The sequence below is a fragment of the Dendrobates tinctorius genome, unplaced genomic scaffold (genome assembly GCF_039654945.1).
Source record: "Dendrobates tinctorius isolate UK_male_01 unplaced genomic scaffold, ASM3965494v1 ptg000019l, whole genome shotgun sequence".
Classification (NCBI taxonomy): Eukaryota; Metazoa; Chordata; class Amphibia; order Anura; family Dendrobatidae; genus Dendrobates; species Dendrobates tinctorius.
Window position 1 is genome coordinate 10,943,320 of NW_027361687.1, and position 72,089 is coordinate 11,015,408.

A 72,089-nucleotide genomic window follows, 5' to 3' on the forward strand; every position below is an offset into this window, starting at 1 on the left:
CGGCAGGCCGGCACAGCCCCCCGGCAGGCCGGTACAGACCCCCACAGGGTGCACAGACCACCGGCAGGCCGGCACAGCCCCCCGGCAGGCCGGTACAGACCCCCACAGGGTGCACAGACCACCGGCAGGCCGGCACAGCCCCCCGGCAGGCCGGTACAGACCCCCATAGGGTGCACAGACCACCGGCAGGCCGGCACAGCCCCCCGGCAGGCCGGCAGAGACCCCCGGAAGGCCCGAAATGACGGCGCATCATGATGCGCACACACCGCGCATCATGATGACGTCAGTCTGTCAATCAACTTTGAACTTCCGATTCCGATGCCGAATTCCGATATTGAAAAAATATCGGAAGTCGGTATCGGAATTCCGATACAGCAAGTATCGGCCGATACCCGATACTTGCGGTATCGGAATGCTCAACACTAGTCATAATCATTGGATAATGTCATAATCATTTTGTTGATGTCATAATCATTTGATGATGTCATAATCATTAGATGATGTCATAATCATTTTGTTGATGTTACAATCATTTGATGATGTCATAATCATTTTGTTGATGTCATAATCATTTTGTTGATGTCATAATGATTTGATGATGTCATAATCATTTGATGTCATAATCATTGGATGATGTCATAATCATTTTGTTGATGTCATAATCATTTGATGATGTCATAATCATTTGATGTCATAATTATTGGATGATGTCATAATCATTTTGTTGATTTCATAATCATTTGATGATGTCATAATCATTAGATGATGTCATAATCATTTTGTTGATGTCATAATCATTTTGTTGATGTCATAATCATTTGATGTCATAATCATTGGATGATGTCATAATCATTTTGTTGATGTCATAATCATTTGATGATGTCATAATCATTAGATGATGTCATAATCATTTTGTTGATGTCATAATCATTTGATGTCATAATCATTAGATGATGTCACAATCATTTTGTTGATGTCATAATCATTTTGTTGATGTCATAATCATTTGATGATGTCATAATCATTTGATGTCATAATCATTAGACGATGTCATAATCATTTTGTTGATGTCATAATCATTTGATGTCATAATCATTTGATGATGTCATAATCATTTTGTTGATGTCATAATCATTTTGTTGATGTCATAATGATTTGATGATGTCATAATCATTGGATGTCATAATCATTGGATGATGTCATAATCATTTTGTTGATGTCATAATCATTTGATGATGTCATAATCATTGGATGTCATAATCATTGGATGATGTCATAATCATTTTGTTGATGTCATAATCATTTGATGATGTCATAATCATTTGATGATGTCATAATCATTTTGTTGATGTCATAATCATTTGATGATGTCATAATCATTTGATGTCATAATCATTGGATGATGTCATAATCATTTTGTTGACGTCATAATCATTTGATGATGTCATATTCATTGGATGATGTCATAATCATTTTGTTGATGTCATAATCATTTGATGATGTCATAATCATTAGATGATGTCATAATCATTTTGTTGATGTCAGAATCATTTGATGATGTCATAATCATTTTGTTGATGTCATAATCATTTGATGATGTCATAATCATTTTGTTGATGTCATAATCATTTTGTTGATGTCATATGATTTGATGATGTCATAATCATTTGATGTCATAATCATTGGATGATGTCATAATCATTTTGTTGATGTCATAATCATTTGATGATGTCATAATCATTTGATGATGTCATAATCATTTGATGTCACAATCATTGGATGATGTCATAATCATTTTGTTGATGTCATAATCATTTGATGATGTCATAATCATTAGATGATGTCATAATCATTTTGTTGATGTCATAATCATTTGATGATGTCATAATCATTTGATGTCATAATCATTGGATGATGACATAATCATTTTGTTGATGTCATAATCATTTGATGATGTCATAATCATTTTGTTGATGTAATAATCATTTTGTTGATGTCATAATGATTTGATGATGTCATAATGATTTGAGGTCATAATCATTGGATGATGTCATAATCATTTTGTTGATGTCATAATCATTTGATGATGCCATAATCATTTGATGATGTCATGATCATTAGATGATGTCATAATCATTTTGTTGATGTCATAATCATTTGATGATGTCATAATCATTTTGTTGATGTCATAATCATTTGATGATGTCATCATCATTAGATGATGTCATAATCATTTTGTTGATGTCATAATCATTTGATGATGTCGTAATCATTTTGTTGATGTCATAATCATTTTGTTGATGTCATAATGATTTGATGATGTCATAATCATTTGATGTCATAATCATTGGATGATGTCATAATCATTTTGTTGATGTCATAATCATTTGATGATGTCATAATCATTTGATGTCATAATCATTGGATGATGTCATAATCATTTTGTTGATGTCATAATCATTTGATGATGTCATAATCATTAGATGATGTCATAATTATTTTGTTGATGTCATAATCATTTGATGATGTCATAATCATTTGATGTCATAATCATTGGATGATGTCATAATCATTTTGTTGATGTCATAATCATTTGATGATGTCATAATCATTAGATGATGTCATAATCATTTTGTTGATGTCATAATCATTTGATGATGTCATAATCATTTTGTTGATGTCAGAATCATTTGATGATGTCATAATCATTTTGTTGATGTCAGAATCATTTGATGATGTCATAATCATTTTGTTGATGTCATAATCATTTTGTTGATGTCATATGATTTGATGATGTCATAATCATTTGATGTCATAATCATTGGATGATGTCATAATCATTTTGTTGATGTCATAATCATTTGATGATGTTATAATCATTAGATGATGTCATAATCATTTTGTTGATGTCATAATCATTTGATTATGTCATAATCATTAGATGATGTCATAATCATTTTGTTGATATCATAATCATTTGATGATGTCATAATCATTTTGTTGATGTCATAATCATTTGATGTCATAATCATTGGATGATGTCATAATCATTTTGTTGATGTCATAATCATTTGATGATGTCATAATCATTAGATGATGTCATAATCATTTTGTTGATGTCATAATCATTTGATGATGTCATAATCATTTGATGTCATAATCATTGGATGATGACATAATCATTTTCTTGATGTCATAAACATTTGATGATGTCATAATCATTTTGTTGATGTAATAATCATTTTGTTGATGTCATAATAATTTGATGATGTCATAATCATTTGATGTCATAATCATTGGATGATGTCATAATCATTTTGTTGATGTCATAATCATTTGATGATGCCATAATCATTTGATGATGTCATAATCATTAGATGATGTCAAAATCATTTTGTTGATGTCATAATCATTTGATGATGTCATAATCATTTTGTTGATGTCATAATCATTTGATGATGTCATCATCATTAGATGATGTCATAATCATTTTGTTGATGTCATAATCATTTGATGATGTCATCATCATTAGATGATGTCATAATAATTTTGTTGATGTCATAATCATTTGATGATGTCATAATCATTTTGTTGATGTCATAATCATTTTGTTGATGTCATAATCATTTGATGATGTCATAATCATTTTGTTGATGTCATAATCATTTGATGATGTCATAATCATTTGATGTCATAATCATTGGATGATGTCATAATCATTTTGTTGATGTCATAATCATTTGATGATGTCATAATCATTGGATGATGTCATAATCATTTTTTTGATGTCATAATCATTTGATGATGTCATAATCATTTAATGATGTCATAATCATTTTGTTGATGTCATAATCATTTTTTTGATGTCATAATGATTTGATGATGTCATAATCATTTGATGTCATTATCGTCGGATGATGTCATAATCATTTGATGATGTCATAATCATTTGATGTCATAATCATTGGATGATGTCATAATCATTTTGTTGATGTCATAATCATTTGATGATGTCATAATCATTTTGTTGATGTCATAATCATTTGATGACGTCATAATCATTTGATGTCATAATCATTGGATGATGTCATAATCATTTTGTTGATGTCATAATCATTTGATGATGTCATAATCATTGGATGATGTCATAATCATTTTTTTGATGTCATAATCATTTAATGATGTCATAATCATTTTGTTGATGTCATAATCATTGGATAATGTCATAATCATTTTGTTGATGTCATAATCATTTGATGATGTCATAATCATTAGATGATGTCATAATCATTTTGTTGATGTTACAATCATTTGATGATGTCATAATCATTTTGTTGATGTCATAATCATTTTGTTGATGTCATAATGATTTGATGATGTCATAATCATTTGATGTCATAATCATTGGATGATGTCATAATCATTTTGTTGATGTCATAATCATTTGATGATGTCATAATCATTTGATGTCATAATCATTAGATGATGTCACAATCATTTTGTTGATGTCATAATCATTTTGTTGATGTCATAATCATTTGATGATGTCATAATCATTTGATGTCATAATCATTAGACGATGTCATAATCATTTTGTTGATGTCATAATCATTTGATGTCATAATCATTTGATGATGTCATAATCATTTTGTTGATGTCATAATCATTTTGTTGATGTCATAATGATTTGATGATGTCATAATCATTGGATGTCATAATCATTGGATGATGTCATAATCATTTTGTTGATGTCATAATCATTTGATGATGTCATAATCATTGGATGTCATAATCATTGGATGATGTCATAATCATTTTGTTGATGTCATAATCATTTGATGATGTCATAATCATTTGATGATGTCATAATCATTTTGTTGATGTCATAATCATTTGATGATGTCATAATCATTTGATGTCATAATCATTGGATGATGTCATAATCATTTTGTTGACGTCATAATCATTTGATGATGTCATATTCATTGGATGATGTCATAATCATTTTGTTGATGTCATAATCATTTGATGATGTCATAATCATTAGATGATGTCATAATCATTTTGTTGATGTCAGAATCATTTGATGATGTCATAATCATTTTGTTGATGTCATAATCATTTGATGATGTCATAATCATTTTGTTGATGTCATAATCATTTTGTTGATGTCATATGATTTGATGATGTCATAATCATTTGATGTCATAATCATTGGATGATGTCATAATCATTTTGTTGATGTCATAATCATTTGATGATGTCATAATCATTTGATGATGTCATAATCATTTGATGTCACAATCATTGGATGATGTCATAATCATTTTGTTGATGTCATAATCATTTGATGATGTCATAATCATTAGATGATGTCATAATCATTTTGTTGATGTCATAATCATTTGATGATGTCATAATCATTTGATGTCATAATCATTGGATGATGACATAATCATTTTGTTGATGTCATAATCATTTGATGATGTCATAATCATTTTGTTGATGTAATAATCATTTTGTTGATGTCATAATGATTTGATGATGTCATAATGATTTGAGGTCATAATCATTGGATGATGTCATAATCATTTTGTTGATGTCATAATCATTTGATGATGCCATAATCATTTGATGATGTCATGATCATTAGATGATGTCATAATCATTTTGTTGATGTCATAATCATTTGATGATGTCATAATCATTTTGTTGATGTCATAATCATTTGATGATGTCATCATCATTAGATGATGTCATAATCATTTTGTTGATGTCATAATCATTTGATGATGTCGTAATCATTTTGTTGATGTCATAATCATTTTGTTGATGTCATAATGATTTGATGATGTCATAATCATTTGATGTCATAATCATTGGATGATGTCATAATCATTTTGTTGATGTCATAATCATTTGATGATGTCATAATCATTTGATGTCATAATCATTGGATGATGTCATAATCATTTTGTTGATGTCATAATCATTTGATGATGTCATAATCATTAGATGATGTCATAATTATTTTGTTGATGTCATAATCATTTGATGATGTCATAATCATTTGATGTCATAATCATTGGATGATGTCATAATCATTTTGTTGATGTCATAATCATTTGATGATGTCATAATCATTAGATGATGTCATAATCATTTTGTTGATGTCATAATCATTTGATGATGTCATAATCATTAGATGATGTCATAATCATTTTGTTGATGTCATATTCATTTGATGATGTCATAATCATTTTGTTGATGTCAGAATCATTTGATGATGTCATAATCATTTTGTTGATGTCAGAATCATTTGATGATGTCATAATCATTTTGTTGATGTCATAATCATTTTGTTGATGTCATATGATTTGATGATGCCATAATCATTTGATGTCATAATCATTGGATGATGTCATAATCATTTTGTTGATGTCATAATCATTTGATGATGTTATAATCATTAGATGATGTCATAATCATTTTGTTGATGTCATAATCATTTGATTATGTCATAATCATTAGATGATGTCATAATCATTTTGTTGATATCATAATCATTTGATGATGTCATAATCATTTTGTTGATGTCATAATCATTTGATGTCATAATCATTGGATGATGTCATAATCATTTTGTTGATGTCATAATCATTTGATGATGTCATAATCATTAGATGATGTCATAATCATTTTGTTGATGTCATAATCATTTGATGATGTCATAATCATTTGATGTCATAATCATTGGATGATGACATAATCATTTTCTTGATGTCATAATCATTTGATGATGTCATAATCATTTTGTTGATGTAATAATCATTTTGTTGATGTCATAATAATTTGATGATGTCATAATCATTTGATGTCATAATCATTGGATGATGTCATAATCATTTTGTTGATGTCATAATCATTTGATGATGCCATAATCATTTGATGATGTCATAATCATTAGATGATGTCAAAATCATTTTGTTGATGTCATAATCATTTGATGATGTCATAATCATTTTGTTGATGTCATAATCATTTGATGATGTCATCATCATTAGATGATGTCATAATCATTTTGTTGATGTCATAATCATTTGATGATGTCATCATCATTAGATGATGTCATAATAATTTTGTTGATGTCATAATCATTTGATGATGTCATAATCATTTTGTTGATGTCATAATCATTTTGTTGATGTCATAATCATTTGATGATGTCATAATCATTTTGTTGATGTCATAATCATTTGATGATGTCATAATCATTTGATGTCATAATCATTGGATGATGTCATAATCATTTTGTTGATGTCATAATCATTTGATGATGTCATAATCATTGGATGATGTCATAATCATTTTTTTGATGTCATAATCATTTGATGATGTCATAATCATTTAATGATGTCATAATCATTTTGTTGATGTCATAATCATTTTTTTGATGTCATAATGATTTGATGATGTCATAATCATTTGATGTCATTATCGTCGGATGATGTCATAATCATTTGATGATGTCATAATCATTTGATGTCATAATCATTGGATGATATCATAATCATTTTGTTGATGTCATAATCATTTGATGATGTCATAATCATTTTGTTGATGTCATAATCATTTGATGACGTCATAATCATTTGATGTCATAATCATTGGATGATGTCATAATCATTTTGTTGATGTCATAATCATTTGATGATGTCATAATCATTGGATGATGTCATAATCATTTTTTTGATGTCATAATCATTTAATGATGTCATAATCATTTTGTTGATGTCATAATCATTGGATAATGTCATAATCATTTTGTTGATGTCATAATCATTTGATGATGTCATAATCATTAGATGATGTCATAATCATTTTGTTGATGTTACAATCATTTGATGATGTCATAATCATTTTGTTGATGTCATAATCATTTTGTTGATGTCATAATGATTTGATGATGTCATAATCATTTGATGTCATAATCATTGGATGATGTCATAATCATTTTGTTGATGTCATAATCATTTGATGATGTCATAATCATTTGATGTCATAATCATTAGATGATGTCACAATCATTTTGTTGATGTCATAATCATTTTGTTGATGTCATAATCATTTGATGATGTCATAATCATTTGATGTCATAATCATTAGACGATGTCATAATCATTTTGTTGATGTCATAATCATTTGATGTCATAATCATTTGATGATGTCATAATCATTTTGTTGATGTCATAATCATTTTGTTGATGTCATAATGATTTGATGATGTCATAATCATTGGATGTCATAATCATTGGATGATGTCATAATCATTTTGTTGATGTCATAATCATTTGATGATGTCATAATCATTGGATGTCATAATCATTGGATGATGTCATAATCATTTTGTTGATGTCATAATCATTTGATGATGTCATAATCATTTGATGATGTCATAATCATTTTGTTGATGTCATAATCATTTGATGATGTCATAATCATTTGATGTCATAATCATTGGATGATGTCATAATCATTTTGTTGACGTCATAATCATTTGATGATGTCATATTCATTGGATGATGTCATAATCATTTTGTTGATGTCATAATCATTTGATGATGTCATAATCATTAGATGATGTCATAATCATTTTGTTGATGTCAGAATCATTTGATGATGTCATAATCATTTTGTTGATGTCATAATCATTTGATGATGTCATAATCATTTTGTTGATGTCATAATCATTTTGTTGATGTCATATGATTTGATGATGTCATAATCATTTGATGTCATAATCATTGGATGATGTCATAATCATTTTGTTGATGTCATAATCATTTGATGATGTCATAATCATTTGATGATGTCATAATCATTTGATGTCACAATCATTGGATGATGTCATAATCATTTTGTTGATGTCATAATCATTTGATGATGTCATAATCATTAGATGATGTCATAATCATTTTGTTGATGTCATAATCATTTGATGATGTCATAATCATTTGATGTCATAATCATTGGATGATGACATAATCATTTTGTTGATGTCATAATCATTTGATGATGTCATAATCATTTTGTTGATGTAATAATCATTTTGTTGATGTCATAATGATTTGATGATGTCATAATGATTTGAGGTCATAATCATTGGATGATGTCATAATCATTTTGTTGATGTCATAATCATTTGATGTCATAATCATTGGATGATGTCATAATCATTTTGTTGATGTCATAATCATTTGATGATGTTATAATCATTAGATGATGTCATAATCATTTTGTTGATGTCATAATCATTTGATTATGTCATAATCATTAGATGATGTCATAATCATTTTGTTGATATCATAATCATTTGATGATGTCATAATCATTTTGTTGATGTCATAATCATTTGATGTCATAATCATTGGATGATGTCATAATCATTTTGTTGATGTCATAATCATTTGATGATGTCATAATCATTAGATGATGTCATAATCATTTTGTTGATGTCATAATCATTTGATGATGTCATAATCATTTGATGTCATAATCATTGGATGATGACATAATCATTTTCTTGATGTCATAATCATTTGATGATGTCATAATCATTTTGTTGATGTAATAATCATTTTGTTGATGTCATAATAATTTGATGATGTCATAATCATTTGATGTCATAATCATTGGATGATGTCATAATCATTTTGTTGATGTCATAATCATTTGATGATGCCATAATCATTTGATGATGTCATAATCATTAGATGATGTCAAAATCATTTTGTTGATGTCATAATCATTTGATGATGTCATAATCATTTTGTTGATGTCATAATCATTTGATGATGTCATCATCATTAGATGATGTCATAATCATTTTGTTGATGTCATAATCATTTGATGATGTCATCATCATTAGATGATGTCATAATAATTTTGTTGATGTCATAATCATTTGATGATGTCATAATCATTTTGTTGATGTCATAATCATTTTGTTGATGTCATAATCATTTGATGATGTCATAATCATTTTGTTGATGTCATAATCATTTGATGATGTCATAATCATTTGATGTCATAATCATTGGATGATGTCATAATCATTTTGTTGATGTCATAATCATTTGATGATGTCATAATCATTGGATGATGTCATAATCATTTTTTTGATGTCATAATCATTTGATGATGTCATAATCATTTAATGATGTCATAATCATTTTGTTGATGTCATAATCATTTTTTTGATGTCATAATGATTTGATGATGTCATAATCATTTGATGTCATTATCGTCGGATGATGTCATAATCATTTGATGATGTCATAATCATTTGATGTCATAATCATTGGATGATGTCATAATCATTTTGTTGATGTCATAATCATTTGATGATGTCATAATCATTTTGTTGATGTCATAATCATTTGATGACGTCATAATCATTTGATGTCATAATCATTGGATGATGTCATAATCATTTTGTTGATGTCATAATCATTTGATGATGTCATAATCATTGGATGATGTCATAATCATTTTTTTGATGTCATAATCATTTAATGATGTCATAATCATTTTGTTGATGTCATAATCATTGGATAATGTCATAATCATTTTGTTGATGTCATAATCATTTGATGATGTCATAATCATTAGATGATGTCATAATCATTTTGTTGATGTTACAATCATTTGATGATGTCATAATCATTTTGTTGATGTCATAATCATTTTGTTGATGTCATAATGATTTGATGATGTCATAATCATTTGATGTCATAATCATTGGATGATGTCATAATCATTTTGTTGATGTCATAATCATTTGATGATGTCATAATCATTTGATGTCATAATTGTTGGATGATGTCATAATCATTTTGTTGATGTCATAATCATTTGATGATGTCATAATCATTAGATGATGTCATAATCATTTTGTTGATGTCATAATCATTTTGTTGATGTCATAATCATTTGATGTCATAATCATTGGATGATGTCATAATCATTTTGTTGATGTCATAATCATTTGATGATGTCGTAATCATTAGATGATGTCATAATCATTTTGTTGATGTCATAATCATTTGATGTCATAATCATTTGATGATGTCATAATCATTTTGTTGATGTCATAATCATTTTGTTGATGTCATAATGATTTGATGATGTCATAACCATTTGATGATGTCATAATCATTGGATGATGTCATAATCATTTTGTTGATGTCATAATCATTTTGTTGATGTCATAATCATTTGATGATGCCATCATCATTAGATGATGTCATAATCATTTTGTTGATGTCATAATCATTTGATGATGTCATAATAATTTTGTTGATGTCATAATCATTTTGTTGATGTCATAATGATTTGATGATGTCATAATCATTTGATGTCATAATCGTTGGATGATGTCATAATCATTTGATGATGTCATAATCATTTGATGTCATAATCATTGGATGATGTCATAATCATTTTGTTGATGTCATAATCATTTGATGATGTCATAATCATTTTGTTGATGTCATAATCATTTGATGATGTCATAATCATTTGATGTCATAATCATTGGATGATGTCATAATCATTTTGTTGATGTCATAATCATTTGATGATGTCATAATCATTAGATGATGTCATAATCATTTTGTTGATGTCATAATCATTTGATGATGTCATAATCATTTTGTTGATGTCATAATCATTTGATGATGTCATAATCATTAGATGATGTCATAATCATTTTGTTGATGTCATAATCATTTGATGATGTCATAATCATTTGATGTCATAATCATTGGATGATGTCATAATCATTTTGTTGATGTCATAATCATTTGATGATGTCATAATCATTAGATGATGTCATAATCATTTTGTTGATGTCATAATCATTTGATGATGTCATAATCATTTTGTTGCTGTCATAATCATTTGATGATGTCATAATCATTTGATGTCATAATCCTTAGATGATGTCATAATCATTTTGTTGATGTCATAATCATTTGATGATGTCATAATCATTAGATGATGTCATAATCATTTTGTTGATGTCATAATCATTTGATGATGTCATAATCATTTTGTTGATGTCATAATCATTTTGTTGATGTCATAATGATTTGATGATGTCATAATCATTTGATGTCATAATCATTGGATGATGTCATAATCAATTTGTTGATGTCAGAATCATTTGATGATGTCATAATCATTTTGTTGATGTCATAATCATTTGATGATGTCATAATCATTTTGTTGATGTCATAATCATTTTGTTGATGTCATATGATTTCATGATGTCATAATCATTTGATGTCATAATCATTTGATGATGTCATAATCATTTGATGATGTCATAATCATTTGATGTCACAATCATTGGATGATGTCATAATCATTTTGTTGATGTCAAAATCATTTGATGATGTCATAATCATTAGATGACGTCATAATCATTTTGTTGATGTCATAATCATTTGATGATGTCATAATCATTTGATGTCATAATCATTGGATGATGACATAATCATTTTGTTGATGTCATAATCATTTGATGATGTCATAATCATTTTGTTGATGTCATAATCATTTGATGATGCCATAATCATTTGATGATGTCATGATCATTAGATGATGTCATAATCATTTTGTTGATGTCATAATCATTTGATGATGTCATAATCATTTTGTTGATGTCATAATCATTTGTTGATGTCGTAATCATTTGATGATGTCATAATCATTTGATGTCATAATCATTGGATGATGACATAATCATTTTGTTGATGTCATAATCATTTGATGATGTCATAATCATTTTGTTGATGTAATAATCATTTTGTTGATGTCATAATGATTTGATGATGTCATAATGATTTGAGGTCATAATCATTGGATGATGTCATAATCATTTTGTTGATGTCATAATCATTTGATGATGCCATAATCATTTGATGATGTCATGATCATTAGATGATGTCATAATCATTTTGTTGATGTCATAATCATTTGATGATGTCATCATCATTAGATGATGTCATAATCATTTTGTTGATGTCATAATCATTTGTTGATGTCGTAATCATTTAGTTGATGTCATAATCATTTTGTTGATGTCATAATGATTTGATGATGTCATAATCATTTGATGTCATAATCCTTGGATGATGTCATAATCATTTTGTTGATGTCATAATCATTTGATGATGTCATAATCATTTGATGTCATAATCATTGGATGATGTCATAATCATTTTGTTGATGTCATAATCATTTGATGATGTCATAATCATTAGATGATGTCATAATTATTTTGTTGATGTCATAATCATTTGATGATGTCATAATAATTTGATGTCATAATCATTGGATGATGTCATAATCATTTTGTTGATGTCATAATCATTTGATGATGTCATAATCATTAGATGATGTCATAATCATTTTGTTGATGTCATAATCATTTGATGATGTCATAATCATTTTGTTGATGTCAGAATCATTTGATGATGTCATAATCATTTTGTTGATGTCAGAATCATTTGATGATGTCATAATCATTTTGTTGATGTCATAATCATTTTGTTGATGTCATATGATTTGATGATGTCATAATCATTTGATGTCATAATCATTGGATGATGTCATAATCATTTTGTTGATGTCATAATCATTTGATGATGTTATAATCATTAGATGATGTCATAATCATTTTGTTGATGTCATAATCATTTGATTATGTCATAATCATTAGATGATGTCATAATCATTTGATGTCATAATCATTGGATGATGACATAATCATTTTCTTGATGTCATAATCATTTGATGATGTCATAATCATTTTGTTGATGTAATAATCATTTTGTTGATGTCATAATAATTTGATGATGTCATAATCATTTTGTTGATGTCATAATCATTTGATGATGTCATAATCATTTTGTTGATGTCATAATCATTTTGTTGATGTCATATGATTTCATGATGTCATAATCATTTGATGTCATAATCATTGGATGATGTCATAATCATTTTGTTGATGTCATAATCATTAGATGATGTCATAATCATTTTGTTGATGTCATAATCATTTGATTATGTCATAATCATTAGATGATGTCATAATCATTTTGTTGATGTCATAATCATTTGATGATGTCATAATCATTTTGTTGATGTCATAATCATTTGATGATGTCATAATCATTTGATGTCACAATCATTGGATGATGTCATAATCATTTTGTTGATGTCATAATCATTTGATGATGTCATAATCATTAGATGATGTCATAATCATTTTGTTGATGTCATAATCATTTGATGATGTCATAATCATTTGATGTCATGATCATTGGATGATGACATAATCATTTTGTTGATGTCATAATCATTTGATGATGTCATAATCATTTTGTTGATGTAATAATCATTTTGTTGATGTCATAATGATTTGATGATGTCATAATGATTTGAGGTCATAATCATTGGATGATGTCATAATCATTTTGTTGATGTCATAATCATTTGATGATGCCATAATCATTTGATGATGTCATGATCATTAGATGATGTCATAATCATTTTGTTGATGTCATAATCATTTGATGATGTCATAATCATTTTGTTGATGTCAGAATCATTTGATGATGTCATAATCATTTTGTTGATGTCATAATCATTTGATGATGTCATAATCATTTTGTTGATGTCATAATCATTTGATGATGTCATCATCATTAGATGATGTCATAATCATTTGATGATGTCGTAATCATTTTGTTGATGTCATAATCATTTTGTTGATGTCATAATGATTTGATGATGTCATAATCATTTGATGTCATAATCATTGGATGATGTCATAATCATTTTGTTGATGTCATAATCATTTGATGATGTCATAATCATTTGATGTCATAATCATTGGATGATGTCATAATCACTTTGTTGATGTCATAATCATTTGATGATGTCATAATCATTAGATGATGTCATAATCATTTTGTTGATGTCATAATCATTTGATGATGTCATAATCATTTGATGTCATAATCATTGGATGATGTCATAATCGTTTTGTTGATGTCATAATCATTTGATGATGTCATAATCATTAGATGATGTCATAATCATTTTGTTGATGTCATAATCATTTGATGATGTCAGAATCATTTTGTTGATGTCAGAATCATTTGATGATGTCATAATCATTTTGTTGATGTCATATTCATTTGATGATGTCATAATCATTTTGTTGATGTCATAATCATTTTGTTGATGTCATAATGATTTGATGATGTCATAATCATTGGATGTCATAATCATTGGATGATGTCATAATCATTTTGTTGATGTCATAATCATTTGATGATGTTATAATCATTAGATGATGTCATAATCATTTTGTTGATGTCATAATCATTTGATTATGTCATAATCATTAGATGATGTCATAATCATTTTGTTGATGTCATAATCATTTGATGATGTCATAATCATTTTGTTGATGTTATAATCATTTGATGATGTCATAATCATTTGATGTCATAATCATTGGATGATGTCATAATCATTTTGTTGATGTCATAATCATTTGATGATGTCATAATCATTTGATGTCACAATCATTGGATGATGACATAATCATTTTGTTGATGTCATAATCATTGATGATGTCATAATCATTTTGTTGATGTAATAATCATTTTGTTGATGTCATAATCATTTGATGATGTCATAATCATTTTGTTGATGTTATAATCATTTGATGATGTCATAATCATTTGATGTCATAATCATTGGATGATGTCATAATCATTTTGTTGATGTCATAATCATTTGATGATGTCATAATCATTTGATGTCATAATCATTGGATGATGTCATAATCATTTTGTTGATGTCATAATCATTTGATGATGTCATAATCATTTGATGTCACAATCATTTGATGATGTCATAATCATTTTGTTGATGTCAGAATCATTTGATGATGTCATAATCATTTTGTCGATGTCATAATCATTTTGTCGATGTCATAATCATTTTGTTGATGTCATATGATTTGATGATGTCATAATCATTGGATGATGTCATAATCATTTTGTTGATGTCATGATCATTTGATGATGTTATAATCATTAGATGATGTCATAATCATTTTGTTGATGTCATAATCATTTGATTATGTCATAATCATTAGATGATGTCATAATCATTTTGTTGATGTCATAATCATTTGATGATGTCATAATCATTTTGTTGATGTTATAATCATTTGATGATGTCATAATCATTTGATGTCATAATCATTGGATGATGTCATAATCATTTTGTTGATGTCATAATCATTAGATGATGTCATAATCATTTTGTTGATGTCAGAATCACTTGATGATGTCATAATCATTTTGTTGATGTCAGAATCATTTGATGATGTCATAATCATTTTGTTGATGTCATAATCATTTTGTTGATGTCATATGATTTGATGATGTCATAATCATTTGATGTCATAATCATTGGATGATGTCATAATCATTTTGTTGATGTCATAATCATTTGATGATGTTATAATCATTAGATGATGTCATAATCATTTTGTTGATATCACAATCATTTGATTATGTCATAATCATTAGATGATGTCATAATCATTTTGTTGATGTCATAATCATTTGATGATGTCATAATCATTTTGTTGATGTTATAATCATTTGATGATGTCATAATCATTTGATGTCATAATCATTGGATGATGTCATAATCATTTTGTTGATGTCATAATCATTTGATGATGTCATAATCATTTGATGTCACAATCATTGGATGATGACATAATCATTTTGTTGATGTCATAATCATTGATGATGTCATAATCATTTTGTTGATGTAATAATTATTTGGTTGATGTCATAATCATTTGATGATGTCATAATCATTTTGTTGATGTTATAATCATTTGATGATGTCATAATCATTTGATGTCATAATCATTGGATGATGTCATAATCATTTTGTTGATGTCATAATCATTTGATGATGTCATAATCATTTGATGTCATAATCATTGGATGATGTCATAATCATTTTGTTGATGTCATAATCATTTGATGATGTCATAATCATTTGATGTCACAATCATTTGATGATGTCATAATCATTTTGTTGATGTCAGAATCATTTGATGATGTCATAATCATTAGATGATGTCATAATCATTTTGTTGATGTCATAATCATTTTGTTGATGTCATATGATTTGATGATGTCATAATCATTTGATGTCATAATCATTGGATGATGACATAATCATTTTGTTGATGTCATGATCATTTGATGATGTTATAATCATTAGATGATGTCATAATCATTTTGTTGATGTCATAATCATTTGATTATGTCATAATCATTAGATGATGTCATAATCATTTTGTTGATGTCATAATCATTTGATGATGTCATAATCATTTTGTTGATGTTATAGTCATTTGATGATGTCATAATCATTTGATGTCACAATCATTGGATGATGTCATAATCATTTTGTTGATGTCATAATCATTTGATGATGTCATAATCATTTTGTTGATGTCATAATCATTTGATGATGTCATAATCATTTTGTTGATGTCATAATCATTTGATGATGTCATAATCATTTGATGTCACAATCATTGGATGATGTCATAATCATTTTGTTGATGTCATAATCATTTGATGATGTCATAATCATTAGATGATGTCATAATCATTTTGTTGATGTCATAATCATTTGATGATGTCATAATCATTTGATGTCATGATCATTGGATGATGACATAATCATTTTGTTGATGTCATAATCATTTGATGATGTCATAATCATTTTGTTGATGTAATAATCATTTTGTTGATGTCATAATGATTTGATGATGTCATAATGATTTGAGGTCATAATCATTGGATGATGTCATAATCATTTTGTTGATGTCAAAATCATTTGATGATGCCATAATCATTTGATGATGTCATGATCATTAGATGATGTCATAATCATTTTGTTGATGTCATAATCATTTGATGATGTCATAATCATTTTGTTGATGTCATAATCATTTGATGATGTCATCATCATTAGATGATGTCATAATCATTTTGTTGATGTCATAATCGTTTGATGATGTCGTAATCATTTTGTTGATGTCATAATCATTTTGTTGATGTCATAATGATTTGATGATGTCATAATCATTTGATGTCATAATCATTGGATGATGTCATAATCATTTTGTTGATGTCATAATCATTTGATGATGTCATAATCATTTGAAGTCATAATCATTGGATGATGTCATAATCATTTTGTTGATGTCATAATCATTTGATGATGTCATAATCATTAGATGATGTCATAATCATTTTGTTGATGTCATAATCATTTGATGATGTCATAATCATTTGATGTCATAATCATTGGATGATGTCATAATCGTTTTGTTGATGTCATAATCATTTGATGATGTCATAATCATTAGATGATGTCATAATCATTTTGTTGATGTCATAATCATTTGATGATGTCATAATCATTTTGTTGATGTCAGAATCATTTGATGATGTCATAATCATTTTGTTGATGTCATAATCATTTGATGATGTCATAATCATTTTGTTGATGTCATAATCATTTGATGATGTCATCATCATTAGATGATGTCATAATCATTTTGTTGATGTCATAATCATTTGATGATGTTGTAATCATTTTGTTGATGTCATAATCATTTGATGATGTCATAATCATTTGATGTCATAATCATTGGATGATGTCATAATTATTTTGTTGATGTCATAATCATTTGATGATGTCATAATCATTAGATGATGTCATAATCATTTGATGATGTCATAATCATTTGATGATGTCATAATCATTTTGTTGATGTCAGAATCATTTGATGATGTCATAATCATTTTGTTGATGTCATAATCATTTGATGATGTCATAATCATTTTGTTGATGTCATAATCATTTGATGATGTCATCATCATTAGATGATGTCATAATCATTTTGTTGATGTCATAATCATTTGATGATGTTGTAATCATTTTGTTGATGTCATAATAATTTTGTTGATGTCATAATGATTTGATGATGTCATAATCATTTGATGTCATAATCATTGGATGATGTCATAATCATTTTGTTGATGTCATAATCATTTGATGTCATAATCATTGGATGATGTCATAATCACTTTGTTGATGTCATAATCATTTGATGATGTCATAATCATTAGATGATGTCATAATCATTTTGTTGATGTCATAATCATTTGATGATGTCATAATCATTTGATGTCATAATCATTGGATGATCTCATAATCGTTTTGTTGATGTCATAATCATTTGATGATGTCATAATCATTAGATGATGTCATAATCATTTTGTTGATGTCATAATCATTTGATGATGTCAGAATCATTTTGTTGATGTCAGAATCATTTGATGATGTCATAATCATTTTGTTGATGTCAGAATCATTTGATGATGTCATAATCATTTTGTTGATGTCATAATCATTTTGTTGATGTCATATGATTTGATGATGTCATAATCATTTGATGTCATAATCATTGGATGATGTCATAATCATTTTGTTGATGTCATAATCATTTGATGATGTTATAATCATTAGATGATGTCATAATCATATTGTTGATGTCATAATCATTTGATTATGTCATAATCATTAGATGATGTCATAATCATTTTGTTGATGTCATAATCATTTGATGATGTCATAATCATTTTGTTGATGTTATAATCATTTGATGATGTCATAATCATTTGATGTCATAATCATTGGATGATGTCATAATCATTTTGTTGATGTCATAATCATTTGATGTCACAATCATTGGATGATGACATAATCATTTTGTTGATGTCATAATCATTGATGATGTCATAATCATTTTGTTGATGTAATAATCATTTTGTTGATGTCATAATGATTTAATGATGTCATAATCATTTGATGTCATAATCATTGGATAATGTCATAATCATTTTGTTGATGTCATATTCATTTGATGATGTCATAATCATTAGATGATGTCATAATCATTTTGTTGATGTCAGAATCATTTGATGATGTCATAATCATTTTGTTGATGTCATAATCATTTGATGATGTCATAATCATTTTGTTGATGTCATAATCATTTTGTTGATGTCATATGATTTCATGATGTCATAATCATTTGATGTCATAATCATTGGATGATGTCATAATCATTTTGTTGATGTCATAATCATTAGATGATGTCATAATCATTAGATGATGTCATAATCATTTTGTTGATGTCATAATCATTTGATTATGTCATAATCATTAGATGATGTCATAATCATTTTGTTGATGTCATAATCATTTGATGATGTCATAATCATTTTGTTGATGTCATAATCATTTGATGATGTCATAATCATTTGATGTCACAATCATTGGATGATGTCATAATCATTTTGTTGATGTCATAATCATTTGATGATGTCATAATCATTATATGATGTCATAATCATTTTGTTGATGTCATAATCATTTGATGATGTCATAATCATTTGATGTCATGATCATTGGATGATGACATAATCATTTTGTTGATGTCATAATCATTTGATGATGTCATAATCATTTTGTTGATGTAATAATCATTTTGTTGATGTCATAATTATTTGATGATGTCATAATGATTTGAGGTCATAATCATTGGATGATGTCATAATCATTTTGTTGATGTCATAATCATTTGATGATGTCATAATCATTTGATGTCATAATCATTGGATGATGTCATAATCATTTTGTTGATGTCATAATCATTTGATGATGTCATAATCATTGGATGATGTCATAATCATTTTTTTGATGTCATAATCATTTGATGATGTCATAATCATTTAATGATGTCATAATCATTTTGTTGATGTCATAATCATTTTTTTGATGTCATAATGATTTGATGATGTCATAATCATTTGATGTCATTATCGTCGGATGATGTCATAATCATTTGATGATGTCATAATCATTTGATGTCATAATCATTTGATGATGTCATAATCATTTTGTTGATGTCATAATCATTTGATGACGTCATAATCATTTGATGTCATAATCATTGGATGATGTCATAATCATTTTGTTGATGTCATAATCATTTGATGATGTCATAATCATTGGATGATGTCATAATCATTTTTTTGATGTCATAATCATTTAATGATGTCATAATCATTTTGTTGATGTCATAATCATTGGATAATGTCATAATCATTTTGTTGATGTCATAATCATTTGATGATGTCATAATCATTAGATGATGTCATAATCATTTTGTTGATGTTACAATCATTTGATGATGTCATAATCATTTTGTTGATGTCATAATCATTTTGTTGATGTCATAATGATTTGATGATGTCATAATCATTTGATGTCATAATCATTGGATGATGTCATAATCATTTTGTTGATGTCATAATCATTTGATGATGTCATAATCATTTGATGTCATAATTGTTGGATGATGTCATAATCATTTTGTTGATGTCATAATCATTTGATGATGTCATAATCATTAGATGATGTCATAATCATTTTGTTGATGTCATAATCATTTTGTTGATGTCATAATCATTTGATGTCATAATCATTGGATGATGTCATAATCATTTTGTTGATGTCATAATCATTTGATGATGTCGTAATCATTAGATGATGTCATAATCATTTTGTTGATGTCATAATCATTTGATGTCATAATCATTTGATGATGTCATAATCATTTTGTTGATGTCATAATCATTTTGTTGATGTCATAATGATTTGATGATGTCATAACCATTTGATGATGTCATAATCATTGGATGATGTCATAATCATTTTGTTGATGTCATAATCATTTTGTTGATGTCATAATCATTTGATGATGCCATCATCATTAGATGATGTCATAATCATTTTGTTGATGTCATAATCATTTGATGATGTCATAATAATTTTGTTGATGTCATAATCATTTTGTTGATGTCATAATGATTTGATGATGTCATAATCATTTGATGTCATAATCGTTGGATGATGTCATAATCATTTGATGATGTCATAATCATTTGATGTCATAATCATTGGATGATGTCATAATCATTTTGTTGATGTCATAATCATTTGATGATGTCATAATCATTTTGTTGATGTCATAATCATTTGATGATGTCATAATCATTTGATGTCATAATCATTGGATGATGTCATAATCATTTTGTTGATGTCATAATCATTTGATGATGTCATAATCATTAGATGATGTCATAATCATTTTGTTGATGTCATAATCATTTGATGATGTCATAATCATTTTGTTGATGTCATAATCATTTGATGATGTCATAATCATTAGATGATGTCATAATCATTTTGTTGATGTCATAATCATTTGATGATGTCATAATCATTTGATGTCATAATCATTGGATGATGTCATAATCATTTTGTTGATGTCATAATCATTTGATGATGTCATAATCATTAGATGATGTCATAATCATTTTGTTGATGTCATAATCATTTGATGATGTCATAATCATTAGATGATGTCATAATCATTTTGTTGATGTCATAATCATTTGATGATGTCATAATCATTTTGTTGCTGTCATAATCATTTGATGATGTCATAATCATTTGATGTCATAATCCTTAGATGATGTCATAATCATTTTGTTGATGTCATAATCATTTGATGATGTCATAATCATTAGATGATGTCATAATCATTTTGTTGATGTCATAATCATTTGATGATGTCATAATCATTTTGTTGATGTCATAATCATTTTGTTGATGTCATAATGATTTGATGATGTCATAATCATTTGATGTCATAATCATTGGATGATGTCATAATCAATTTGTTGATGTCAGAATCATTTGATGATGTCATAATCATTTTGTTGATGTCATAATCATTTGATGATGTCATAATCATTTTGTTGATGTCATAATCATTTTGTTGATGTCATATGATTTCATGATGTCATAATCATTTGATGTCATAATCATTTGATGATGTCATAATCATTTGATGATGTCATAATCATTTGATGTCACAATCATTGGATGATGTCATAATCATTTTGTTGATGTCAAAATCATTTGATGATGTCATAATCATTAGATGACGTCATAATCATTTTGTTGATGTCATAATCATTTGATGATGTCATAATCATTTGATGTCATAATCATTGGATGATGACATAATCATTTTGTTGATGTCATAATCATTTGATGATGTCATAATCATTTTGTTGATGTCATAATCATTTGATGATGCCATAATCATTTGATGATGTCATGATCATTAGATGATGTCATAATCATTTTGTTGATGTCATAATCATTTGATGATGTCATAATCATTTTGTTGATGTCATAATCATTTGTTGATGTCGTAATCATTTGATGATGTCATAATCATTTGATGTCATAATCATTGGATGATGACATAATCATTTTGTTGATGTCATAATCATTTGATGATGTCATAATCATTTTGTTGATGTAATAATCATTTTGTTGATGTCATAATGATTTGATGATGTCATAATGATTTGAGGTCATAATCATTGGATGATGTCATAATCATTTTGTTGATGTCATAATCATTTGATGATGCCATAATCATTTGATGATGTCATGATCATTAGATGATGTCATAATCATTTTGTTGATGTCATAATCATTTGATGATGTCATCATCATTAGATGATGTCATAATCATTTTGTTGATGTCATAATCATTTGTTGATGTCGTAATCATTTAGTTGATGTCATAATCATTTTGTTGATGTCATAATGATTTGATGATGTCATAATCATTTGATGTCATAATCCTTGGATGATGTCATAATCATTTTGTTGATGTCATAATCATTTGATGATGTCATAATCATTTGATGTCATAATCATTGGATGATGTCATAATCATTTTGTTGATGTCATAATCATTTGATGATGTCATAATCATTAGATGATGTCATAATTATTTTGTTGATGTCATAATCATTTGATGATGTCATAATAATTTGATGTCATAATCATTGGATGATGTCATAATCATTTTGTTGATGTCATAATCATTTGATGATGTCATAATCATTAGATGATGTCATAATCATTTTGTTGATGTCATAATCATTTGATGATGTCATAATCATTTTGTTGATGTCAGAATCATTTGATGATGTCATAATCATTTTGTTGATGTCAGAATCATTTGATGATGTCATAATCATTTTGTTGATGTCATAATCATTTTGTTGATGTCATATGATTTGATGATGTCATAATCATTTGATGTCATAATCATTGGATGATGTCATAATCATTTTGTTGATGTCATAATCATTTGATGATGTTATAATCATTAGATGATGTCATAATCATTTTGTTGATGTCATAATCATTTGATTATGTCATAATCATTAGATGATGTCATAATCATTTTGTTGATGTCATAATCATTAGATGATGTCATAATCATTTTGTTGATGTCATAATCATTTGATGTCATAATCATTGGATGATGACATAATCATTTTCTTGATGTCATAATCATTTGATGATGTCATAATCATTTTGTTGATGTAATAATCATTTTGTTGATGTCATAATAATTTGATGATGTCATAATCATTTTGTTGATGTCATAATCATTTGATGATGTCATAATCATTTTGTTGATGTCATAATCATTTTGTTGATGTCATATGATTTCATGATGTCATAATCATTTGATGTCATAATCATTGGATGATGTCATAATCATTTTGTTGATGTCATAATCATTAGATGATGTCATAATCATTTTGTTGATGTCATAATCATTTGATAATGTCATAATCATTAGATGATGTCATAATCATTTTGTTGATGTCATAATCATTTGATGATGTCATAATCATTTTGTTGATGTCATAATCATTTGATGATGTCATAATCATTTGATGTCACAATCATTGGATGATGTCATAATCATTTTGTTGATGTCATAATCATTTGATGATGTCATAATCATTAGATGATGTCATAATCATTTTGTTGATGTCATAATCATTTGATGATGTCATAATCATTTGATGTCATGATCATTGGATGATGACATAATCATTTTGTTGATGTCATAATCATTTGATGATGTCATAATCATTTTGTTGATGTAATAATCATTTTGTTGATGTCATAATGATTTGATGATGTCATAATGATTTGAGGTCATAATCATTGGATGATGTCATAATCATTTTGTTGATGTCATAATCATTTGATGATGCCATAATCATTTGATGATGTCATGATCATTAGATGATGTCATAATCATTTTGTTGATGTCATAATCATTTGATGATGTCATAATCATTTTGTTGATGTCAGAATCATTTGATGATGTCATAATCATTTTGTTGATGTCATAATCATTTGATGATGTCATAATCATTTTGTTGATGTCATAATCATTTGATGATGTCATCATCATTAGATGATGTCATAATCATTTGATGATGTCGTAATCATTTTGTTGATGTCATAATCATTTTGTTGATGTCATAATGATTTGATGATGTCATAATCATTTGATGTCATAATCATTGGATGATGTCATAATCATTTTGTTGATGTCATAATCATTTGATGATGTCATAATCATTTGATGTCATAATCATTGGATGATGTCATAATCACTTTGTTGATGTCATAATCATTTGATGATGTCATAATCATTAGATGATGTCATAATCATTTTGTTGATGTCATAATCATTTGATGATGTCATAATCATTTGATGTCATAATCATTGGATGATGTCATAATCGTTTTGTTGATGTCATAATCATTTGATGATGTCATAATCATTAGATGATGTCATAATCATTTTGTTGATGTCATAATCATTTGATGATGTCAGAATCATTTTGTTGATGTCAGAATCATTTGATGATGTCATAATCATTTTGTTGATGTCATATTCATTTGATGATGTCATAATCATTTTGTTGATGTCATAATCATTTTGTTGATGTCATAATGATTTGATGATGTCATAATCATTGGATGTCATAATCATTGGATGATGTCATAATCATTTTGTTGATGTCATAATCATTTGATGATGTTATAATCATTAGATGATGTCATAATCATTTTGTTGATGTCATAATCATTTGATTATGTCATAATCATTAGATGATGTCATAATCATTTTGTTGATGTCATAATCATTTGATGATGTCATAATCATTTTGTTGATGTTATAATCATTTGATGATGTCATAATCATTTGATGTCATAATCATTGGATGATGTCATAATCATTTTGTTGATGTCATAATCATTTGATGATGTCATAATCATTTGATGTCACAATCATTGGATGATGACATAATCATTTTGTTGATGTCATAATCATTGATGATGTCATAATCATTTTGTTGATGTAATAATCATTTTGTTGATGTCATAATCATTTGATGATGTCATAATCATTTTGTTGATGTTATAATCATTTGATGATGTCATAATCATTTGATGTCATAATCATTGGATGATGTCATAATCATTTTGTTGATGTCATAATCATTTGATGATGTCATAATCATTTGATGTCATAATCATTGGATGATGTCATAATCATTTTGTTGATGTCATAATCATTTGATGATGTCATAATCATTTGATGTCACAATCATTTGATGATGTCATAATCATTTTGTTGATGTCAGAATCATTTGATGATGTCATAATCATTTTGTCGATGTCATAATCATTTTGTCGATGTCATAATCATTTTGTTGATGTCATATGATTTGATGATGTCATAATCATTGGATGATGTCATAATCATTTTGTTGATGTCATGATCATTTGATGATGTTATAATCATTAGATGATGTCATAATCATTTTGTTGATGTCATAATCATTTGATTATGTCATAATCATTAGATGATGTCATAATCATTTTGTTGATGTCATAATCATTTGATGATGTCATAATCATTTTGTTGATGTTATAATCATTTGATGATGTCATAATCATTTGATGTCATAATCATTGGATGATGTCATAATCATTTTGTTGATGTCATAATCATTAGATGATGTCATAATCATTTTGTTGATGTCAGAATCATTTGATGATGTCATAATCATTTTGTTGATGTCAGAATCATTTGATGATGTCATAATCATTTTGTTGATGTCATAATCATTTTGTTGATGTCATATGATTTGATGATGTCATAATCATTTGATGTCATAATCATTGGATGATGTCATAATCATTTTGTTGATGTCATAATCATTTGATGATGTTATAATCATTAGATGATGTCATAATCATTTTGTTGATATCACAATCATTTGATTATGTCATAATCATTAGATGATGTCATAATCATTTTGTTGATGTCATAATCATTTGATGATGTCATAATCATTTTGTTGATGTTATAATCATTTGATGATGTCATAATCATTTGATGTCATAATCATTGGATGATGTCATAATCATTTTGTTGATGTCATAATCATTTGATGATGTCATAATCATTTGATGTCACAATCATTGGATGATGACATAATCATTTTGTTGATGTCATAATCATTGATGATGTCATAATCATTTTGTTGATGTAATAATTATTTGGTTGATGTCATAATCATTTGATGATGTCATAATCATTTTGTTGATGTTATAATCATTTGATGATGTCATAATCATTTGATGTCATAATCATTGGATGATGTCATAATCATTTTGTTGATGTCATAATCATTTGATGATGTCATAATCATTTGATGTCATAATCATTGGATGATGTCATAATCATTTTGTTGATGTCATAATCATTTGATGATGTCATAATCATTTGATGTCACAATCATTTGATGATGTCATAATCATTTTGTTGATGTCAGAATCATTTGATGATGTCATAATCATTAGATGATGTCATAATCATTTTGTTGATGTCATAATCATTTTGTTGATGTCATATGATTTGATGATGTCATAATCATTTGATGTCATAATCATTGGATGATGACATAATCATTTTGTTGATGTCATGATCATTTGATGATGTTATAATCATTAGATGATGTCATAATCATTTTGTTGATGTCATAATCATTTGATTATGTCATAATCATTAGATGATGTCATAATCATTTTGTTGATGTCATAATCATTTGATGATGTCATAATCATTTTGTTGATGTTATAGTCATTTGATGATGTCATAATCATTTGATGTCATAATCATTGGATGATGTCATAATCATTTTGTTGATGTCATAATCATTAGATGATGTCATAATCATTTTGTTGATGTCATAATCATTTGATGATGTCATAATCATTTTGTTGATGTCATAATCATTTGATGATGTCATAATCATTTGATGTCACAATCATTGGATGATGTCATAATCATTTTGTTGATGTCATAATCATTTGATGATGTCATAATCATTAGATGATGTCATAATCATTTTGTTGATGTCATAATCATTTGATGATGTCATAATCATTTGATGTCATGATCATTGGATGATGACATAATCATTTTGTTGATGTCATAATCATTTGATGATGTCATAATCATTTTGTTGATGTAATAATCATTTTGTTGATGTCATAATGATTTGATGATGTCATAATGATTTGAGGTCATAATCATTGGATGATGTCATAATCATTTTGTTGATGTCAAAATCATTTGATGATGCCATAATCATTTGATGATGTCATGATCATTAGATGATGTCATAATCATTTTGTTGATGTCATAATCATTTGATGATGTCATAATCATTTTGTTGATGTCATAATCATTTGATGATGTCATCATCATTAGATGATGTCATAATCATTTTGTTGATGTCATAATCGTTTGATGATGTCGTAATCATTTTGTTGATGTCATAATCATTTTGTTGATGTCATAATGATTTGATGATGTCATAATCATTTGATGTCATAATCATTGGATGATGTCATAATCATTTTGTTGATGTCATAATCATTTGATGATGTCATAATCATTTGAAGTCATAATCATTGGATGATGTCATAATCATTTTGTTGATGTCATAATCATTTGATGATGTCATAATCATTAGATGATGTCATAATCATTTTGTTGATGTCATAATCATTTGATGATGTCATAATCATTTGATGTCATAATCATTGGATGATGTCATAATCGTTTTGTTGATGTCATAATCATTTGATGATGTCATAATCATTAGATGATGTCATAATCATTTTGTTGATGTCATAATCATTTGATGATGTCATAATCATTTTGTTGATGTCAGAATCATTTGATGATGTCATAATCATTTTGTTGATGTCATAATCATTTGATGATGTCATAATCATTTTGTTGATGTCATAATCATTTGATGATGTCATCATCATTAGATGATGTCATAATCATTTTGTTGATGTCATAATCATTTGATGATGTTGTAATCATTTTGTTGATGTCATAATCATTTGATGATGTCATAATCATTTGATGTCATAATCATTGGATGATGTCATAATTATTTTGTTGATGTCATAATCATTTGATGATGTCATAATCATTAGATGATGTCATAATCATTTGATGATGTCATAATCATTTGATGATGTCATAATCATTTTGTTGATGTCAGAATCATTTGATGATGTCATAATCATTTTGTTGATGTCATAATCATTTGATGATGTCATAATCATTTTGTTGATGTCATAATCATTTGATGATGTCATCATCATTAGATGATGTCATAATCATTTTGTTGATGTCATAATCATTTGATGATGTTGTAATCATTTTGTTGATGTCATAATAATTTTGTTGATGTCATAATGATTTGATGATGTCATAATCATTTGATGTCATAATCATTGGATGATGTCATAATCATTTTGTTGATGTCATAATCATTTGATGTCATAATCATTGGATGATGTCATAATCACTTTGTTGATGTCATAATCATTTGATGATGTCATAATCATTAGATGATGTCATAATCATTTTGTTGATGTCATAATCATTTGATGATGTCATAATCATTTGATGTCATAATCATTGGATGATCTCATAATCGTTTTGTTGATGTCATAATCATTTGATGATGTCATAATCATTAGATGATGTCATAATCATTTTGTTGATGTCATAATCATTTGATGATGTCAGAATCATTTTGTTGATGTCAGAATCATTTGATGATGTCATAATCATTTTGTTGATGTCAGAATCATTTGATGATGTCATAATCATTTTGTTGATGTCATAATCATTTTGTTGATGTCATATGATTTGATGATGTCATAATCATTTGATGTCATAATCATTGGATGATGTCATAATCATTTTGTTGATGTCATAATCATTTGATGATGTTATAATCATTAGATGATGTCATAATCATATTGTTGATGTCATAATCATTTGATTATGTCATAATCATTAGATGATGTCGTAATCATTTTGTTGATGTCATAATCATTTGATGATGTCATAATCATTTTGTTGATGTTATAATCATTTGATGATGTCATAATCATTTGATGTCATAATCATTGGATGATGTCATAATCATTTTGTTGATGTCATAATCATTTGATGTCACAATCATTGGATGATGACATAATCATTTTGTTGATGTCATAATCATTGATGATGTCATAATCATTTTGTTGATGTAATAATCATTTTGTTGATGTCATAATGATTTAATGATGTCATAATCATTTGATGTCATAATCATTGGATAATGTCATAATCATTTTGTTGATGTCATATTCATTTGATGATGTCATAATCATTAGATGATGTCATAATCATTTTGTTGATGTCAGAATCATTTGATGATGTCATAATCATTTTGTTGATGTCATAATCATTTGATGATGTCATAATCATTTTGTTGATGTCATAATCATTTTGTTGATGTCATATGATTTCATGATGTCATAATCATTTGATGTCATAATCATTGGATGATGTCATAATCATTTTGTTGATGTCATAATCATTAGATGATGTCATAATCATTAGATGATGTCATAATCATTTTGTTGATGTCATAATCATTTGATTATGTCATAATCATTAGATGATGTCATAATCATTTTGTTGATGTCATAATCATTTGATGATGTCATAATCATTTTGTTGATGTCATAATCATTTGATGATGTCATAATCATTTGATGTCACAATCATTGGATGATGTCATAATCATTTTGTTGATGTCATAATCATTTGATGATGTCATAATCATTATATGATGTCATAATCATTTTGTTGATGTCATAATCATTTGATGATGTCATAATCATTTGATGTCATGATCATTGGATGATGACATAATCATTTTGTTGATGTCATAATCATTTGATGATGTCATAATCATTTTGTTGATGTAATAATCATTTTGTTGATGTCATAATGATTTGATGATGTCATAATGATTTGAGGTCATAATCATTGGATGATGTCATAATCATTTTGTTGATGTCATAATCATTTGATGATGCCATAATCATTTGATGATGCCATGATCATTAGATGATGTCATAATCATTTTGTTGATGTCATAATCATTTGATGATGTCATAATCATTTTGTTGATGTCATAATCATTTGATGATGTCATCATCATTAGATGATGTCATAATCATTTTGTTGATGTCATAATCATTTGATGATGTCGTAATCATTTTGTTGATGTCATAATCATTTTGTTGATGTCATAATGATTTGATGATGTCATAATCATTTGATGTCATAATCATTGGATGATGTCATAATCATTTTGTTGATGTCATAATCATTTGATGATGTCATAATCATTTGATGTCATAATCATTGGATGATGTCATAATCATTTTGTTGATGTCATAATCATTTGATGATGTCATAATCATTAGATGATGTCATAATCATTTTGTTGATGTCAGAATCATTTGATGATGTCATAATCATTTTGTTGATGTCAGAATCATTTGATGATGTCATAATCATTTTGTTGATGTCATAATCATTTTGTTGATGTCATATGATTTGATGATGTCATAATCATTTGATGTCATAATCATTGGATGATGTCATAATCATTTTGTTGATGTCATAATCATTTGATGATGTTATAATCATTAGATGATGTCATAATCAATTTGTTGATGTCATAATCATTTGATTATGTCATCATCATTAGATGATGTCATAATCATTTTGTTGATGTCATAATCATTTGATGATGTCATAATCATTTTGTTGATGTCATAATCATTTGATGATGTCATAATCATTTGATGTCATAATCATTGGATGATGTCATAATCATTTTGTTGATGTCATAATCATTTGATGATGTCATAATCATTAGATGATGTCATAATCATTTTGTTGATGTCATAATCATTTGATGATGTCATAATCATTAGATGATGTCATAATCATTTTGTTGATGTCATAATCATTTGATGATGTCATAATCATTTGATGTCATAATCATTGGATGATGACATAATCATTTTGTTGATGTCATAATCATTTGATGATGTCATAATCATTTTGTTGATGTAATAATCATTTTGTTGATGTCATAATGATTTGATGATGTCATAATATTTGATGTCATAATCATTTTGTTGATGTCAGAATCATTTGATGATGTCATAATCATTTTGTTGATGTCATAATCATTTGATGATGTCATAATCATTTTGTTGATGTCATAATCATTTTGTTGATGTCATATGATTTCATGATGTCATAATCATTTGATGTCATAATCATTGGATGATGTCATAATCATTTTGTTGATGTCATAATCATTAGATGATGTCATAATCATTAGATGATGTCATAATCATTTTGTTGATGTCATAATCATTTGATTATGTCATAATCATTAGATGATGTCATAATCATTTTGTTGATGTCATAATCATTTGATGATGTCATAATCATTTTGTTGATGTCATAATCATTTGATGATGTCATAATCATTTGATGTCACAATCATTGGATGATGTCATAATCATTTTGTTGATGTCATAATCATTTGATGATGTCATAATCATTATATGATGTCATAATCATTTTGTTGATGTCATAATCATTTGATGATGTCATAATCATTTGATGTCATGATCATTGGATGATGACATAATCATTTTGTTGATGTCATAATCATTTGATGATGTCATAATCATTTTGTTGATGTAATAATCATTTTGTTGATGTCATAATGATTTGATGATGTCATAATGATTTGAGGTCATAATCATTGGATGATGTCATAATCATTTTGTTGATGTCATAATCATTTGATGATGCCATAATCATTTGATGATGCCATGATCATTAGATGATGTCATAATCATTTTGTTGATGTCATAATCATTTGATGATGTCATAATCATTTTGTTGATGTCATAATCATTTGATGATGTCATCATCATTAGATGATGTCATAATCATTTTGTTGATGTCATAATCATTTGATGATGTCGTAATCATTTTGTTGATGTCATAATCATTTTGTTGATGTCATAATGATTTGATGATGTCATAATCATTTGATGTCATAATCATTTGATGATGTCATAATCATTTTGTTGATGTCATAATCATTTGATGATGTCATAATCATTTGATGTCATAATCATTGGATGATGTCATAATCATTTTGTTGATGTCATAATCATTTGATGATGTCATAATCATTAGATGATGTCATAATCATTTTGTTGATGTCAGAATCATTTTATGATGTCATAATCATTTTGTTGATGTCAGAATCATTTGATGATGTCATAATCATTTTGTTGATGTCGTAATCATTTTGTTGATGTCATAATCATTTTGTTGATGTCATAATGATTTTATGATGTCATAATCATTTGATGTCATAATCATTGGATGATGTCATAATCATTTTGTTGATGTCATAATCATTTGATGATGTCATAATCATTAGATGATGTCATAATCATTTTGTTGATGTCATAATCATTTGATGATGTCATAATCATTAGATGATGTCATAATCATTTTGTTGATGTCATAATCATTTGATGATGTCATAATCATTTGATGTCATAATCATTGGATGATGACATAATCATTTTGTTGATGTCATAATCATTTGATGATGTCATAATCATTTTGTTGATGTAATAATCATTTTGTTGATGTCATATTCATTTGATGATGTCATAATCATTAGATGATGTCATAATCATTTTGTTGATGTCAGAATCATTTGATGATGTCATAATCATTTTGTTGATGTCATAATCATTTGATGATGTCATAATCATTTTGTTGATGTCATAATCATTTTGTTGATGTCATATGATTTCATGATGTCATAATCATTTGATGTCATAATCATTGGATGATGTCATAATCATTTTGTTGATGTCATAATCATTAGATGATGTCATAATCATTAGATGATGTCATAATCATTTTGTTGATGTCATAATCATTTGATTATGTCATAATCATTAGATGATGTCATAATCATTTTGTTGATGTCATAATCATTTGATGATGTCATAATCATTTTGTTGATGTCATAATCATTTGATGATGTCATAATCATTTGATGTCACAATCATTGGATGATGTCATAATCATTTTGTTGATGTCATAATCATTTGATGATGTCATAATCATTATATGATGTCATAATCATTTTGTTGATGTCATAATCATTTGATGATGTCATAATCATTTGATGTCATGATCATTGGATGATGACATAATCATTTTGTTGATGTCATAATCATTTGATGATGTCATAATCATTTTGTTGATGTAATAATCATTTTGTTGATGTCATAATGATTTGATGATGTCATAATGATTTGAGGTCATAATCATTGGATGATGTCATAATCATTTTGTTGATGTCATAATCATTTGATGATGCCATAATCATTTGATGATGCCATGATCATTAGATGATGTCATAATCATTTTGTTGATGTCATAATCATTTGATGATGTCATAATCATTTTGTTGATGTCATAATCATTTGATGATGTCATCATCATTAGATGATGTCATAATCATTTTGTTGATGTCATAATCATTTGATGATGTCGTAATCATTTTGTTGATGTCATAATCATTTTGTTGATGTCATAATGATTTGATGATGTCATAATCATTTGATGTCATAATCATTGGATGATGTCATAATCATTTTGTTGATGTCATAATCATTTGATGATGTCATAATCATTTGATGTCATAATCATTGGATGATGTCATAATCATTTTGTTGATGTCATAATCATTTGATGATGTCATAATCATTAGATGATGTCATAATCATTTTGTTGATGTCAGAATCATTTGATGATGTCATAATCATTTTGTTGATGTCAGAATCATTTGATGATGTCATAATCATTTTGTTGATGTCATAATCATTTTGTTGATGTCATATGATTTGATGATGTCATAATCATTTGATGTCATAATCATTGGATGATGTCATAATCATTTTGTTGATGTCATAATCATTTGATGATGTTATAATCATTAGATGATGTCATAATCAATTTGTTGATGTCATAATCATTTTGTTGATGTCATCATCATTTGATGATGTCATCATCATTTTGTTGATGTCATAATCATTTTGTTGATGTCATAATCATTTTGTTGATGTCATAATCATTTGATGATGTCATAATCATTTGATGTCATAATCATTGGATGATGTCATAATCATTTTGTTGATGTCATAATCATTTGATGATGTCATAATCATTTGAAGTCATAATCATTGGATGATGTCATAATCATTTTGTTGATGTCATAATCATTTGATGATGTCATAATCATTGGATGATGTCATAATCATTTTGTTGATGTCATAATCATTTGATGATGTCATAATCATTAGATGATGTTATAATCATTTTGTTGATGTCATAATCATTTGATGATGTCATAATCATTTGATGTCATAATCATTGGATGATGTCATAATCGTTTTGTTGATGTCATAATCATTTGATGATGTCATAATCATTAGATGATGTCATAATCATTTTGTTGATGTCATAATCATTTGATGATGTCATAATCATTTTGTTGATGTCAGAATCATTTGATGATGTCATAATCATTTTGTTGAGTCATAATCATTTGATGATGTCATAATCATTTTGTTGATGTCATAATCATTTGATGATGTCATCATCATTAGATGATGTCATAATCATTTTGTTGATGTCATAATCATTTGATGATGTCGTAATCATTTTGTTGATGTCATAATCATTTTGTTGATGTCATAATGATTTGATGATGTCATAATCATTTGATGTCATAATCATTGGATGATGTCATAATCATTTTGTTGATGTCATAATCATTTGATGATGTCATAATCATTTGATGTCATAATCATTGGATGATGTCATAATCACTTTGTTGATGTCATAATCATTTGATGATGTCATAATCATTAGATGATGTCATAATCATTTTGTTGATGTCATAATCATTTGATGATGTCATAATCATTTGATGTCATAATCATTGGATGATGTCATAATCGTTTTGTTGATGTCATAATCATTTGATGATGTCATAATCATTAGATGATGTCATAATCATTTTGTTGATGTCATAATTATTTGATGATGTCAGAATCATTTTGTTGATGTCAGAATCATTTGATGATGTCATAATCATTTTGTTGATGTCAGAATCATTTGATGATGTCATAATCATTTTGTTGATGTCATAATCATTTTGTTGATGTCATATGATTTAATGATGTCATAATCATTTGATGTCATAATCATTGGATGATGTCATAATCATTTTGTTGATGTCATAATCATTTGATGATGTTATAATCATTAGATGATGTCATAATCATATTGTTGATGTCATAATCATTTGATTATGTCATAATCATTAGATGATGTCATAATCATTTTGTTGATGTCATAATCATTTGATGATGTCATAATCATTTTGTTGATGTTATAATCATTTGATGATGTCATAATCATTTGATGTCATAATCATTGGATGATGTCATAATCATTTTGTTGATGTCATAATCATTTGATGATGTCATAATCATTTGATGTCACAATCATTGGATGATGACATAATCATTTTGTTGATGTCATAATCATTGATGATGTCATAATCATTTTGTTGATGTAATAATCATTTTGTTGATGTCATAATGATTTGATGATGTCATAATCATTTGATGTCATAATCATTGGATGATGTCATAATCATTTTGTTGATGTCATATTCATTTGATGATGTCATAATCATTAGATGATGTCATAATCATTTTGTTGATGTCAGAATCATTTGATGATGTCATAATCATTTTGTTGATGTCATAATCATTTGATGATGTCATAATCATTTTGTTGATGTCATAATCATTTTGTTGATGTCATATGATTTCATGATGTCATAATCATTTGATGTCATAATCATTGGATGATGTCATAATCATTTTGTTGATGTCATAATCATTAGATGATGTCATAATCATTAGATGATGTCATAATCATTTTGTTGATGTCATAATCATTTGATGATGTCATAATCATTAGATGATGTCATAATCATTTTGTTGATGTCATAATCATTTGATGATGTCATAATCATTTTGTTGATGTCATAATCATTTGATGATGTCATAATCATTTGATGTCACAATCATTGGATGATGTCATAATCATTTTGTTGATGTCATAATCATTTGATGATGTCATAATCATTATATGATGTCATAATCATTTTGTTGATGTCATAATCATTTGATGATGTCATAATCATTTGATGTCATGATCATTGGATGATGACATAATCATTTTGTTGATGTCATAATCATTTGATGATGTCATAATCATTTTGTTGATGTAATAATCATTTTGTTGATGTCATAATGATTTGATGATGTCATAATGATTTGAGGTCATAATCATTGGATGATGTCATAATCATTTTGTTGATGTCATAATCATTTGATGATGCCATAATCATTTGATGATGTCATGATCATTAGATGATGTCATAATCATTTTGTTGATGTCATAATCATTTGATGATGTCATAATCATTTTGTTGATGTCATAATCATTTGATGATGTCATAATCATTAGATGATGTCATAATCATTTTGTTGATGTCATAATCATTTGATGATGTCATAATCATTTGATGATGTCATAATCATTTTGTTGATGTCATAATCATTTGATGATGTCATAATCATTTGATGTCATAATCATTGGATGATGACATAATCATTTTGTTGATGTCATAATCATTTGATGATGTCATAATCATTTTGTTGATGTAATAATCATTTTGTTGATGTCATAATGATTTGATGATGTCATAATATTTGATGTCATAATCATTTTGTTGATGTCAGAATCATTTGATGATGTCATAATCATTTTGTTGATGTCATAATCATTTGATGATGTCATAATCATTTTGTTGATGTCATAATCATTTTGTTGATGTCATATGATTTCATGATGTCATAATCATTTGATGTCATAATCATTGGATGATGTCATAATCATTTTGTTGATGTCATAATCATTAGATGATGTCATAATCATTAGATGATGTCATAATCATTTTGTTGATGTCATAATCATTTGATTATGTCATAATCATTAGATGATGTCATAATCATTTTGTTGATGTCATAATCATTTGATGATGTCATAATCATTTTGTTGATGTCATAATCATTTGATGATGTCATAATCATTTGATGTCACAATCATTGGATGATGTCATAATCATTTTGTTGATGTCATAATCATTTGATGATGTCATAATCATTATATGATGTCATAATCATTTTGTTGATGTCATAATCATTTGATGATGTCATAATCATTTGATGTCATGATCATTGGATGATGACATAATCATTTTGTTGATGTCATAATCATTTGATGATGTCATAATCATTTTGTTGATGTAATAATCATTTTGTTGATGTCATAATGATTTGATGATGTCATAATGATTTGAGGTCATAATCATTGGATGATGTCATAATCATTTTGTTGATGTCATAATCATTTGATGATGCCATAATCATTTGATGATGCCATGATCATTAGATGATGTCATAATCATTTTGTTGATGTCATAATCATTTGATGATGTCATAATCATTTTGTTGATGTCATAATCATTTGATGATGTCATCATCATTAGATGATGTCATAATCATTTTGTTGATGTCATAATCATTTGATGATGTCGTAATCATTTTGTTGATGTCATAATCATTTTGTTGATGTCATAATGATTTGATGATGTCATAATCATTTGATGTCATAATCATTTGATGATGTCATAATCATTTTGTTGATGTCATAATCATTTGATGATGTCATAATCATTTGATGTCATAATCATTGGATGATGTCATAATCATTTTGTTGATGTCATAATCATTTGATGATGTCATAATCATTAGATGATGTCATAATCATTTTGTTGATGTCAGAATCATTTTATGATGTCATAATCATTTTGTTGATGTCAGAATCATTTGATGATGTCATAATCATTTTGTTGATGTCGTAATCATTTTGTTGATGTCATAATCATTTTGTTGATGTCATAATGATTTGATGATGTCATAATCATTTGATGTCATAATCATTGGATGATGTCATAATCATTTTGTTGATGTCATAATCATTTGATGATGTCATAATCATTAGATGATGTCATAATCATTTTGTTGATGTCATAATCATTTGATGATGTCATAATCATTAGATGATGTCATAATCATTTTGTTGATGTCATAATCATTTGATGATGTCATAATCATTTGATGTCATAATCATTGGATGATGACATAATCATTTTGTTGATGTCATAATCATTTGATGATGTCATAATCATTTTGTTGATGTAATAATCATTTTGTTGATGTCATATTCATTTGATGATGTCATAATCATTAGATGATGTCATAATCATTTTGTTGATGTCAGAATCATTTGATGATGTCATAATCATTTTGTTGATGTCATAATCATTTGATGATGTCATAATCATTTTGTTGATGTCATAATCATTTTGTTGATGTCATATGATTTCATGATGTCATAATCATTTGATGTCATAATCATTGGATGATGTCATAATCATTTTGTTGATGTCATAATCATTAGATGATGTCATAATCATTAGATGATGTCATAATCATTTTGTTGATGTCATAATCATTTGATTATGTCATAATCATTAGATGATGTCATAATCATTTTGTTGATGTCATAATCATTTGATGATGTCATAATCATTTTGTTGATGTCATAATCATTTGATGATGTCATAATCATTTGATGTCACAATCATTGGATGATGTCATAATCATTTTGTTGATGTCATAATCATTTGATGATGTCATAATCATTATATGATGTCATAATCATTTTGTTGATGTCATAATCATTTGATGATGTCATAATCATTTGATGTCATGATCATTGGATGATGACATAATCATTTTGTTGATGTCATAATCATTTGATGATGTCATAATCATTTTGTTGATGTAATAATCATTTTGTTGATGTCATAATGATTTGATGATGTCATAATGATTTGAGGTCATAATCATTGGATGATGTCATAATCATTTTGTTGATGTCATAATCATTTGATGATGCCATAATCATTTGATGATGCCATGATCATTAGATGATGTCATAATCATTTTGTTGATGTCATAATCATTTGATGATGTCATAATCATTTTGTTGATGTCATAATCATTTGATGATGTCATCATCATTAGATGATGTCATAATCATTTTGTTGATGTCATAATCATTTGATGATGTCGTAATCATTTTGTTGATGTCATAATCATTTTGTTGATGTCATAATGATTTGATGATGTCATAATCATTTGATGTCATAATCATTGGATGATGTCATAATCATTTTGTTGATGTCATAATCATTTGATGATGTCATAATCATTTGATGTCATAATCATTGGATGATGTCATAATCATTTTGTTGATGTCATAATCATTTGATGATGTCATAATCATTAGATGATGTCATAATCATTTTGTTGATGTCAGAATCATTTGATGATGTCATAATCATTTTGTTGATGTCAGAATCATTTGATGATGTCATAATCATTTTGTTGATGTCATAATCATTTTGTTGATGTCATATGATTTGATGATGTCATAATCATTTGATGTCATAATCATTGGATGATGTCATAATCATTTTGTTGATGTCATAATCATTTGATGATGTTATAATCATTAGATGATGTCATAATCAATTTGTTGATGTCATAATCATTTGATTATGTCATCATCATTAGATGATGTCATAATCATTTTGTTGATGTCATAATCATTTGATGATGTCATAATCATTTTGTTGATGTCATAATCATTTGATGATGTCATAATCATTTGATGTCATAATCATTGGATGATGTCATAATCATTTTGTTGATGTCATAATCATTTGATGATGTCATAATCATTAGATGATGTCATAATCATTTTGTTGATGTCATAATCATTTGATGATGTCATAATCATTAGATGATGTCATAATCATTTTGTTGATGTCATAATCATTTGATGATGTCATAATCATTTGATGTCATAATCATTGGATGATGACATAATCATTTTGTTGATGTCATAATCATTTGATGATGTCATAATCATTTTGTTGATGTAATAATCATTTTGTTGATGTCATAATGATTTGATGATGTCATAATATTTGATGTCATAATCATTGGATGATGTCATAATCATTTTGTTGATGTCATAATCATTTGATGATGCCATAATCATTTTTTTGATGTCATAATCATTTGATGATGTCATAATCATTTGATGATGTCATAATCATTTTGTTGATGTAATAATCATTTGATGATGTCATAATCATTTTGTTGATGTCATAATCATTTGTTGATTTCATAATCATTTGATGTCATAATCATTGGATGATGTCATAATCATTTTGTTGATGTCATAATCATTTGATGATGTCATAATCATTAGATGATGTCATAATCATTTTGTTGATGTCATAATCATTTGATGATGTCATAATCATTTTGTTGATGTCATAATCATTTGATGATGTCATAATCATTTGATGTCATAATCATTGGATGATGTCATAATCATTTTGTTGATGTCATAATCATTTGATGATGTAATAATCATTAGATGATGTCATAATCATTTTGTTGATGTTATAATAATTTGATGATGTCATAATCATTTTGTTGATGTCATAATCATTTTGTTGATGTCATAATCATTTGATGATGTCATAATCATTTGATGTCACAATCATTTGATGATGTCATAATCATTTTGTTGATGTCAGAATCATTTGATGATGTCATAATCATTTTGTTGATGTCATAATCATTTTGTTGATGTCATATGATTTGATGATGTCATAATCATTTGATGTCATAATCATTGGATGATGTCATAATCATTTTGTTGATGTCATGATCATTTGATGATGTTATAATCATTAGATGATGTCATAATCATTTTGTTGATGTCATAATCATTTGATTATGTCATAATCATTAGATGATGTCATAATCATTTTGTTGATGTCATAATCATTTGATGATGTCATAATCATTTTGTTGATGTTATAATCATTTGATGATGTCATAATCATTTGATGTCATAATCATTGGATGATGTCATAATCATTTTGTTGATGTCATAATCATTAGATGATGTCATAATCATTTTGTTGATGTCATAATCATTTGATGATGTCATAATCATTTTGTTGATGTCATAATCATTTGATGATGTCATAATCATTTGATGTCACAATCATTTGATGATGTCATAATCATTTTGTTGATGTCATAATCATTTGATGATGTCATAATCATTAGATGATGTCATAATCATTTTGTTGATGTCATAATCATTTGATGATGTCATAATCATTTGATGTCATGATCATTGGATGATGACATAATCATTTTGTTGATGTCATAATCATTTGATGATGTCATAATCATTTTGTTGATGTAATAATCATTTTGTTGATGTCATAATGATTTGATGATGTCATAATGATTTGAGGTCATAATCATTGGATGATGTCATAATCATTTTGTTGATGTCATAATCATTTGATGATGCCATAATCATTTGATGATGTCATGATCAATAGATGATGTCATAATCATTTTGTTGATGTCATAATCATTTGATGATGTCATAATCATTTTGTTGATGTCATAATCATTTGATGATGTCATCATCATTAGATGATGTCATAATCATTTTGTTGATGTCATAATCATTTGATGATGTCGTAATCATTTTGTTGATGTCATAATCATTTTGTTGATGTCATAATGATTTGATGATGTCATAATCATTTGATGTCATAATCATTGGATGATGTCATAATCATTTTGTTGATGTCATAATCATTTGATGATGTCATAATCATTTGAAGTCATAATCATTGGATGATGTCATAATCATTTTGTTGATGTCATAATCATTTGATGATGTCATAATCATTGGATGATGTCATAATCATTTTGTTGATGTCATAATCATTTGATGATGTCATAATCATTAGATGATGTTATAATCATTTTGTTGATGTCATAATCATTTGATGATGTCATAATCATTTGATGTCATAATCATTGGATGATGTCATAATCGTTTTGTTGATGTCATAATCATTTGATGATGTCATAATCATTAGATGATGTCATAATCATTTTGTTGATGTCATAATCATTTGATGATGTCATAATCATTTTGTTGATGTCAGAATCATTTGATGATGTCATAATCATTTTGTTGAGTCATAATCATTTGATGATGTCATAATCATTTTGTTGATGTCATAATCATTTGATGATGTCATCATCATTAGATGATGTCATAATCATTTTGTTGATGTCATAATCATTTGATGATGTCGTAATCATTTTGTTGATGTCATAATCATTTTGTTGATGTCATAATGATTTGATGATGTCATAATCATTTGATGTCATAATCATTGGATGATGTCATAATCATTTTGTTGATGTCATAATCATTTGATGATGTCATAATCATTTGATGTCATAATCATTGGATGATGTCATAATCACTTTGTTGATGTCATAATCATTTGATGATGTCATAATCATTAGATGATGTCATAATCATTTTGTTGATGTCATAATCATTTGATGATGTCATAATCATTTGATGTCATAATCATTGGATGATGTCATAATCGTTTTGTTGATGTCATAATCATTTGATGATGTCATAATCATTAGATGATGTCATAATCATTTTGTTGATGTCATAATTATTTGATGATGTCAGAATCATTTTGTTGATGTCAGAATCATTTGATGATGTCATAATCATTTTGTTGATGTCAGAATCATTTGATGATGTCATAATCATTTTGTTGATGTCATAATCATTTTGTTGATGTCATATGATTTAATGATGTCATAATCATTTGATGTCATAATCATTGGATGATGTCATAATCATTTTGTTGATGTCATAATCATTTGATGATGTTATAATCATTAGATGATGTCATAATCATATTGTTGATGTCATAATCATTTGATTATGTCATAATCATTAGATGATGTCATAATCATTTTGTTGATGTCATAATCATTTGATGATGTCATAATCATTTTGTTGATGTTATAATCATTTGATGATGTCATAATCATTTGATGTCATAATCATTGGATGATGTCATAATCATTTTGTTGATGTCATAATCATTTGATGATGTCATAATCATTTGATGTCACAATCATTGGATGATGACATAATCATTTTGTTGATGTCATAATCATTGATGATGTCATAATCATTTTGTTGATGTAATAATCATTTTGTTGATGTCATAATGATTTGATGATGTCATAATCATTTGATGTCATAATCATTGGATGATGTCATAATCATTTTGTTGATGTCATATTCATTTGATGATGTCATAATCATTAGATGATGTCATAATCATTTTGTTGATGTCAGAATCATTTGATGATGTCATAATCATTTTGTTGATGTCATAATCATTTGATGATGTCATAATCATTTTGTTGATGTCATAATCATTTTGTTGATGTCATATGATTTCATGATGTCATAATCATTTGATGTCATAATCATTGGATGATGTCATAATCATTTTGTTGATGTCATAATCATTAGATGATGTCATAATCATTAGATGATGTCATAATCATTTTGTTGATGTCATAATCATTTGATGATGTCATAATCATTAGATGATGTCATAATCATTTTGTTGATGTCATAATCATTTGATGATGTCATAATCATTTTGTTGATGTCATAATCATTTGATGATGTCATAATCATTTGATGTCACAATCATTGGATGATGTCATAATCATTTTGTTGATGTCATAATCATTTGATGATGTCATAATCATTATATGATGTCATAATCATTTTGTTGATGTCATAATCATTTGATGATGTCATAATCATTTGATGTCATGATCATTGGATGATGACATAATCATTTTGTTGATGTCATAATCATTTGATGATGTCATAATCATTTTGTTGATGTAATAATCATTTTGTTGATGTCATAATGATTTGATGATGTCATAATGATTTGAGGTCATAATCATTGGATGATGTCATAATCATTTTGTTGATGTCATAATCATTTGATGATGCCATAATCATTTGATGATGTCATGATCATTAGATGATGTCATAATCATTTTGTTGATGTCATAATCATTTGATGATGTCATAATCATTTTGTTGATGTCATAATCATTTGATGAAGTCATCATCATTAGATGATGTCATAATCATTTTGTTGATGTCATAATCATTTGATGATGTCGTAATCATTTTGTTGATGTCATAATCATTTTGTTGATGTCATAATGATTTGATGATGTCATAATCATTTGATGTCATAATCATTGGATGATGTCATAATCATTTTGTTGATGTCATAATCATTTGATGATGTCATAATCATTTGATGTCATAATCATTGGATGATGTCATAATCATTTTGTTGATGTCATAATCATTTGATGATGTCATAATCATTAGATGATGTCATAATCATTTTGTTGATGTCAGAATCATTTGATGATGTCATAATCATTTTGTTGATGTCAGAATCATTTGATGATGTCATAATCATTTTGTTGATGTCATAATCATTTTGTTGATGTCATATGATTTGATGATGTCATAATCATTTGATGTCATAATCATTGGATGATGTCATAATCATTTTGTTGATGTCATAATCATTTGATGATGTTATAATCATTAGATGATGTCATAATCAATTTGTTGATGTCATAATCATTTGATTATGTCATAATCATTAGATGATGTCATAATCATTTTGTTGATGTCATAATCATTTGATGATGTCATAATCATTTTGTTGATGTCATAATCATTTGATGATGTCATAATCATTTGATGTCATAATCATTGGATGATGTCATAATCATTTTGTTGATGTCATAATCATTTGATGATGTCATAATCATTAGATGATGTCATAATCATTTTGTTGATGTCATAATCATTTGATGATGTCATAATCATTTGATGTCATAATCATTGGATGATGACATAATCATTTTGTTGATGTCATAATCATTTGATGATGTCATAATCATTTTGTTGATGTAATAATCATTTTGTTGATGTCATAATGATTTGATGATGTCATAATATTTGATGTCATAATCATTGGATGATGTCATAATCATTTGATGATGTCATAATCATTTTGTTGATGTCATAATCATTTGATGATGTCATAATCATTTGATGTCATAATCATTGGATGATGTCATAATCATTTTGTTGATGTCATAATCATTTGATGATGTAATAATCATTAGATGATGTCATAATCATTTTGTTGATGTTATAATAATTTGATGATGTCATAATCATTTTGTTGATGTCATAATCATTTTGTTGATGTCATAATGATTTGATGATGTCATAATCATTTGATGTCATAATCATTGGATGATGTCATAATCATTTTGTTGATGTCATAATCATTTGATGATGTCATAATCATTTGATGTCATAATCATTGGATGATGTCATAATCATTTTGTTGATGTCATAATCATTTGATGATGTCATAATCATTAGATGATGTCATAATCATTTTGTTGATGTCAGAATCATTTGATGATGTCATAATCATTTTGTTGATGTCAGAATCATTTGATGATGTCATAATCATTTTGTTGATGTCATAATCATTTTGTTGATGTCATATGATTTGATGATGTCATAATCATTTGATGTCATAATCATTGGATGATGTCATAATCATTTTGTTGATGTCATAATCATTTGATGATGTTATAATCATTAGATGATGTCATAATCAATTTGTTGATGTCATAATCATTTGATGATGTCATAATCATTAGATGATGTCATAATCATTTTGTTGATGTCATAATCATTTGATGATGTCATAATCATTTTGTTGATGTCAGAATCATTTGATGATGTCATAATCATTTTGTTGATGTCAGAATCATTTGATGATGTCATAATCATTTTGTTGATGTCATAATCATTTTGTTGATGTCATATGATTTGATGATGTCATAATCATTTGATGTCATAATCATTGGATGATGTCATAATCATTTTGTTGATGTCATAATCATTTGATGATGTTATAATCATTAGATGATGTCATAATCATTTTGTTGATGTCATAATCATTTGATTATGTCATAATCATTAGATGATGTCATAATCATTTTGTTGATGTCATAATCATTAGATGATGTCATAATCATTTTGTTGATGTCATAATCATTTGATGTCATAATCATTGGATGATGACATAATCATTTTCTTGATGTCATAATCATTTGATGATGTCATAATCATTTTGTTGATGTAATAATCATTTTGTTGATGTCATAATAATTTGATGATGTCATAATCATTTGATGTCATAATCATTGGATGATGTCATAATCATTTTGTTGATGTCATAATCATTTGATGATGCCATAATCATTTGATGATGTCATAATCATTAGATGATGTCATAATCATTTTGTTGATGTCATAATCATTTGATGATGTCATAATCATTTTGTTGATGTCATAATCATTTGATGATGTCATCATCATTAGATGATGTCATAATAATTTTGTTGATGTCATAATCATTTGATGATGTCATAATCATTTTGTTGATGTCATAATCATTTTGTTGATGTCATAATGATTTGATGATGTCATAATCATTTGATGTCATAATCGTTGGATGATGTCATAATCATTTGATGATGTCATAATCATTTGATGTCATAATCATTGGATGATGTCATAATCATTTTGTTGATGTCATAATCATTTGATGATGTCATAATCATTGGATGATGTCATAATCATTTTTTTGATGTCATAATCATTTGATGATGTCATAATCATTTAATGATGTCATAATCATTTTGTTGATGTCATAATCATTTTGTTGATGTCATAATGATTTGATGATGTCATAATCATTTGATGTCATAATCGTTGGATGATGTCATAATCATTTGATGATGTCATAATCATTTGATGTCATAATCATTGGATGATGTCATAATCATTTTGTTGATGTCATAATCATTTGATGATGTCATAATCATTTTGTTGATGTCATAATCATTTGATGATGTCATAATCATTTGATGTCATAATCATTGGATGATGTCATAATCATTTTGTTGATGTCATAATCATTTGATGATGTCATAATCATTGGATGATGTCATAATCATTTTTTTGATGTCATAATCATTTAATGATGTCATAATCATTTTGTTGATGTCATAATCATTTGATGATGTCATAATCATTTTGTTGATGTCATAATCATTTGATGATTTCATAATCATTTGATGTCATAATCATTGGATAATGTCATAATCATTTTGTTGATGTCATAATAATTTGATGATGTCATAATCATTAGATGATGTCATAATCATTTTGTTGATGTTACAATCATTTGATGATGTCATAATCATTTTGTTGATGTCATAATCATTTTGTTGATGTCATAATGATTTGATGATGTCATAATCATTTGATTTCATAATCATTTGATGTCATAATCATTGGATAATGTCATAATCATTTTGTTGATGTCATAATCATTTGATGATGTCATAATCATTAGATGATGTCATAATCATTTTGTTGATGTTACAATCATTTGATGATGTCATAATCATTTTGTTGAGGTCATAATCATTTTGTTGATGTCATAATGATTTGATGATGTCATAATCATTTGATGTCATAATCATTGGATGATGTCATAATCATTTTGTTGATGTCATAATCATTAGATGATGTCATAATCATTTTGTTGATGTCATAATCATTTTGTTGATGTCATAATCATTTGATGTCATAATCATTGGATGATGTCATAATCATTTTGTTGATGTCATAATCATTTGATGATGTCATAATCATTAGATGATGTCATAATCATTTTGTTGATGTCATAATCATTTGATGTCATAATCATTAGATGATGTCATAATCATTTTGTTGATGTCATAATCATTTTGTTGATGTCATAATCATTTGATGATGTCATAATCGTTTGATGTCATAATCATTAGATGATGTCATAATCATTTTGTTGATGTCATAATCATTTGATGTCATAATCATTTGATGATGTCATAATCATTTTGTTGATGTCATAATCATTTTGTTGATGTCATAATGATTTGATGATGTCATAACCATTTGATGATGTCATAATCATTGGATGATGTCATAATCATTTTGTTGATGTCATAAACATTTGATGATGTCATCATCATTAGATGATGTCATAATCATTTTGTTGATGTCATAATCATTTGATGATGTCATAATCATTTTGTTGATGTCATAATCATTTTGTTGATGTCATAATGATTTGATGATGTCATAATCATTTGATGTCATAATCGTTGGATGATGTCATAATCATTTGATGATGTCATAATCATTTGATGTCATAATCATTGGATGATGTCATAATCATTTTGTTGATGTCATAATCATTTGATGATGTCATAATCATTTTGTTGATGTCATAATCATTTGATGATGTCATAATCATTTGATGTCATAATCATTGGATGATGTTATAATCATTTTGTTGATGTCATTATCATTTGATGATGTCATAATCATTAGATGATGTCATAATCATTTTGTTGATGTCAGAATCATTTGATGATGTCATAATCATTTTGTTGATGTCATAATCATTTTGTTGATGTCATAATCATTTGATGATGTCATAATCATTTGATGTCATAATCATTGGATGATGTCATAATCATTTTGTTGATGTCATAATCATTTGATGATGTCATAATCATTAGATGATGTCATAATCATTTTGTTGATGTCATAATCATTTAATGATGTCATAATCATTAGATGATGTCATAATCATTTTGTTGATGTCATAATCATTTGATGATGTCATAATCATTTTGTTGCTGTCATAATCATTTGATGATGTCATAATCATTTGATGTCATAATCCTTAGATGATGTCATAATCATTTTGTTGATGTCATAATCATTTGATGACGTCATAATCATTTGATGTCATAATCATTGGATGATGTCATAATCATTTTGTTGATGTCAGAATCATTTGATGATGTCATAATCATTTTGTTGATGTCATAATCATTTGATGATGTCATAATCATTTTGTTGATGTCATAATCATTTTGTTGATGTCATATGATTTCATGATGTCATAATTATTTGATGTCATAATCATTGGATGATGTCATAATCATTTTGTTGATGTCATAATCATTTGATGATGTCATAATCATTAGATGATGTCATAATCATTTTGTTGATGTCATAATCATTTGATTATGTCATATTCGTTAGATGATGTCATAATCATTTTGTTGATGTCATAAACATTTGATGATGTCATAATCATTTTGTTGATGTCATAATCATTTGATGATGTCATAATCATTTGATGTCACAATCATTGGATGATGTCATAATCATTTTGTTGATGTCATAATCATTTGATGATGTCATAATCATTAGATGATGTCATAATCATTTTGTTGATGTCATAATCATTTGATGATGTCATAATCATTTGATGTCATGATCATTGGATGTTGACATAATCATTTTGTTGATGTCGAAATCATTTGATGATGTCATAATCATTTTGTTGATGTAATAATCATTTTGTTGATGTCATAATGATTTGATGATGTCATAATGATTTGAGGTCATAATCATTGGATGATGTCAAAATCATTTTGTTGATGTCATAATCATTTGATGATTTCATAATCATTTGATGTCATAATCATTGGATAATGTCATAATCATTTTGTTGATGTCATAATCATTTGATGATGTCATAATCATTAGATGATGTCATAATCATTTTGTTGATGTTACAATCATTTGATGATGTCATAATCATTTTGTTGATGTCATAATCATTTTGTTGATGTCATAATGATTTGATGATGTCATAATCATTTGATTTCATAATCATTTGATGTCATAATCATTGGATAATGTCATAATCATTTTGTTGATGTCATAATCATTTGATGATGTCATAATCATTAGATGATGTCATAATCATTTTGTTGATGTTACAATCATTTGATGATGTCATAATCATTTTGTTGAGGTCATAATCATTTTGTTGATGTCATAATGATTTGATGATGTCATAATCATTTGATGTCATAATCATTGGATGATGTCATAATCATTTTGTTGATGTCATAATCATTAGATGATGTCATAATCATTTTGTTGATGTCATAATCATTTTGTTGATGTCATAATCATTTGATGTCATAATCATTGGATGATGTCATAATCATTTTGTTGATGTCATAATCATTTGATGATGTCATAATCATTAGATGATGTCATAATCATTTTGTTGATGTCATAATCATTTGATGTCATAATCATTAGATGATGTCATAATCATTTTGTTGATGTCATAATCATTTTGTTGATGTCATAATCATTTGATGATGTCATAATCGTTTGATGTCATAATCATTAGATGATGTCATAATCATTTTGTTGATGTCATAATCATTTGATGTCATAATCATTTGATGATGTCATAATCATTTTGTTGATGTCATAATCATTTTGTTGATGTCATAATGATTTGATGATGTCATAACCATTTGATGATGTCATAATCATTGGATGATGTCATAATCATTTTGTTGATGTCATAAACATTTGATGATGTCATCATCATTAGATGATGTCATAATCATTTTGTTGATGTCATAATCATTTGATGATGTCATAATCATTTTGTTGATGTCATAATCATTTTGTTGATGTCATAATGATTTGATGATGTCATAATCATTTGATGTCATAATCGTTGGATGATGTCATAATCATTTGATGATGTCATAATCATTTGATGTCATAATCATTGGATGATGTCATAATCATTTTGTTGATGTCATAATCATTTGATGATGTCATAATCATTTTGTTGATGTCATAATCATTTGATGATGTCATAATCATTTGATGTCATAATCATTGGATGATGTCATAATCATTTTGTTGATGTCATTATCATTTGATGATGTCATAATCATTAGATGATGTCATAATCATTTTGTTGATGTCAGAATCATTTGATGATGTCATAATCATTTTGTTGATGTCATAATCATTTTGTTGATGTCATAATCATTTGATGATGTCATAATCATTTGATGTCATAATCATTGGATGATGTCATAATCATTTTGTTGATGTCATAATCATTTGATGATGTCATAATCATTAGATGATGTCATAATCATTTTGTTGATGTCATAATCATTTGATGATGTCATAATCATTTTGTTGCTGTCATAATCATTTGATGATGTCATAATCATTTGATGTCATAATCCTTAGATGATGTCATAATCATTTTGTTGATGTCATAATCATTTGATGACGTCATAATCATTTGATGTCATAATCATTGGATGATGTCATAATCATTTTGTTGATGTCAGAATCATTTGATGATGTCATAATCAATTTGTTGATGTCATAATCATTTGATGATGTCATAATCATTTTGTTGATGTCATAATCATTTTGTTGATGTCATATGATTTCATGATGTCATAATTATTTGATGTCATAATCATTGGATGATGTCATAATCATTTTGTTGATGTCATAATCATTTGATGATGTCACAATCATTAGATGATGTCATAATCATTTTGTTGATGTCATAATCATTTGATTATGTCATATTCGTTAGATGATGTCATAATCATTTTGTTGATGTCATAAACATTTGATGATGTCATAATCATTTTGTTGATGTCATAATCATTTGATGATGTCATAATCATTTGATGTCACAATCATTGGATGATGTCATAATCATTTTGTTGATGTCATAATCATTTGATGATGTCATAATCATTAGATGATGTCATAATCATTTTGTTGATGTCATAATCATTTGATGATGTCATAATCATTTGATGTCATGATCATTGGATGTTGACATAATCATTTTGTTGATGTCGAAATCATTTGATGATGTCATAATCATTTTGTTGATGTAATAATCATTTTGTTGATGTCATAATGATTTGATGATGTCATAATGATTTGAGGTCATAATCATTGGATGATGTCAAAATAATTTTGTTGATGTCATAATCATTTGATGATGCCATAATCATTTGATGATGTCATGATCATTAGATGATGTCATAATCATTTTGTTGATGTCATAATCATTTGATGATGTCATAATCATTTTGTTGATGTCATAATCATTTGATGATGTCATCATCATTTGATGATGTCATAATCATTTTGTTGATGTCATAATCATTTGATGATGTCATAATCATTTTGTTGATGTCATAATCATTTTGTTGATGTCATAATGATTTGATGATGTCATAATCATTTGATGTCATAATCGTTGGATGATGTCATAATCATTTTGTTGATGTCATAATCATTTGATGATGTCATAATCATTTGATGTCATAATCATTGGATGATGTCAAAATCATTTTGTTGATGTCATAATCATTTGATGATGTCATAATCATTTTGTTGATGTCATAATCATTTGATGATGTCATAATCATTTGATGTCACAATTATTGGATGATGTCATAATCATTTTGTTGATGTCATAATCATTTGATGATGTCATAATCATTAGATAATGTCATAATCATTTTTTTGATGTCATAATCATTTGATGATGTCATAATCATTTAATGATGTCATAATCATTTTGTTGATGTCATAATCATTTGATGATGTCATAATCATTTTGTTGATGTCATAATCATTTGATAATTTCATAATCATTTGATATCATAATCATTGGATGATGTCATAATCTTTTTGTTGATGTCATAATCATTTGATGATGTCATAATCATTAGATAATGTCATAATCATTTTGTTGATGTCATAATCATTAGATGATGTCATAATCATTTTGTTGATGTCATAATCATTTGATGATGTCATAATCATTTGATGTCATAATCATTGGATGATGTCATAATCATTTTGTTGATGTCATAATCATTTGATGATGTCATAATCATTTGATGTCATAATCATTGGATGATGTCATAATCATTTTGTTGATGTCATAATCATTTGATGATGTCATAATCATTAGATGATGTCATAATCATTTTGTTGATGTCATAATCATTTGATGATGTCATAATCATTTTGTTGATGTCATAATCATTTGATGATGTCATAATCATTTTGTTGATGTCAGAATCATTTGATGATGTCATAATCATTTTGTTGATGTCATAATCATTTTGTTGATGTCATATGATTTGATGATGTCATAATCATTTGATGTCATAATCCTTGGATGATGTCATAATCATTTTGTTGATGTCATAATCATTTGATGATGTTATAATCATTAGATGATGTCATAATCATTTTGTTGATGTCATAATCATTTGATGATGTCATAATCATTTTGTTGATGTCATAATCATTTGATGATGTCATAATCATTTTGTTGATGTCATAATCATTTGATGATGTCATAATCATTTGATGTCATAATCATTGGATGATGTCATAATCATTTTGTTGATGTCATAATCATTTGATGATGTCATAATCATTAGATGATGTCATAATCATTTTGTTGATGTCATAATCATTTGATTATGTCATAATCATTAGATGATGTCATAATCATTTTGTTGATGTCATAATCATTTGATGATGTCATAATCATTTTGTTGATGTCATAATCATTTGATGATGTCATAATCATTTGATGTCATAATCATTGGATGATGTCATAATCATTTTGTTGATGTCATAATCATTTGATGATGTCATAATCATTAGATGATGTCATAATCATTTTGTTGATGTCATAATCATTTGATGATGTCATAATCATTTTGTTGATGTAATAATCATTTTGTTCATGTCATAATGATTTGATGATGTCATAATCATTTGATGTCATAATCATTGGATGATGTCATAATCATTTTGTTGATGTCATAATCATTTGATGATGCCATAAACATTTGATGATGTCATAATCATTAGATGATGTCATAATCATTTTGTTGATGTCATAATCATTTGATGATGTCATAATCATTTTGTTGATGTCATAATCATTTGATGATGTCATCATCATTAGATGATGTCATAATCATTTTGTTGATGTCATAATCATTTGATGATGTCATAATCATTTTGTTGATGTCATAATCATTTTGTTGATGTCATAATGATTTGATGATGTCATAATCATTTGATGTCATAATCGTTGGATGATGTCATAATCATTTTGTTGATGTCATAATCATTTGATGATGCCATAATCATTTGATGATGTCATGATCATTAGATGATGTCATAATCATTTTGTTGATGTCATAATCATTTGATGATGTCATAATCATTTTGTTGATGTCATAATCATTTGATGATGTCATCATCATTAGATGATGTCATAATCATTTTGTTGATGTCATAATCATTTGATGATGTCGTAATCATTTTGTTGATGTCAAAATCATTTTGTTGATGTCATAATGATTTGATGATGTCATAATCATTTGATGTCATAATCATTGGATGATGTCATAATCATTTTGTTGATGTCATAATCATTTGATGATGTCATAATCATTTGATGTCATAATCATTGGATGATGTCATAATCATTTTGTTGATGTCATAATCATTTGATGATGTCATAATCATTAGATGATGTCATAATCATTTTGTTGATGTCATAATCATTTGTTGATGTCATAATCATTTGATGTCATAATCATTGGATGATGTCATAATCGTTTTGTTGATGTCATAATCATTTGATGATGTCATAATCATTAGATGATGTCATAATCATTTTGTTGATGTCATAATCATTTGATGATGTCATAATCATTTTGTTGATGTCAGAATCATTTGATGATGTCATAATCATTTTGTTGATGTCAGAATCATTTGATGATGTCATAATCATTTTGTTGATGTCATAATCATTTTGTTGATGTCATATGATTTGATGATGTCATAATCATTTGATGTCATAATCATTGGATGATGTCATAATCATTTTGTTGATGTCATAATCATTTGATGATGTTATAATCATTAGATGATATCATAATCATTTTCTTGATGTCATAATCATTTGATTATGTCATAATCATTAGATGATGTCATAATCATTTTGTTGATGTCATAATCATTTGATGATGTCATAATCATTTTGTTGATGTTATAATCATTTGATGATGTCATAATCATTTGATGTCATAATCATTGAATGATGTCATAATCATTTTTTGATGTCATAATCATTGGATGATGTCATAATCATTAGATGATGTCATAATCATTTTGTTGATGTCATAATCATTTGATGATGTCATAATCATTTGATGTCACAATCATTGGATGATGACATAATCATTTTGTTGATGTCATAATCATTGATGATGTCATAATCATTTTGTTGATGTAATAATCATTTTGTTGATGTCATATTGATTTGATGATGTCATAATCATTTGATGTCATAATCATTGGATGATGTCATAATCATTTTGTTGATGTCATAATCATTTGATGATGCCATAATCATTTGATGATGTCATAATCATTAGATGATGTCATAATCATTTTGTTGATGTCATAATCATTTGATGATGTCATAATCATTTTGTTGATGTCATAATCATTTGATGATGTCATCATCATTAGATGATGTCATAATCATTTTGTTGATGTCATAATCATTTGATGATGTCATAATCATTTTGTTGATGTCATAATCATTTTGTTGATGTCATAATGATTTGATGATGTCATAATCATTTGATGTCATAATCGTTGGATTATGGCATAATCATTTTGTTGATGTCATAATCATTTGATGATGTCATAATCATTTGATGTCATAATCATTGGATGATGTCATAATCATTTTATTGATGTCATAATCATTTGATGATGTCATAATCATTTGATGTCATAATCATTGGATGATGTCATAATCATTTTGTTGATGTCATAATCATTTGATGATGTCATAATCATTATATGATGTCATAATCATTTGTTTGATGTCATAATCATTTGATGATGTCATAATCATTTAAAGATGTCATAATCATTTTGTTGATGACATAACCATTTGATGATGTCATAATCATTTTGTTGATGTCATAATCATTTGATGATTTCATAATCATTTGATGTCATAATCATTGGATAATGTCATAATCATTTTGTTGATGTCATAATCATTAGATGATGTCATAATCATTTTGTTGATGTTACAATCATTTGATGATGTCATAATCATTTTGTTGATGTCATAATCATTTTGTTGATGTCATAATGATTTGATGATGTCATAATCATTTGATGTCATAATCATTGGATGATGTCATAATCATTTTGTTGATGTCATAATCATTTGATGATGTCATAATCATTTGATGTCATAATTATTGGATGATGTCATAATCATTTTGTTGATGTCATAATCATTTGATGATGTCATAATCATTAGATGATGTCATAATCATTTTGTTGATGTCATAATCATTTTGTTGATGTCATAATCATTTGATGTCATAATCATTGGATGATGTCATAATCATTTTGTTGATGTCATAATCATTTGATGATGTCATAATCATTAGATGATGTCATAATCATTTTGTTGATGTCATAATCATTTGATGTCATAATCATTAGATGATGTCATAATCATTTTGTTGATGTCATAATCATTTTGTTGATGTCAAAATCATTTGATGATGTCATAATCGTTTGATGTCATAATCATTAGATGATGTCATAATCATTTTGTTGATGTCATAATCATTTGATGATGTCATAATCATTTTGTTGATGTCATAATCATTTTGTTGATGTCATAATGATTTGATGATGTCATAATCATTGGATGTCATAATCATTGGATGATGTCATAATCATTTGATGATGTCATAATCATTTGATGTCATAATCATTGGATGATGTCATAATCATTTTGTTGATGTCATAATCATTTGATGATGTCATAATCATTAGATGATGTCATAATCATTTTGTTGATGTCATAATCATTTGATGATGTCATAATCATTTGATGTCATAATCATTGGATGATGTCATAATCATTTTGTTGACGTCATAATCATTTGATGATGTCATAATCATTGGATGATGTCATAATCATTTTGTTGATGTCATAATCATTTGATGATGTCATAATCATTAGATGATGTCATAATCAATTTGTTGATGTCAGAATCATTTGATGATGTCATAATCATTTTGTTGATGTCATAATCATTTGATGATGTCATAATCATTTTGTTGATGTCATAATCATTTTGTTGATGTCATATGATTTGATGATGTCATAATCATTTGATGTCATATTCATTGGATGATGTCATATTCATTTTGTTGATGTCATAATCATTTGATGATGTCATAATCATTTGATGATGTCATAATCATTTGGTGTCACAATCATTGGATGATGTCATAATCATTTTGTTGATGTCATAATCATTTGATGATGTCATAATCATTAGATGATGTCATAATCATTTTGTTGATGTCATAATCATTTGATGATGTCATAATCATTTGATGTCATAATCATTGGATGATGTCATAATCATTTTGTTGATGTCATAATCATTTGATGATGTCATAATCATTTGATGTCATAATCATTGGATGATGACATAATCATTTGATGATGTCATGATCATTAGATGATGTCATAATCATTTTGTTGATGTCATAATCATTTGATGATGTCATAATCATTTTGTTGATGTAATAATCATTTTGTTGATGTCATAATGATTTGATGATGTCATAATGATTTGAGGTCATAATCATTGGATGATGTCATAATCATTTTGTTGATGTCATAATCATTTGATGATGCCATAATCATTTGATGATGTCATGATCATTAGATGATGTCATAATCATTTTGTTGATGTCATAATCATTTGATGATGTCATAATCATTTTGTTGATGTCATAATCATTTGATGATGTCATCATCATTAGATGATGTCATAATCATTTTGTTGATGTCATAATCATTTGATGATGTCGTAATCATTTTGTTGATGTCATAATCATTTTGTTGATGTCATAATGATTTGATGATGTCATAATCATTTGATGTCATAATCATTGGATGATGTCATAATCATTTTGTTGATGTCATAATCATTTGATGATGTCATAATCATTTGATGTCATAATCATTGGATGATGTCACAATCATTTTGTTGATGTCATAATCATTTGATGATGTCATAATCATTAGATGATGTCATAATCATTTTGTTGATGTCATAATCATTTGATGATGTCATAATCATTTGATGTCATAATCATTGGATGATGTCATAATCATTTTGTTGATGTCATAATCATTTGATGATGTCATAATCATTAGATGATGTCATAATCATTTGATGTCATAATCATTGGATGATGTCAAAATCATTTTGTTGATGTCATAATCATTTGATGATGTCATAATCATTTTGTTGATGTCATAATCATTTGATGATGTCATAATCATTTGATGTCACAATTATTGGATGATGTCATAATCATTTTGTTGATGTCATAATCATTTGATGATGTCATAATCATTAGATAATGTCATAATCATTTTTTTGATGTCATAATCATTTGATGATGTCATAATCATTTAATGATGTCATAATCATTTTGTTGATGTCATAATCATTTGATGATGTCATAATCATTTTGTTGATGTCATAATCATTTGATAATTTCATAATCATTTGATATCATAATCATTGGATGATGTCATAATCTTTTTGTTGATGTCATAATCATTTGATGATGTCATAATCATTAGATAATGTCATAATCATTTTGTTGATGTCATAATCATTAGATGATGTCATAATCATTTTGTTGATGTCATAATCATTTGATGATGTCATAATCATTTGATGTCATAATCATTGGATGATGTCATAATCATTTTGTTGATGTCATAATCATTTGATGATGTCATAATCATTTGATGTCATAATCATTGGATGATGTCATAATCATTTTGTTGATGTCATAATCATTTGATGATGTCATAATCATTAGATGATGTCATAATCATTTTGTTGATGTCATAATCATTTGATGATGTCATAATCATTTTGTTGATGTCATAATCATTTGATGATGTCATAATCATTTTGTTGATGTCAGAATCATTTGATGATGTCATAATCATTTTGTTGATGTCATAATCATTTTGTTGATGTCATATGATTTGATGATGTCATAATCATTTGATGTCATAATCCTTGGATGATGTCATAATCATTTTGTTGATGTCATAATCATTTGATGATGTTATAATCATTAGATGATGTCATAATCATTTTGTTGATGTCATAATCATTTGATGATGTCATAATCATTTTGTTGATGTCATAATCATTTGATGATGTCATAATCATTTTGTTGATGTCATAATCATTTGATGATGTCATAATCATTTGATGTCATAATCATTGGATGATGTCATAATCATTTTGTTGATGTCATAATCATTTGATGATGTCATAATCATTAGATGATGTCATAATCATTTTGTTGATGTCATAATCATTTGATTATGTCATAATCATTAGATGATGTCATAATCATTTTGTTGATGTCATAATCATTTGATGATGTCATAATCATTTTGTTGATGTCATAATCATTTGATGATGTCATAATCATTTGATGTCATAATCATTGGATGATGTCATAATCATTTTGTTGATGTCATAATCATTTGATGATGTCATAATCATTAGATGATGTCATAATCATTTTGTTGATGTCATAATCATTTGATGATGTCATAATCATTTTGTTGATGTAATAATCATTTTGTTCATGTCATAATGATTTGATGATGTCATAATCATTTGATGTCATAATCATTGGATGATGTCATAATCATTTTGTTGATGTCATAATCATTTGATGATGCCATAAACATTTGATGATGTCATAATCATTAGATGATGTCATAATCATTTTGTTGATGTCATAATCATTTGATGATGTCATAATCATTTTGTTGATGTCATAATCATTTGATGATGTCATCATCATTAGATGATGTCATAATCATTTTGTTGATGTCATAATCATTTGATGATGTCATAATCATTTTGTTGATGTCATAATCATTTTGTTGATGTCATAATGATTTGATGATGTCATAATCATTTGATGTCATAATCGTTGGATGATGTCATAATCATTTTGTTGATGTCATAATCATTTGATGATGCCATAATCATTTGATGATGTCATGATCATTAGATGATGTCATAATCATTTTGTTGATGTCATAATCATTTGATGATGTCATAATCATTTTGTTGATGTCATAATCATTTGATGATGTCATCATCATTAGATGATGTCATAATCATTTTGTTGATGTCATAATCATTTGATGATGTCGTAATCATTTTGTTGATGTCAAAATCATTTTGTTGATGTCATAATGATTTGATGATGTCATAATCATTTGATGTCATAATCATTGGATGATGTCATAATCATTTTGTTGATGTCATAATCATTTGATGATGTCATAATCATTTGATGTCATAATCATTGGATGATGTCATAATCATTTTGTTGATGTCATAATCATTTGATGATGTCATAATCATTAGATGATGTCATAATCATTTTGTTGATGTCATAATCATTTGTTGATGTCATAATCATTTGATGTCATAATCATTGGATGATGTCATAATCGTTTTGTTGATGTCATAATCATTTGATGATGTCATAATCATTAGATGATGTCATAATCATTTTGTTGATGTCATAATCATTTGATGATGTCATAATCATTTTGTTGATGTCAGAATCATTTGATGATGTCATAATCATTTTGTTGATGTCAGAATCATTTGATGATGTCATAATCATTTTGTTGATGTCATAATCATTTTGTTGATGTCATATGATTTGATGATGTCATAATCATTTGATGTCATAATCATTGGATGATGTCATAATCATTTTGTTGATGTCATAATCATTTGATGATGTTATAATCATTAGATGATATCATAATCATTTTCTTGATGTCATAATCATTTGATTATGTCATAATCATTAGATGATGTCATAATCATTTTGTTGATGTCATAATCATTTGATGATGTCATAATCATTTTGTTGATGTTATAATCATTTGATGATGTCATAATCATTTGATGTCATAATCATTGAATGATGTCATAATCATTTTTTGATGTCATAATCATTGGATGATGTCATAATCATTAGATGATGTCATAATCATTTTGTTGATGTCATAATCATTTGATGATGTCATAATCATTTGATGTCGCAATCATTGGATGATGACATAATCATTTTGTTGATGTCATAATCATTGATGATGTCATAATCATTTTGTTGATGTAATAATCATTTTGTTGATGTCATATTGATTTGATGATGTCATAATCATTTGATGTCATAATCATTGGATGATGTCATAATCATTTTGTTGATGTCATAATCATTTGATGATGCCATAATCATTTGATGATGTCATAATCATTAGATGATGTCATAATCATTTTGTTGATGTCATAATCATTTGATGATGTCATAATCATTTTATTGATGTCATAATCATTTGATGATGTCATCATCATTAGATGATGTCATAATCATTTTGTTGATGTCATAATCATTTGATGATGTCATAATCATTTTGTTGATGTCATAATCATTTTGTTGATGTCATAATGATTTGATGATGTCATAATCATTTGATGTCATAATCGTTGGATTATGGCATAATCATTTTGTTGATGTCATAATCATTTGATGATGTCATAATCATTTGATGTCATAATCATTGGATGATGTCATAATCATTTTATTGATGTCATAATCATTTGATGATGTCATAATCATTTGATGTCATAATCATTGGATGATGTCATAATCATTTTGTTGATGTCATAATCATTTGATGATGTCATAATCATTATATGATGTCATAATCATTTGTTTGATGTCATAATCATTTGATGATGTCATAATCATTTAAAGATGTCATAATCATTTTGTTGATGACATAACCATTTGATGATGTCATAATCATTTTGTTGATGTCATAATCATTTGATGATTTCATAATCATTTGATGTCATAATCATTGGATAATGTCATAATCATTTTGTTGATGTCATAATCATTAGATGATGTCATAATCATTTTGTTGATGTTACAATCATTTGATGATGTCATAATCATTTTGTTGATGTCATAATCATTTTGTTGATGTCATAATGATTTGATGATGTCATAATCATTTGATGTCATAATCATTGGATGATGTCATAATCATTTTGTTGATGTCATAATCATTTGATGATGTCATAATCATTTGATGTCATAATTATTGGATGATGTCATAATCATTTTGTTGATGTCATAATCATTTGATGATGTCATAATCATTAGATGATGTCATAATCATTTTGTTGATGTCATAATCATTTTGTTGATGTCATAATCATTTGATGTCATAATCATTGGATGATGTCATAATCATTTTGTTGATGTCATAATCATTTGATGATGTCATAATCATTAGATGATGTCATAATCATTTTGTTGATGTCATAATCATTTGATGTCATAATCATTAGATGATGTCATAATCATTTTGTTGATGTCATAATCATTTTGTTGATGTCAAAATCATTTGATGATGTCATAATCGTTTGATGTCATAATCATTAGATGATGTCATAATCATTTTGTTGATGTCATAATCATTTGATGATGTCATAATCATTTTGTTGATGTCATAATCATTTTGTTGATGTCATAATGATTTGATGATGTCATAATCATTGGATGTCATAATCATTGGATGATGTCATAATCATTTGATGATGTCATAATCATTTGATGTCATAATCATTGGATGATGTCATAATCATTTTGTTGATGTCATAATCATTTGATGATGTCATAATCATTAGATGATGTCATAATCATTTTGTTGATGTCATAATCATTTGATGATGTCATAATCATTTGATGTCATAATCATTGGATGATGTCATAATCATTTTGTTGACGTCATAATCATTTGATGATGTCATAATCATTGGATGATGTCATAATCATTTTGTTGATGTCATAATCATTTGATGATGTCATAATCATTAGATGATGTCATAATCAATTTGTTGATGTCAGAATCATTTGATGATGTCATAATCATTTTGTTGATGTCATAATCATTTGATGATGTCATAATCATTTTGTTGATGTCATAATCATTTTGTTGATGTCATATGATTTGATGATGTCATAATCATTTGATGTCATATTCATTGGATGATGTCATATTCATTTTGTTGATGTCATAATCATTTGATGATGTCATAATCATTTGATGATGTCATAATCATTTGGTGTCACAATCATTGGATGATGTCATAATCATTTTGTTGATGTCATAATCATTTGATGATGTCATAATCATTAGATGATGTCATAATCATTTTGTTGATGTCATAATCATTTGATGATGTCATAATCATTTGATGTCATAATCATTGGATGATGTCATAATCATTTTGTTGATGTCATAATCATTTGATGATGTCATAATCATTTGATGTCATAATCATTGGATGATGACATAATCATTTGATGATGTCATGATCATTAGATGATGTCATAATCATTTTGTTGATGTCATAATCATTTGATGATGTCATAATCATTTTGTTGATGTAATAATCATTTTGTTGATGTCATAATGATTTGATGATGTCATAATGATTTGAGGTCATAATCATTGGATGATGTCATAATCATTTTGTTGATGTCATAATCATTTGATGATGCCATAATCATTTGATGATGTCATGATCATTAGATGATGTCATAATCATTTTGTTGATGTCATAATCATTTGATGATGTCATAATCATTTTGTTGATGTCATAATCATTTGATGATGTCGTCATCATTAGATGATGTCATAATCATTTTGTTGATGTCATAATCATTTGATGATGTCGTAATCATTTTGTTGATGTCATAATCATTTTGTTGATGTCATAATGATTTGATGATGTCATAATCATTTGATGTCATAATCATTGGATGATGTCATAATCATTTTGTTGATGTCATAATCATTTGATGATGTCATAATCATTTGATGTCATAATCATTGGATGATGTCACAATCATTTTGTTGATGTCATAATCATTTGATGATGTCATAATCATTAGATGATGTCATAATCATTTTGTTGATGTCATAATCATTTGATGATGTCATAATCATTTGATGTCATAATCATTGGATGATGTCATAATCATTTTGTTGATGTCATAATCATTTGATGATGTCATAATCATTAGATGATGTCATAATCATTTTGTTGATGTCATAATCATTTGATGATGTCATAATCATTTTGTTGATGTCAGAATCATTTGATGATGTCATAATCATTTTGTTGATGTCAGAATCATTTGATGATGTCATAATCATGTTGTTGATGTCATAATCATTTTGTTGATGTCATATGATTTGATGATGTCATAATCATTTGATGTCATAATCATTGGATGATGTCATAATCATTTTGTTGATGTCATAATCATTTGATGATGTTATAATCATTAGATGATATCATAATCATTTTCTTGATGTCATAATCATTTGATTATGTCATAATCATTAGATGATGTCATAATCATTTTGTTGATGTCATAATCATTTGATGATGTCATAATCATTTTGTTGATGTTATAATCATTTGATGATGTCATAATCATTTGATGTCATAATCATTGAATGATGTCATAATCATTTTTTGATGTCATAATCATTGGATGATGTCATAATCATTAGATGATGTCATAATCATTTTGTTGATGTCATAATCATTTGATGATGTCATAATCATTTGATGTCACAATCATTGGATGATGACATAATCATTTTGTTGATGTCATAATCATTGATGATGTCATAATCATTTTGTTGATGTAATAATCATTTTGTTGATGTCATATTGATTTGATGATGTCATAATCATTTGATGTCATAATCATTGGATGATGTCATAATCATTTTGTTGATGTCATAATCATTTGATGATGCCATAATCATTTGATGATGTCATAATCATTAGATGATGTCATAATCATTTTGTTGATGTCATAATCATTTGATGATGTCATAATCATTTTGTTGATGTCATAATCATTTGATGATGTCATCATCATTAGATGATGTCATAATCATTTTGTTGATGTCATAATCATTTGATGATGTCATAATCATTTTGTTGATGTCATAATCATTTTGTTGATGTCATAATGATTTGATGATGTCATAATCATTTGATGTCATAATCGTTGGATTATGGCATAATCATTTTGTTGATGTCATAATCATTTGATGATGTCATAATCATTTGATGTCATAATCATTAGATGATGTCATAATCATTTTGTTGATGTCATAATCATTTGATGATGTCATAATCATTTGATGTCATAATCATTGGATGATGACATAATCATTTTCTTGATGTCATAATCATTTGATGATGTCATAATCATTTTGTTGATGTCAGAATCATTTGATGATGTCATAATCATTTTGTTGATGTCATAATCATTTTGTTGATGTCATATGATTTGATGATGTCATAATCATTTGATGTCATAATCATTGGATGATGTCATAATCATTTTGTTGATGTCATAATCATTTGATGATGTTATAATCATTAGATGATGTCATAATCATTTTTTTGATGTCATAATCATTTGATTATGTCATAATCATTAGATGATGTCATAATCATTTTGTTGATGTCATAATCATTTGATGATGTCATAATCATTTTGTTGATGTCATAATCATTTGATGTCATAATCATTGGATGATGTCATAATCATTTTGTTGATGTCATAATCATTTGATGATGTCATAATCATTAGATGATGTCATAATCATTTTATTGATGTCATAATCATTTGATGATGTCATAATCATTTGATGTCATAATCATTGGATGATGACATAATCATTTTCTTGATGTCATAATCATTTGATGATGTCATAATCATTTTGTTGATGTAATAATCATTTTGTTGATGTCATAATAATTTGATGATGTCATAATCATTTGATGTCATAATCATTGGATGATGTCATAATCATTTTGTTGATGTCATAATCATTTGATGATGCCATAATCATTTGATGATGTCATAATCATTAGATGATGTCATAATCATTTTGTTGATGTCATAATCATTTGATGATGTCATAATCATTTTGTTGATGTCATAATCATTTGATGATGTCATCATCATTAGATGATGTCATAATAATTTTGTTGATGTCATAATCATTTGATGATGTCATAATCATTTTGTTGATGTCATAATCATTTTGTTGATGTCTTAATGATTTGATGATGTCATAATCATTTGATGTCATAATCGTTGGATGATGTCATAATCATTTGATGATGTCATAATCATTTGATGTCATAATCATTGGATGATGTCATAATCATTTTGTTGATGTCATAATCATTTGATGATGTCATAATCATTTTGTTGATGTCATAATCATTTGATGATGTCATAATCATTTGATGTCATAATCATTGGATGATGTCATAATCATTTTGTTGATGTCATAATCATTTGATGATGTCATAATCATTGGATGATGTCATAATCATTTTTTTGATGTCATTATCATTTGATGATGTCATAATCATTTAATGATGTCATAATCATGTTGTTGATGTCATAATCATTTTGTTGATGTCATAATGATTTGATGATGTCATAATCATTTGATGACATAATCGTTGGATGATGTCATAATCATTTGATGATGTCATAATCATTTGATGTCATAATCATTGGATGATGTCATAATCATTTGTTGATGTCATAATCATTTGATGATGTCATAATCATTTTGTTGATGTCATAATCATTTGATGATGTCATAATCATTTGATGTCATAATCATTGGATGATGTCATAATCATTTTGTTGATGTCATAATCATTTGATGATGTCATAATCATTGGATGATGTCATAATCATTTTTTTGATGTCATAATCATTTAATGATGTCATAATCATTTTGTTGATGTCATAATCATTTGATGATGTCATAATCATTTTGTTGATGTCATAATCATTTGATGATTTCATAATCATTTGATGTCATAATCAATGGATAATGTCATAATCATTTTGTTGATGTCATAATCATTTGATGATGTCATAATCATTAGATGATGTCATAATCATTTTGTTGATGTTACAATCATTTGATGATGTCATAATCATTTTGTTGATGTCCTAATCATTTTGTTGATGTCATAATGATTTGATGATGTCATAATCATTTGATGTCATAATCATTGGATGATGTCATAATCATTTTGTTGATGTCATAATCATTTGATGATGTCATAATCATTTGATGTCATAATCGTTGGATGATGTCATAATCATTTTGTTGATGTCATAATCATTTGATGATGTCATAATCATTAGATGATGTCATAATCATTTTGTTGATGTCATAATCATTTTGTTGATGTCATAATCATTTGATGTCATAATCATTGGATGATGTCATAATCATTTTGTTGATGTCATAATCATTAGATGATGTCATAATCATTTTGTTGATGTCATAATCATTTTGTTGATGTCATAATCATTTGATGATGTCATAGTCATTTGAAGTCATAATCATTAGATGATGTCATAATCATTTTGTTGTTGTCATAATCATTTGATGTCATAATCATTTGATGATGTCATAATCATTTTGTTGATGTCATAATCATTTTGTTGATGTCATAATGATTTGATGATGTCATAACCATTTGATGATGTCATAATCATTGGATGATGTCATAATCATTTTGTTGATGTCATAATCATTTTGTTGATGTCATAATCATTTGATGATGTCATCATCATTAGATGATGTCATAATCATTTTGTTGATGTCATAATCATTTGATGATGTCATAATCATTTTGTTGATGTCATAATCATTTTGTTGATGTCATAATCATTTGATGATGTCATCATCATTAGATGATGTCATAATCATTTTGTTGATGTCATAATCATTTGATGATGTCATAATCATTTTGTTGATGTCATAATCATTTTGTTGATGTCATAATGATTTGATGATGTCATAATCATTTGATGTCATAATCATTGGATGATGTCATAATCATTTGATGATGTCATAATCATTTGATGTCATAATCATTGGATGATGTCATAATCATTTTGTTGATGTCATAATCATTTGATGATGTCATAATCATTTTGTTGATGTCATAATCATTTGATGATGTCATAATCATTTGATGTCATAATCATTGGATGATGTCATAATCATTTTGTTGATGTCATAATCATTTGATGATGTCATAATCATTAGATGGTGTCATAATCATTTTGTTGATGTCAGAATCATTTGATGATGTCATAATCATTTTGTTGATGTCATAATCATTTGATGATGTCATAATCATTTTGTTGATGTCATAATCATTTTGTTGATGTCATAATCATTTGTTGATGTCATAATCATTAGATGATGTCATAATCATTTTGTTGATGTCATAATCATTTGATGATGTCATAATCATTTGATGTCATAATCATTGGATGATGTCATAATCATTTTGTTGATGTCATAATCATTTGATGATGTCATAATCATTAGATGATGTCATAATCATTTTGTTGATGTCATAATCATTTGATGATGTCATAATCATTAGATGATGTCATAATCATTTTGTTGATGTCATAATCATTTGATGATGTCATAATCATTTTGTTGATGTCATAATCATTTTGTTGATGTCATAATGATTTGATGATGTCATAATCATTTGATGTCATAATCATTGGATGATGTCATAATCATTTTGTTGATGTCAGAATCATTTGATGATGTCATAATCATTTTTTTGATGTCATAATCATTTGATGATGTCATAATCATTTTGTTGATGTCATAATCATTTTGTTGATGTCATATGATTTCATGATGTCATAATCATTTGATGTCATAATCATTGGATGATGTCATAATCATTTTGTTGATGTCATAATTAGTGTTGAGCATTCCGATACCGCAAGTATCGGGTATCAGCCGATATTAGCGGTATCGAAATTCCGATACTTAATTCCTATACTTTTTTCATATCGGATTCCGGGATCGGAATCGGAATAGGAAGTTCCCATCATGCTATGAGCCTGCTTGCTTTGATTAAGCCAATGGGAATCCTCCGAAGTGTGGGCACATCCTGTTAGGCATGTAGGCATGTTAACTATTGGCATGGCTGTGATTGGCTGCCGAAATGATGTCATGATGCACTATAAAAGCCACCGCAGCCGCCATTTCTGGTCACTCTGCTGTGAATTCAGTTAGGGACAGGCTGCTGTAGAAGACTGTGAGGGACAGTTAGAAATAGCGATTCCACCAAACATCTAGTGCTTTACCCAGGCTACATAAACCACCACTGTAGCCTTCTTTGCCCTAGCAGCAGTGTTCACAGCTGTCTGCAAGGGCTGTGTGAGTGCAGCTCACGCTGTGGAGTGGGTCCTGCAGCCACGTCAGGCTGAAGGCCACCCAGTGTGATCACTGCTGCCTCATACATCTTTTATTTTTTGAGCTGCATTTTTTAAATAATTTCAATCTAGTGTGCTTCCATCCGTATCCATATACGTTGGTTGCAAACACTAGTAGTAGACAGCGGAGCCTTTCTGCAGCCTTTCAGTGCTAGTGTCCACTTTGCTGCACTGTTCACGGCTGTCTGAGAGGTCTCTGACTGTGTGTGAGTGCAGCTCACGCTGAGTAGTGTGTCCTGCAGCTACGTCTGGCTGTAGGACGCTCAGCGTGCGTCACTGCCTCACACATATTTTTATTTGAGTGCAGCTCATTTTTTCTTCTATTAGTGTGCATCCATCCGTCTCCATCTACGGTGGTTGCAAACACTATATAGGAGTA